Source organism: Podarcis tiliguerta (assembly GCF_965153285.1).
Source record: "Podarcis tiliguerta genome assembly, chromosome: 3".
Classification (NCBI taxonomy): domain Eukaryota; kingdom Metazoa; phylum Chordata; class Lepidosauria; order Squamata; family Lacertidae; genus Podarcis; species Podarcis tiliguerta.
This window is the reverse complement of record NC_139536.1, coordinates 24,126,580-24,198,668: the sequence shown is the minus strand read 5'-3', so window position 1 is coordinate 24,198,668 and position 72,089 is coordinate 24,126,580. Positions and strand designations below refer to the sequence as shown.

General features: G+C 44.2%; 1 protein-coding gene and 1 long non-coding RNA gene across 2 annotated transcripts; one reads left to right on the top strand and one right to left on the bottom strand.

Moving 5' to 3' along the window:
* Window positions 1-33,196: 33,196 nt before the first annotated feature.
* SERTAD4 (SERTA domain containing 4) lies at window positions 33,197-62,400 on the bottom strand. The gene is made up of 4 exons (XM_083433134.1): window positions 62,123-62,400; window positions 47,679-47,928; window positions 43,760-43,875; window positions 33,197-37,409 (listed from the first exon to the last, which is right to left on the bottom strand). The coding sequence occupies exons 2-4, from the start codon at window positions 47,911-47,913 to the stop codon at window positions 36,636-36,638; spliced, it is 1,125 nt and encodes a 374-aa protein (XP_083289260.1). The 5' UTR covers window positions 47,914-47,928; window positions 62,123-62,400; the 3' UTR covers window positions 33,197-36,635.
* On the top strand, window positions 53,548-55,671 carry LOC310674239. The gene is made up of 2 exons (XR_014509466.1): window positions 53,548-54,992; window positions 55,055-55,671. It is a non-coding gene; the product is annotated as an uncharacterized lncRNA (long non-coding RNA).
* Window positions 62,401-72,089: the final 9,689 nt, after the last annotated feature.

The following is a 72,089-nucleotide window of genomic DNA, read 5'->3' as shown; positions in this document are numbered from 1 at the left end:
TCCAGTAGCCCCTGCTGGGAATTCTCTTAAGGCCCTAGTCTTTTATGGAATGGTGAGGCACAGTGGGACAACACCACAATTGCCCCTAAGTGCCTTCTAAGTGGAGATTCCATATAGCTCTGCACAATGAAACAGGTCAAGAGAGAGCTGGAACGCAAGGGGCACAAGTCTTCTTCTTTCTTCTTTGGCGATCACTCATAGCCGAGTAAGATTGTCTTCCACGAAAACACGGCCTTAACAGTGAGTCCGTAAGTGACTGTGGAGGCCAGTTCTGGGTCCACACGTCCTTCCACAGTGCGGACATAGGTTTCTGGGTGAGAGTTGGTCACAGTGAGGGTTTGCCAAACATACCTTCCTCTTTGCACGTTTGTTATGTACTGAGTTGAATAGGATCCAAATTGCAGTAGTCTGATTGGTCCTAGAACAATAGGATTCAGAATGCAGCAGTCTGATTGGTCCTAGAACAATGCAGCAGTATGATTGGTTGGCAGGAACCACCCAATCATGCTCCAGATATAAGGTGAATCCACAACCTGATTAGCTTACAGTAGAATTCCAGAATTAGCCAATCATGTGCAGTCCATTGTGTAAATAATGTATATAAAGCAGATACTTTGAGGGGACTTTCATTCATTCCTCCTCACCACTATGAGCTGAATAAAGAGCATGAAATCACTTTGCGACTCTGAGTTCGAGCATCTTCGAAGTCCATGACACCTTTGGTAAAGGCTGTTCTCCAGTTGGAGCGCTTGCAGGCCAGTGGACAAGCAAACACACCTGAGAGCACATAATCATGATGTGTTGGGAAACAACAGATGACAAGTAGCTGATTATATCACACGTGGAAAACTGGCAAAAGAAAGCTACCCCGGCTAGCAAAGGACTGCATTCAACTAAATTGTTGACTAGTGGAAGCTAGTCGAAGCATTCCATTTATCACAATGGAAATTTTCCTCCCTCACCTCTCCTTGCACAGTCCACAACTCTGGAGACCAAGAGTGTGTGCAGAGGGGAGGAGAAGGCTCTGTTACAGAAGGAAAATCCTTGCACTGACGGAACCTTATCCTTAGCGCTACATTCAAAGCAACTTGTGTACTTTGGCTCACAAAGTTCACTCCACCTTCCTCTGATGGCTGGCAGAGAAGCGTGCGAAAGGCCCGAATGATTAGCGCCTGAAAAGCATTACTGAAAAAGCGAGGGAGCCTGCCGAACGCTCCTCGCTACACACTGTGTTTACAGAATGAGGCTTAAATGTAAAACAGGCAGCTTGCTATTCAAAGCAACACAAATGTAATCTAAGATCAGATAGCGTTGTTAGATAAATGTCTGAAAGGGCCGAGCCCGGTAAAGAATAAGCTCTTGACATCGTTCTTAATGAACTGTGACATCTAAAATAAAAACTGCCTATTTACTATTCCAGCCCTTGCCAGAATAAGCTATCGCAGTGCAACATCGTGTTATGCACGAGGAGGCAGGGAGAGCAGGGTACATATGTGCATCGCAATGTAAAACCAAGAGACGGGAAAGAAAAACAAGCACTGCTAGGCTTGAGGATGTGGTTCTTAATAAGGCAGCACATCGCTCTCCCATCTGCTGTGCTCTTCTGCAGCTCACAGTCATTTCAAGGCGGCTGTGCAGATCAGCCCCTCGACATCGGCTTCTACTGGCACAAGAAAAACATTGCTAGTACTAATGAAATGTTCATTTAGCACTAAAGGAGAATGACTAAATTGGTGGTACATATGATGTCAAGCCCAAATGGATCCTCACACAACCTTTAGAAGGAAGGAATGGCAGGTGTAGTTGTAGGTATGGAGCTCACAATCTGTATTTGTACTGTGTTTCGGTTCTCATCTCGGTTTGGAAAGTGCCAGTATTATAGATCCGTCTCTAAATGTGAATTTCCAACCAACCCTACTTGGAGCTGGCCTAATAAAGGTACTGCCCTAATGTGACAGCGGGTAGCGCTGTGGTCCAAACCACTGAGCCTCTTGGGCTTGCCGATCAGAAGGTCGGCAGTTTGAATCCCAAGACGGGGTGAGCTCACATTGCTCTGTCCCAGCTCCTGCCAACCTAGCAGTTCGAAAGCACACCAGTGCAAGTAGATAAATAGGTACCATCATGGCAGGAAGGTAAACGCTGTTTTTGTGCACTCTGCATTCTGTCACACTGTTCTGTTGCTCCAGAAGTGGTTTAGTCATTCTGGCCACATGACCCAGACACCTGTCTGTAGACAAACACCAGCTCCCTCAGCTTGAAAAGCAAGATGAGCGCTGCACCCCATAGTTGCCTTTGACTGGACTTAACTGCCCAGGGGTCCTTTACTTTTACTGCCCTAATATGGGTTTGGGGCATCTGTCTCAAGGGACAACCTTTGCTGCCACAGATGCATGATGTCTGAAGCCAGTGCAGGGAAGACCAAGGAAATTCACACAGGAGATTGGTATTGGGTTGAACTAGACCACAACTTTATTGATTACAGGTAAGAATAGGTTTGGCTGATGCATTGGGCATGCATGCAGCACCAGGCAGCTTGCACCAGGCAGCACCCATCCTCCATGCCCCTGCCCTGATTGGCCTCGCAGGCAAGGCCCACCCTAGAGAGGGGGTCTGGCACGGCCAAAGGAGGTTGCTGCCAAGTGACCAAGTGACCTATCTGTACAGGCAGATAGCAGCCCTCTGGAACCAGCCATTTTTGGGTAGGAGAACTGCATTGCAAAATCCGGAGAACTGTACCATTTGCTGTATAGCTGTCTTTCAGTTTATTTCTTTCTCAGGAAGTGCAAAAATTCAGAAATTATTTCTGACATTTTTTCCTCCTCGCATGCTGGTTCTGGCTTCTGCTAGTTCCATGGCTATTGCAGAAGCATCTACTTACAGTAGCTTGTCTGGCAATTCACCCAAACTGACAAAGGGGTGTGTGAAGGGCAATGGTGGGAAGAGAGAGGAAGGGAAAGGTTTCTTCAAGCTCCTTTGTGTAGCATCTTGTGTGCTATTTTGATTCCTAACAGCACGGGTGTCAGACTCAAGGCCCGCGGGCCAGATCCGGCCCGGCAGAGCTCCTCATGCGGCCCGCGTAGCTGCTGCCGGCCGCCAGCGCTTTTTTTTTTTTAAGGAGAAAGCTTGTGTGTATTCATTGAGGGAAAGACCGGGGCGGGGAGGCGGGGTGGCAGCACCGCACATTCAGAGAAAAGGAGGACGGCCCCGGGGGCGGGCTGATGCTTTTACGTGACTGACTGGCTCGAGGTTGTGCAAACAAGGCTGGCCTTTCCCTCCGCACGAGCAGCAAAGCGGGAAAGGAGGCACGCGCCGTCCCACCTCTTTCTCCCCCCCCCCAGGAGAGAAAAATGCCAGACAAGCCAAAGTACGTTCCTAAAGGAGGGCTCTCCCCTCCACGCTGCCCAATAGCAAGCCACAACCATTCCTGCTAGCCAATGGCGAGACGACAGAGGACTTTCCCTTTTCGGGCGGTGGAGTTTTGGCGCGCCAGCCGAGCTCGGGGGATCAGAGCGCCGGATTCACGCCTGCTTAGCGGCTCGCTCTGCAGAGCTTTCTCCGAAAAGCAGTTGTTGCGGAGAAAGAGATATCAAGTTATAGGTTCCTCTCTCCGCGCCTCCCTGGTTGGCACCAGCAGCAACCACACGAAAAAGCGTGCTGGTTTCTAAAGAAATCTCGTTCCTCCCAAGGCACGTGTTCACTTTTTGCAGAGAGGCAGTTGCAAGGCGAGGAAAGCTCCTGGTAATCATAAAAATCCCATAAGGATAATTAAATTGGGATGGGGAAAGTAGCTGGGAATTGCATTAGGGCCACGATCCGCAAACCGCTTCCTCCGGAGCAAACACTTAAATAAATCCCAGTGGAACTTCGACCTTGCTTGTCAACATAATAGAGTGGTTACTCCTGTCGCAGGGTCTATTGTTCAAGAAGTGGCAGTTTAAACTATTTGCAGGCTACCGATCCACATCAGCCGCTAACGCAACATAAGGAGTTTGTGGATTGGTTTGAACGTGACCATTTGTGCTCTGCGAGCAACCCCTCGCTGGGGAGAGGCTGTTTAGCGCGGGAAAGACTCTTGCCTTAACCCTTGCAGAGCCGCTGCTAGTCAGCCGTACTCAACCCTCACTGTCGCCAGATATGGCTGGGAAAGACTCTTGCCTTAACCCTTGCAGAGCTGCTGCTAGTCAGTGCCTGGCAGTGCCGGGCTAGATGGACCAATGGTCCGAATCGAATTGTTACAATACTGATGAGACAAATACACCAGTCGATGGCAAACCTTTATTCTGAATGCGGGGGGGGGGTGATTTGGAATCACTACCCTGCTCCAGTTTCACCTTGTCAGTCACTAATGCAGATTAAAATGCCACCCACACAAGCGAAAGCACATATTGGAAATCAGGCTTTGGTAGTTACAGCACGTTAACCAGTCTTGAGTAAGGTACCAGTACTTACTGCCTGGAATAAAATTGGCGTGATGCATGTGGGTACTGGGAAGACAAAAGCAAAATACTGCTAGATACAGGACTCACGGGATAAATAATAATAATAATAATAATAATAATAATAATAATAATAATAATAATTTATTTATACCCCGCCCATCTGGCTGGGCTTCCCCAGCCACTCTGGGCGGCTTCCAAAAGAATATTAAAATACATCAAACATTAAAAGCTTCCCTAAACAGGGCTGCCTTCAGATGTCTTCTAAAAGCCTGGGAGTTGTTGTTCTCTTTGACATCTGGTGGGAGGGTGTTCCACAGGGAAGGCACCACTACCGAGAAGGCCCTCTGCCTGGTTCCCTGTAGCTTTGCTTCTCGCAGTGAGGGAACCGCCAGAAGGCCCTCAGTGCTGGACCTCAGTGTCCAGGTAGAATGATGGGGGTGGAGACGCTCCTTCAGATATACTGGACTAGGGCCGTTTAGGGCTTTAAAGGTCAGCACCAACACTTTGAACTGTGCTCGGAAACGTACTGGGAGCCAATGTAGGTCTTTCAAGACCGGTGTTATGTGGTCTCTGCGGCCGCTCCCAGTCACCAGTCTAGCTGCAGCATTCTGGATTAGTTGTAGTTTCCGGGTCACCTTCAAAGGTAGCCCCACATAGAGCACATTGCAGTAATCCAAGCGGGAGATAACCAGAGCATGCACCACTCTGGCAAGACAGTCCGCAGGCAGATAGGGTCTCAGCCTGCGTACCAGATGGAGCTGGTAAACAGCTGCCCTGGATACAGATTTGACCTGTGCCTCCATGGACAGCTGTGAGTCCAAAATGACTCCCAGGCTACGCACCTGGTCCTTCAGGGGCACAGTTACCCCATTCAGGACCAGGGAATCCTCCACTCCTGCCCACCTCCTGTCCCCCCAAAACAGTACTTCTGTCTTGTCAGGATTCAACCTCAATCTGTTAGCCGCCATCCAACCGTGTATAATTCCCGTGTATAAAGCCGTGTATAATTCCCTGAAGCAACAATACCTAAGGCACGGGTGTCAAACACAAGTCATGTGGCTTATTAGGGAGGGTCTGCTTATTATTCTGCTTAAAAGTCTGAGCGGTAAACTTTGGATATACTGACCACTTCCATGTCCCTTTACAGTGGTATAGGGACCATAAACTACAATCAAATAACCCAAAAATGTCCAAGAAAAGAAAAGTTGATGCAGAGGGAAGGCAATTTCAGGAGAGATGGGAAAGTGAATACATGTTTGTGATTAATGGAGACAAGCCGGTATGTCTTATTTGCTATGAGGCAGTGGCAGTGATGAAGGAATACAATTTACGCCGGCACTTTGAGACCAAACATGGAGCCAAATTTGCTAACCTTAGCCACCAGGAAAAGCAACAAAAGGTCCAAGAATTAAAAGGTAGCCTGTATTCACAACGGAATATTTTTGCAAAAATGACAGCAAAAAATGATGCAGCAGTGAAAGCCAGCTATCTTGTGGCTGAAGAAATTGCGCGAGCTTCAAAGTGCTTTTCAGAAGGTGCATTTGTAAAGCAGTGTATGCTGAAGGTATGTGAACAGGTGTGCCCTGAGCAGAGACAGGCTTTTAACAATGTCAGCTTGTCAAGAAACACCATCACAGACCGAGTCAGGGACCTAGCCTGTAATCTTAAAACAAAGTTGGCTGAAGAGGCATGCAGTTATCTGGCATTTTCATTAGCTGTTGATGAAAGCACTGATAATACTGATACAGCTCATCTAGCTATTTTTGTAAGAGGTGTGAAGGAAGACTTGTCGGTCAGTGAGGAGCTCTTGGATGTGGTCGCCATGTATGGGACAACAACTGGGAGGGACATCTTCAATGCAGTGGAGGAATCCGTAAATAAAATGAAATTACCTTGGGAAAAGTTGGTGGGACTTACTACTGATGGCGCTCCAGCAATGTGTGGGGAGAGAAATGGCTTGGTTGGACTGTTAAAGGAGAAAATGAAAAAAAGTAATTGCCACACGCCGCTGATAACTTATCACTGCATTATCCACCAAGAAGCTCTGTGTGGCAAGGTTCTGCAACTGGATAACATAATGTCCACAGTCACAAAAACAGTGAATTTTCTACGTGCACGGGGTCTGAATCATCGTCAGTTCCAACAATTTTTGAAGGAGGTGGACATGGAACATACAGATGTGCCATACCATACAGAAATAAGGTGGCTGAGTAGGAGCACAGTTCTCAAGAGATTTTTTGAGCTTTTGGAAGAAATTACTCTTTTTATGCAAAGTAAAGGGAAGCCCTTGTCAGAACTGTCAGATCCAAACTGGCTGTGCGATTTTGCCATGTTGTGTGACATAACAGAGCATCTCGCCCAACTGAATCTGAGGCTGCAGGGCCGCAAACAAGTCATAACCTCAATGTATGAGGCAATAACAGCTTTCCAGGAGAAACTGCGCCTATGGAAGTCACAGCTTGAAAAAGACAGTCTTGCCCACTTTCCTATCTGCCAGAGCATCTCAACCTCATTCCCAGGTACTTTTTCATGTGCTCGATTGGGTACCAAAGTGAATCGGCTGATTGATGAATTCAATCGACGCTTTTCTGACTTTAAAGAACAAAACTTAACCTTTACCAGCTTTGCCAATCCCTTCAACATCGATGTTGACAGTGCACCACATCACCTTCAAATGGAATTAATAGAACTTCAGTGCAACAGCAGCCTGAAAGCGAAGTTCCAGGATGCGACAGTCGACGACTTTTACCGTCTCCTCCCCCCTGCTTTGATGCCACAGCTCCGACTTCAAGCTGCACGTGTTCTGTCCATGTTTGGGAGCACCTATCTATGTGAACAGATGTTTTCAGTCATGAATCTGAACAAGACCAAGCTCAGATCACGCATCACTGATGATAACCTCCATGCTGTTTTGCGGATTGCTACAGCACAAGACCTAACGCCAGACATCGATGGACTGACCTCAGGAAAACGATGTCAGCCATCTAGTCAGAAAAGTTAAAAAAAAGTTAATGCCTTGTGTTTGCCATATGTGTAATAAACAGTGTTTGGCAATATACAACCGGCCCTTTGAGGGTGACCAAACTGCTGATGCGGCCCCCGATGAATTTGAGTTTGACACCCCTGCCTAACAGCATAAGAACTGCTTTGCTAGCTCAGACTAAAGTTTCAAACTACCCCAACCTTCTGTTCTTTCAACACTAACCAACCAGACGCCCCCTGGGAGATTGCACTCTTAGAAGCAGAGTGTGGGAGGCTGGCATGAACAGGCCCAGACCATATTTAATAGCATTAAGGTTAATTTATTGGCAATCAGAAGGGGGAAAATTCACTGACTCTGCCTGCCTTGCTGACTGGAAAAGGCTCAGGTTTAACATTCAGGCATGCAAATCTCTGCATACTTCTGCAACTGATTCCTAGGACCAGATTGCCCAATGCCCTTTATAAAAGCTCTCTCTCTCTCTCTCTCTCTCTCTCTCTGTGTGTGTGTGTGTGTGTACGTACCACTTCACGAGTGCAATATGATACACTCGCTATGCCTCAACTTAAACGGAATGCGATACTCATTGTTAATATTATACAGCTCGATGGTTCCTCTACTTTCACGCCACCTCTTCAAGCCATTTGAAACCCAGCTTCTGTTTTACTAGACTTCTTGCAAAGTATTTGCACTTGGGGAAATTTCTGTTTTGCTAAATGGTATGTAATTCCAGCATGTTTGCACCAAGATAAATTAACTCAAAATCCCCAAATCCCTGGTATTTTCACACCAAGTTGCAGGAGGGGAACCACCCCAGCAGGCATTTCTGAAGGTTTTGTTGTGTCTGTTGCTTGCATAACTGGCAGTGGCAGGTGAGGAGGGTCTGTGGAGAACAATAAAAAAGTAATTTGTAAAAACTTGAATTCTACTGCTGCCAGTTATAACAACATATCTGAGCGCATTCCAGCCCTCTAAAGAATTTTCCCCACTTGTGCAAAAACAAAACCCCTGCAAATTTATGAAAGTAAGCATATTAAGCCCTTACAAAATATATTCACATGGTAGGAAAGGGGTAATCATAGAGAAAATTAAAATACTTAGTAGACTACCTCTTACCACTCATCTAGATAACAGTAAGAACACAATTCTTTCTTACTTGGACCACACAAACTACTTTAAAGTCATTGGAAATTCTGGCTCTGGCCAAAGACATTTACCTCGTGCCAGGAAAAATACAATAAAACAGCAGACAGGGAATCACTGAGCAGGAAAAAATAAAGATCTGGCAAATGCTCAGGGAAACAATGTTTTTAACTGCCAGCGAAAGCAAACTACTGAGGATGAATGACAGATGCCTGGGAGGGAGACTGTTCCATTACGTAGGTGCCACCACTGAGAATGCCCTGTTTCTCATAGTTGCCTGGTGGACCAAAACAGACTATGACTTCATCCAAAGCTCTTAGTGAACAGTTTCATATTGAAGAAGATGCTCTCTTTCAGGTAAGCAGGTCCCAAGTTGTTTAGGGCCTTATCAGTCAAAAATAAAATCTTAAAGTGGGCTCCAAAGAAATCAAGAATCAGCACAGCTCCTGTGGGAGAAGTGTCACATTTGTGCAGCAACCTAGCTGTCAGGCATAGTGATAGTTTACCATATAGACTTTAGAGGTATTCCCTAATTTGGCACACTAGTCACCCTATTATTGAAAGCTGGCAATTTGTGGGTGTGCCCTAATGTCACATGGGGCCAAGGAAAACCATGGACTGACTCAGAACAGTAAAATTCTCTTTTGTGCTTATTGTGCTTGTTTTTGTGCTGACCTTTAAAGCCCTAAACAGCCACAGTCCAGTATACCTGAAGGAGTGTCTCCAGCCCCATTGTTCAGCCCAGACACCGAGGTCCAGTGCCAAGGGTCTTCTGCTAGTTCCCACACTGTGAGAAGTGGGGTTACAGAGAACCAGGCAGAGGGCCTTGTCAGTAGTGGTGCCCGCCCTGTGGAACGCCCTCCCATCAGATGTCAAGGAAATAAACAACTATCTGCCATTTAGAAGACATCTGAAGGCAGCCCTGTTTAGGGAAGTTTTTAATGTTTGATGTTTTATTGTGTTTTTAATATTCTGTTGGGAGCCGCCCCGAGTGGCTGGGGAAACCCAGCCAGATGGGCGGGGTATAAATAATAAATTGTTGTTGTTGTTGTTGTTGCTGCTGCTGCTGCTGTTATAAATTTTTGTGGGCCCAAAACCAGACAGCCCACAGTTAACAGATGCGTGCAAATTATGGGCCACCAGGATGCCTCTTCCAGAGGCCAAATTTAATCTACAATAAGCATGATATTGTTACTGAGTTACTGCTATTAATTGTTGTTTTCCCTCAGAATAATTTTATGGGTGAACACATTAATCCTGTGTCTTTCATGGCCCCTAATTTGTTGCTTGTGGATCTCTTTTGTCACTCTCCTTTGCACCCCTTTTTCTGCCGTGCATTATTTGAGAGGAGTGAAACAGTTAACCAGGGCCATGCTAATCTAAAGAGCTGGCATCTGAGTTAGCATGCATTAAAATTAATGGGACAATTCACACCTCAGAGGCAGTGCCTCAGGGTCTCTGCCAATTCAGGCAGCCACTTCCTTCCACATCGAAGAACGGTACACTCCTTCTATCTGGGATGGTCGTCCTCTTCCACCGTGCGCGCAGCTTCGGGAGGGACGCACATGGAGCGGTGAGGGAGGAAGGGGACACCCGCCTAGCCAGCCAGATCAGCCGAATCAACCCTGGCGATCAATGGGGTGACAGATGTCGCAGCCAGATCGCCCTCACATCCAATATTGTGATACTTTCCTTTCCTGCAACCCCAACAGCTAGTACAGTGTAAAACTATGCCTGCAATAGCACCTGCTAGGTGTTACCTCCATCCCAGGCCTCCACTGGCAAGGGCTGATGACCAATCGCAGAAGGAACTGGGCAGCACCATCAAAAATCATGTGACGTCATATTATCTGTGAGCAGTGAGACATGTCCTGATCAAGGGAAGTAATAGCACAGCTCTGCTCTGCCTTGGTCAGACCACACCTGGAATACTGTGTCCAATTCCGGGTACCACAAATTAAGAGGGATGTTGACAAGCTGGAACGTGTGCGGAGGAGGGCAACCAAGGTGATCGAGGGACTGGAAACCAAGCCTTATGAGGAATGGTTGAGGGAGCTAGGTATGTTTAGCTTGGAAAAGAGGAGACTGAGAGGAGATATGATAGCCATCTTCATATATCACAAGGGCTGTCACATGAAGGAGGGAGCAGGCTTGTTTTATCCTGCCCTGGAGGACTCAAACCAATGGCTTCAAGTTGCAGGAAAGGAGATTCCGACTAAACATCAGGAACAACGTTCTGACAGTAAGAGCTGTTTGACAGCAGAACGGTCTCCCTTGGGAGGTTGTGGACTCTCCTTCCTTGGAGGTTTTTAAGCAGAGGTTGGATGGTCATCTGTCATGGATGCTTTAGCTGAGATTCCTGCATTTCAGGGGGTTGGACTAGATGACCCTGGGGTCCCTTCCAACTCTACAATTCTATGATTCTATTATTGTTCTCCTCCCAGAAACCCACTATTACACAAGCAACGCCCCCCCCCCAACACATGTCTGTTCATAAGTTTAAATTATGGCTCCCATCATCACCAGCCCAAAACATCTGGAGGGCACCAGGTCGGGGAAGACTGGCTTAAGCAAAGGCCCATGGTGAATAACTGATTCCTGTCCCTTAAAATACCACTTCAGTTTTAGAAATGGGGCAGGAGAGACAAAAATGTGTGTTACAATATACTTCTTACCTGTATTATTGTATTGGTTTTGTTGTATCTATACCTGTTACCAAGCTTGGGAATAGAAGTGTGATTTCTTCTTCTTCTAAACCTTATTTACTAATGTAAAATTAAATGTTCCTGAACTGTATGGCAACATCACAGACCATGAACATTCCATGAACAGAACAGAGCCTCTTCTGTTTGTTGTTTCTTTTTGCTCACAAGTCAATTTTGGAAATCAAAACATTGACAGCAAAAGTACAGCCCTATGCCCGTTTACCTGAAAGCAAGTCCCGTATAGTTCAATGGGGCCTGCACTTAGGAAAATGTGCCTAGGACTGCAGACTAAGTTTACTAGTCCTTTGTTCCATTTGTACGGTTCGTACCGCCCTTTTAGCATCTTGGATTTCACGTTAATAGATTTAACATGCTGCTTAACAGAGCAGTCAGTGAAGCAAGCAACATAGTTTCTGTTCTTTTCATCTGCCTCAGTAATTAAAATGTGTCTTTTAAAATACAAAGGAGGAGGGAGAAAAGCAATTTCTGCAAACATATTGAGGTGTGTTGTGCTTAGCACATTTATTCTTTTGTAGCATTTGATCTTACAGTGTTACAGTAAAAAAGGAGAAAAAAGAAAAAAAAGGTAACTGAAGTCTAGCCTGGGATTTCCCAAGCTGAAAGAGCCAAAATGGAATCCTGAGCATTCTGTAAATTGCTGAGGATATTAAACGCTAAGTATAAGGTTACCGGAAAACAATAGCAGCCATTTTGAGCTGCGCTTTCCCACAGCTTAAAGTTCTGTGCGAGGTCCAGATAATTTTGGCTTCAGACACTAACTCAGGGGCTGGAAAGTTGGATATCACGGATAAAGAAGCAATTAGGCAAGCAGTAGAGAACACATTAACCTTCTTGCTTACTACAAATGTGAGTGCTAACAGGGGGTTGAACTTGCCTCCATTAAAGGTGTTTTTAATATCACTTCCATTATTCTGGGAAAGTTCCCTGCTGTTGTGTCCCATACCTTCATATATTGTGGCATTTTCCCAAAATGTTTGCCATGGGGAGGGTCGGAGAAGGAGAAGGACCCTACACAGAAGACATGAGGCAGTGATCCTCACTGAGAGAGAGTGTGGCGAGAGAGAGAGAGCGGTCAGAGTTTCTGTTCTGTTATTATAGCATGCCATCTTGCATTGTCTGACAAAAGATTGAAGATGCTTCTAAGACTGGTAGGCCAGTTGCTTCTTGATTTGAACAGAGGATCTCCCAGACCCTGTGTGCATTTAAATATTTAATTGGAGGTAATACTGAGTGCAGAGTTTTTAAACCCTGGATAACTGTCTAAAATGCAACAGATGTTCATCTGTCACAAGTTCAGTACCTGAATACGCATGCATTGTCCAGGCAAACAAGCTTGCAATCCCCCTTCAGACATTGCAAAATTGGAGATGGAGGAGGCAGGGGTTGGTGGGTACGATCTTCTATAACACCTGAAGAGAGACTTGAGGATGGTTCAGATTTTAATGTGCCCATTGTGTATGGGGTAAATCCTTGCACAGAGGGGATGGCTACTGAGCACTATGTTGGATACAGGCCTGAGTGTATTAAGAAGAATGCATGCTAAAATGCTGGTGTGGGAATGTGGCTAACTGAATTTAAGATTGGGAAAATGAGAAACCGAAAGAAATAGAGACTTCCCTCTACATGGGTGCCTTCAGGTGTCTTCTAAAGGTTGCATAGTTACTTATCTCCTTGGCTTAGGGGCTGCATAACTCAATACCCGCCAACATTTTTTCTGAGGAGAATAGGGACATCCTAAGGAAAAGTGGGACATTTAGGGATCAAATGAAACCGGGATAGTTTCTGTAAATCAGGGACTGTCCCTGGAAAATAGGGATGCTTGGAGGGTCTGTGGTACGTGTGCCTATCGTCCCTCTGGCTCTTAGCCCCCTTTCCTTTCAAAAATAATTCTAGCATAGCATAGACAGAATTGTGAAAGTTACAGAAAAATTCAAATGTAAATGAGTTAGGTTTACGAACACCCTTCCTGTCCCACTCCCTATCTCTGAGAGTAGTTCTTTTCCTGTCACGGAACAGTTATTTCAGTTCAGCAAACCCCTTAATAGGCCTTTAATCTACAAGTCAGCACTAAATGTGGGCAAAAGCTTGTGTTGTGGAGGCTACTTTAAATCACTCCATGCTGCAGCTGTCCAAACAGGCTCGCGTGCAGCAGCTCACCACATGGGTCGGGCAATTTCCTCCCTACCACCACAATTGGTGCCCTCCATAATAAAATAAAAAAGTGGCTTGGAGAGAATTTCATCTAGACTTCATCCACATGGTCAATGTCTGGGTGTGTGCGCACACACACACACACACAACCTGCTCACCATGTGGTCACAGTCCCCACATAGAGCAATTTAAAATGGTTTCCATGTGGTGGATTTAAAGTGTGCCCCAGCCCTGAGGTTGCATTTACCCAGACAACAGCAAACAGCATCGGGACCTTTGCTGGAGTTGATACCAGAAGTCTCATTATACTTCCACGCTGCTCACCCCAGCTGGTGCCACAGGATGGCATCTGCTGAGGCCTATTTCTGAGGTCCATCATCAGAGCCTCCTGTCCCTCCTTGCTGCTGCTGCTCTTCCTCGTCATCATCACTCTCTGTTCAAGAAGAAGAAGAAGAGTTTGGATTTGATATCCCGCCTTTCACTCCCTTTAAGGAGTCTCAAAGCGGCTAACATTCTCCTTTCCCTTCCTCCCCCACAACAAACACTCTGTGAGGTGAGTGGGGCTGAGAGACTTCAAAGAAGCGTGATTGGCCCAAGGTCATCCAGCAGCTGCATGTGGAGGAGCCGAGACGCGAACCCGGTTCCCCAGATTACGGATCTACTGCTCTTAACCACTACACCACACTGGCTCTCCCTCACTCTTCCTCCAAGAGCTCGTCAACTGCTGATCTCAAAGCATATTTAACCCTCTTTTAAAAATATTTGCATGGAGTGATGCAACCACCTAGGAAGCAGGGGTGAGAGAATATTGGGCAGCAGAGAATATTGCCTTCAGAGAGCAGACTACAGAACACGTAGTCAGCCTTCATGAGATAGTTTTCCTTACAAACAGCTGGTGGTAACTTTCTAATTAGACCCTGAACAATTTTGAATAAGGTAGCGTTGAGAAATGTTACGAGAGAGTGACTATTCATTGTGGATTTTTAAAAGGAGAGACTATTACCAACAATTTGTTAAATAGCAGAAAACTGGATTTGTCCTTAAGACCTTTAGTTGTAGATTCCTACTACTTTATGCACTTTTAAATTATGGTGATCATGATAATAATATAAACTTTATTGTTGTTATTCATAGTAGTAGTATATAAAAATGGCTGCAGAAAAGATCTTTATTTCTTTCCTAACTATTCGCTTAATGCCGCTCTATTGAAAATCATATGGCTCTGGCTTACTTTGCCATCGCTGTCATTATACACCCCTAATATTTCATGTTTCAAACACAGCTTATCTATTTTCCACAGCTAAAATATTATGGGCAGCCAGTTAGGAGCAGCCTCAACAGTGTTGTTTGCACTAAATCCACTCATAATCGTTTCCCCATATTGTGAGGTGCTTGAAATTTCTGGCACTCCCCACTCAGAAGTTAGTGAATACTGACAGCTATTATCAACACATTTTAAAAGAGAATAATATTCTGTCTCCAGGCCCTCTTTCCTTCCTCCTTTCTTTCTTTCTTTTGCACTGTCAAGCATTCTGCACTAGACAGCCAAAGATGAAGAAAGCCAAGAAGGGGGAAAGAAGGAACACTTCCAAGTATAACATTAAAAGGTCTTGCCTTAAGACCATGGATTTCCTTTTTGGTACTTTCAAAGAATGTCTCTTTAGTTCTCTTTGGCTGTGTGACCAGCAGTTGTGGGGTGTGTCTGTGGTTTTTCTCCTCTTCACAGTGACTCTATTGTTCAGAAACTGGAGCCAATTTATGGAAAGAAATGGAATGTTTATGTAACTTACTGTGCTTTAGACACGAAATGAAAAAAAGACTGATGGAGGAAGGCCAGTAAAAACAGGACTTTTCTTCCTTTCTGGACACAGATGTTGGAAAAACACAGCTCCATCTTCATATTAAATCAAACAGCGTTTCCATTTTTAGAAACTGCTTTTTTAATTAAGTAGGTCAGTGAAACAAAACCATCCACTATTTGATCAGCGTTCCAACTTGTTTGTTGGTTGGTTTTTATAAAAAATAATAATAATGTGCCAGTGGTTGACTGCTACTCTGTTGTCAGACTTACAACTTTGGAGACTGGGGAAATGGGCACATTGTGATTGGGCGACGCTGGGCTTCATCTGGATGTACATTGCCAGGCCCCAAATACACAGTTGGCAGACCTCTGCTAGGCTGCAGATGTCAAGCATCCCATTAACCAAAATGTAGTTTCCTGGAAGATGCTGTTTTCAGATTAACTGGGCCATGCGGAAGACTCTTGAAATTAAAGTCACAAGGAGAAATTCCTCATGTTATCACACCTTTTGGTTCCTGCACAAGGGAACAAAGGAACACAACTGCTGTTGAAGCAAATGGAATGTAAGAAGCTGCTTTATACCAAGTCAGACCAATGTACCATACTGGTTCTTAGAAGAGTTTGGAGAAAAGCTATCAGTGGCTACTCACCATGATGGCTAAACTGTGCCTCCACAGTTGGGGACAGTAACGGCAGCTGCTGGAAACCAGAGGAGGCAAGAGTGCTGTTGCACCCTGGTCCTGCTTGTCAGCTTCCCACTGGCCTCTGGTTGTCCACTGTGAGAACAGGATGCTGGGTTTGGTGGTCCATTCAGACAGGCACTTTCCTAAGAAGGAACGTCTAGGATTGCAGCCTAAATTATAGGCACTATAAGTTATATGCATGGCAAGTAAGAATATGAGAGACTAGCAATGAATGAATCAGACTGTTTCCATTCAGGCACCTCTGGGGTACAATGGGTTAGTGTGTCTGGCTGTTGGTGGTTTGAGTCCACATAGGGCAGGATTTCTGCACTGCAGGAGGTTGGACTAGATGATCCTTGGGTTCGCTTCCAACTCTACAGTTCTATGATTCTAAGAGCCAGTGTGGTGTAGTGGTTAAGAGCGGTAGTCTCGTAATCTGGGGAACCGGGTTCGCGTCTCTGCTCCTCCACATGCAGCTGCTGGGTGACCTTGGGCCAGTCACACTTCTCTGAAGTCTCTCAGCCCCACTCACCTCACAGAGTGTTTGTTGTGGGGGAGGAAGGGAAAGGAGAATGTTAGCTGCTTTGAGACTCCTGAAGGGGAGTGAAAGGCGGGATATCAAATCCAAACTCTTCTTCTTCTTCTTCTTCTTCTTCTTCTTCTTCTTCTTCTTCTTCTTCTTCTTCTTCTTCTTCTTCTCCCTTGTCAGTTTGGCAGGTGTTTGTTCAAAAGTCTCTTCCAACTAATTCCCACACTAATCTTTAAAAATTCAAATTTAAGTAAGTATTCTGGATCTCAAAATACCAACATTGAATACATATTCCCCCCCCCCCAATTTTTCTTTAACATAGAATTCCATCACAAAATCCAGAGAAGTGAAATATCCGACAAATGATTACACTCCGATCGATTTGTGGAATGTTCTCCCCAGGAAGGTTCGGCTGGTACCTTCGTTATACACCTTTAAGTGTCGAGCAAAAACCTTTGTCTTCAACTAGGCCTTGGGCTGATTAACATCCAATGCACTTTTAAATATGTTGTGGGAAGGTGGATTATTGTTTTATTGTTGTTATTATTTTTATTATGTATTTTGTGCTTTTTATATTGTGTTTTTATGTTGTGAACCACCCTGAGACCTGAGGATGGAGGGCAGTATACAAATTTAATAAACCAATAAGTGTTTAGGTGCTGCAACCCACCTTTAACCCAGTTTGCAAGAAAGGGTCCACCTTTTAATTGCAATTCCTATTTAAGAGATATGAAACCAAAGCTGAGAAAAAGCAACTTGTTGGATCCTTTCAGTGGGGCCGTGCTGGATCGGAGTTCTTAACCGAAGCCTGCTAGGTCAAAGTCCAGCCTTGGAAGAGAACCTGGTTCCAGCTTGGTAACAGAATCTGGCTTAATAAAGCATTGATTTGCCACATGGGCCATCAGTCAGACATCTGCTGGGCTTTTGAAAAGCCTCCCTCTTCGTTTTGAGTGTGCGCAGCACTCACTTCTATTCCGCAGAGACGCTCTTTGCAGAGGGAGAGCAGCGCAGCGCTATGTGGGGCTTGGGTTTCTTGGCCTTTGCAAGCAAAACCTGAAAGCAATTAAAGCCCAGTGCCATGCCAAATCAGTTATGCAGTCAGTGCTGGATTTTCCCATGGAATTATTACACAAGGATCAGGCTGCATTCGAGGCAAACGAGAACGCACAAAGCATAACACTGCTCCAGAAGAGGCTGGGGTAGCTTGCGGGCAGATTTCATGAGATTTATTTTAAACTAAAAATGCTTTCATACTAATCAATTATGAGCAGCACATAGCTGGCACTGAGGCAATGGTGTGTTCGGTAAAGAATCTATCACAGGCCGCAATGCACCATTTCTTAAAATGTGAGGTTGTTGGGGCTCAAGCTTGCCTGGAAATGGCTACCCTGAAATCCTTCTCTGTAATTTCAGACATGCAGGGACTGGCCATTATTATTCAGGGCTAAGGGAAAGGCACTCTGCACATATGCACATTGGCACTCTGTCATACCTGCCAACATTTCTCCAAAGAAAATATGAGTGACCTATTGAATTATTATTATTATTAATTATTATTATTATACCCCACCCATCTGACTGGGTTGCCCCAGCCACTCTGGGCACCTTCCAACATATATAAAAATATAATAAAACATTAAACATTAAAAATAAACTTCCTTATACAGTGGTACCTCGGGTTAAGAACTTAATTCGTTCTGGAGGTCCGTTCTTAACCTGAAACTGTTCTTAACCTGAAGCACCACTTTAGCTAATGGGGCCTCCCACTTCTGCCACCGTGCAATTTCTGTTCTCATCCTGAAGCAAAGTTCTTAACCCGAGGTACTATTTCTGGGTTAGTGGAGTCTGTAACCTGAAGCGTCTGTAACCTGAAGTGTATGTAACCCGAGGTACCACTGTACAGAGCTGCCTTCAGATGTCTTCTAAAAGTTGTATAGTTATTTATCTCCTTGGCAGCTGGAGGGTGGGGAGTGCCACACAACAAATATATGCCACCGTGCAATTTCTGTTCTCATCCTGAAGCAAAGTTCTTAACCCGAGGTACTACTTCCGGGTTAGCGGAGTCTGTAACCTGAAGCATCTGTAACCCAAGGTACTAGTGTAATTCTGTTCTCCTATAACCATCCATTCAGAAGTCCCTTTAAGTGTCACAGGAACTTATTCCCAGGTGAGTGGGGATCGGCAAGAAGGTGCCTTGCTCCCCCGTTTTCCAAGAGAGCAGCTGGAGCTTCTAACAGCAGCCCTGCCAACTCTGCAACTCCAGGAGGACTCAGGCTCTTTCATAAATCCTGAAGCTTGTAAATCTGAAAGGGCCCACACCCTACACATTCCTATGCCACAGACTAACAGCCTCTCTAATTACGAGGTGTGGCATTTCTGGACAAGAGACAACTAATCCTCCAGACATGTGTGTTATTTTACATTTACCCTACATTTCTTGCTCTGCTTTGGATCTGAAGTTGCCAAAAAAGAAAAAAGAAAAAACTAAACAAAAGCACACACCAAATACAAAGCCCAACAACAATATTTAGCTTGTGGTGAGGCTTGGTATGTCATTAACAGTAAAGTTGTTACTGAGAAAAGCAACACTCACAGTACAGAGTTCAAATCCTGCTTCGATTGCTGCACCTACATTTGTTAAGTTTCACTTATTTTTTGCAAATGGGTCGCTTGCAGCCTGGATCACATTAACTGGTCGTTTCACATACCCCCTCCCCCCATTAACACACATTACCTCTTTCAATAAAATTTGCCATGTGGAATCAGTCTTGTCAATGCTATTACTAATTTGAAAGACTTGACTCACCAAAGGCTGGTTGAATTGAGCGTCCAAGTTGCAGCCCAGTTTTAATTGCCAAAGACCAGTTTATATGTTTAACAGAATCCAGTAATAAAGTTTTTTTTCCCCTCCTGGTCAAAACCATTTCAGACTGCAGTGTAACAGGATCTCTGAAAAAGTCATTTTCATATAGTTTTAAAACAGTTGTGATGTGAATTTTTCTAATGGTGGAATATAGCCTGGGTCTCTTTCGAAGAAGAATGTAAAAGTTCTGGCATATTTTATTCATTCATCAAACTTCCACGTATAAAAGCATCTCTTAAGATCAAGAAGAGAGAAACTGGGAGGTGCTCCAAGGTGGGTGCAAATCAAGAATAAGACAGCGCAGATTTACTTCAGAGGCGCTCGCAGTGGTTTCGGCATTGTTCAGAAACACCCAGCCTTTTGTTTTTTTGTTGCTGAATGTTCAGCTCCTCTCATGAGACAAAGATTTAACAAATGTTTTGGCCACAGGAGAAATTATCTCATTCCCTCAGAGCAAGGATTTCACAGGTGATGATTAACTGCGAGATCACAGAGATTAACGTTAGAAAAGAGCTATTAGGTCAGGTCGTCCCTCCCTGAGGGCAGGTGCGGAAGTGTTCGTTAGGGTAGATTTCTCCACTTTCTTGTCCAGTCTCGTTTAAATGGCTCAAACAAAACAGCTTTCGCAAATTCCATCAAACTGCCACTCTTCTGCAGTCTTGAGGTGTGTGGGGTTTTGTTTGGAAAATCCATGAGTTGACTCAGGTTATTGTTGCTGAATAGTGGCTAGCCTTGATGCTTGGAATTCTTCATTCAAGCCACCTGTCAGACGCAGCTCCTGCCCGAGTTAGGGGGGATTATGTGGAGAGGCCCAACATGAAGCAAAGCATGGATGGGTGAGAGACAGAACACTTTAAGTATTGACAATGGCTGGGTAGGGTCAAGCACAAGAGAGCAATTGTTTGCAAGGCGATATACAGGTGAAACTCGGAAAATTAGAATATCATGGAAAAGTTCATTTATTTCAGTAATTCAACTTAAAAGGTGAAACTAATATATGAGATAGACTCATGACATGCAAAACGAGATATGTCAAGCCTTTATTTGTTATAACTGTGATGATCATGGCGTACAGGTGATGAAAACCCCAAATTAACAATCTCAGAAAATTAGAATATTAAACGAAACCAGCAAAACAAGGATTGCAAATAGAGCAATATTGGACCTCTGAGAAGTAGAAGCATGCATATGTACTCAGTGCTTGGTTTGGGCCCCTTTTTCATCAATTACTGCCTCAATGCAGTGTGGCGTGGATGCTATCAGCCTGTGGCACTGCTGAGGTGTTATGGAAGACCAGGATGCTTCAATAGCAGCCTTCAGCTCTTCTGCATTGCTCAGTCTCATGTCTCTCATCTGTCTCTTGGCAATGTCCCATAGATTCTCTATGGGGGTTCAGGTCAGGCGAGTTTGTTGGCCAATCAAGCACAGTAATCCCATGGGCATTGAACCAGGTTTTGGTAGTTTTGGCAGTGTGAGCAGGTGCCAAAATCCTGCTGGAAAATGAAATCAGCATCCCCATAAAGCTCATCTGTGGAAGGAAGCAGGAAGTGCTCCAAAATCTCCTGGTAGACGGCTGTGTTGACCCTGGACTTAATGAAGCACAGTGGACCAACACCAGCTGATGACGTGGCTCCCCAAATCTCTTTTCTGATGAGAGCAGCTTTTGCATCTCCTTTGGAAACCAAGGACCCAGAGTCTGGAGGAAGAAAGGGGAGGCACACAATGCCGGATGCTTGAAGTCCAGTGTGAAGTTTCCACAGTTTGTGTTGATTTGGGGAGCCATGTCATCATCATAATCAGCCTTCACAAATGCAAGTTGTGCACATCTTCTATTATTTCTGTGTATGTAGCTGGAAGATTACAGATGAACCAACTTGGCACAGCTGCCCTTGGGTACAAACTCATGTCCTGAGAATATATATAGTTTCCCCCATTTTAATTTTGATTGGATATACCTGGGGGCCTGCAACAAAAGGCTGCAGTGTGGAGTGCTCCTGTTCAGGCTTCGTACCCTTTCCCAGGATACTCCATTCCATTGCTCCCAGAGTTTTCTGTTCCCCCTCCCCGACAACAGTCAGCCAGCATTCTGTGGCAACTAAGCACAGCTCAGCCGTCACTGGGCTGTTTGAGGGTTACACCCTGCCTAGCTTTCTTTTGTTTTTTTTAAAAAATGTTGTTCTGCAAACCTTGGGATTCCGCTAAGCTTGCTATTAGCTACCTCGGGTGGCGCTGTGGGTAAAAGCCTCAGCGCCTAGGGCTTGCCGATCGAAAGGTCGGCGGTTCGAATCCCCGCGGCGGGGTGCGCTCCCGTTGTTCGGTCCCAGCGCCTGCCAACCTAGCAGTTCAAAAGCACCCCTGGGTGCAAGTAGATAAATAGGGACCGCTTACTGGCGGGAAGGTAAACGGCGTTTCCGTGTGCGGCTCTGGCTCGCCAGAGCAGCGATGTCACGCTGGCCACGTGACCCGGAAGTGTCTTTGGACAGCGCTGGCCCCCGGCCTCTTGAGTGAGATGGGCGCACAACCCTAGAGTCTGTCAAGACTGGCCCGTACGGGCAGGGGTACCTTTTATCTTTACCTTTATGTGTTTTGGCTACACAAGGATCATCTATCAGCCACAGAATGTGTGTGTAAGTGTGTCCATAGGATTTTTTCCCCTCTGCTTTTCTAACACATAAACAAAGGGGCACCCAAAAACATCTTGGGGGGGAAATGAAATACATCAAATTACACCAATGAGAAAGTAAAATCAGGTCAATAACCAAAATTGCATTTTACTGCCTTCAGCACAGAAACTGACTAACAGAATCGGAGCTTCAAAGATGGCTGAATATGTGGGTAGCTTTCTCGGGAAAGACTGATGATGAGGATGCAGCTCATTGGTCCGCTTTTATCCAATGAGCTAACAGACATGGTGGGGAAGGGATCCCACCATCAGCACATGGGACTTCTGCTGGAATTAATAAAAGACATTACTTTTCTACTCAGGAAATGGAGCTAAGGTTGTTCTCCACCTACATGTGCATTATGAAAATGATGTGCCACGTATTCCGTTTTTAAAAAATATATAGATATAAATGAATGGTGGGTGTTTATGTGTAGGGACAACCTGATTGCTTGGGCTCCACCTCAGTTGCTGAGATCCCCTGATATGGCACTGATAATGGTGCCATATTTGACATGGTGGCTCTGATATTGTGGCTCCCCATTGGCTTGGCTTTGGTTGTTTGTCCTTCAACAGAGACTTCAGTGCGTCCTTCTGTGTGGCAGGCCCTGCCCTGTGAGACTCCTTAGGAGTAGAGGTTCATCAAGAAGGATCCCTCCCTTATGCCAGGCATCTTTTGAAAACTATATTCTTTAGGCAGGCCTTTGCAGTGTGAATGTTCTCTTTTTAACCCATCAGTATTCACTGATGTTTTTAACAACGTGTTAATGGATCTTTTGTTGATTGTATCCTTATGCGCCACTCTGGCTTGCTATAATTTTATGATAGTGTGGATTATAAATTCAGGAATAAATTAATAAGGTATGTATATATGTGTGTGTGTGTGTGTGTTGGTGCTTTGCAAAGGGGAGGTTGTGCCTCTTGCGCTACGAGCTCAAGCATGCCTGCGTGATGCCCTTCCACGGGGACCATTTTGGCTAGGCATCTTTCAGCTTGACAAGAATAACTAATATGAGGGGGTGACAAGGCTGAGGCAGCCTCCTTCCCCCGCCACCCCCGCTGCCACACGCACATCCTAGGGGGGCTGACAGAACTTGTCGCCTAATCTGGGATTTACTTTTTTCCTGCCCTGTCAGGGACTCTTGATCTGGGGCAGGAGAGAAAAGTCTCCGACGAGGGTTTAACTTTTAAATCCCTCATTCTGAAAGCATGAAGCATCTGTGTGCAGCAAACATATCTGACAGGCGTTGGACCCAGGGGAGGATCAGCTTCGCGAAGCTGTGCCATTGATCGCTCTGCTTCTCTCACTTCATTTCCTGCAGCGTCTCTAAATCCTGGTAGATGTAATTTCCCTTAGCAGCTGTCTTGACAGAGAATAACCTAGATTCCCATTACCTAGCAATTCCCATAGGCAAGTCTGATAGGTAGCCTCACGCACTGCCAGGCCTTCGACGGTACCTGCTTTAGGCCTGGCTCGATGCCCAACTTTGGCTGATAGGGGTGGGTAAACCCGTCAGTTTCTGGGTTTCTCGTTTCTCCACTCTTAGGTTCGGTTCTCCACATTTCCACATGCCAGTTTGTGAGTTTTTACAGGGGGGAAATCCTCGTGAAAATTAGGAGACCGTTTTGGTGCAAATTTCTCCTACTATGCTCACCTTGTACACGGTTCCACCGAATACAGTGGTACCTTGGCTTAAGTACTTAATTTGTTCTGGAGGTCCGTACTTAACCTGAAACTGTTCTTAACCTGAAGCACCACTTTAGCTAATGGGGCCTCCTGCTGCCACCGAAGCATGATTTCTGTTCTTATCCTGAAGCAAAGTTCTTAACCTGAAGCACTATTTCTGGGTTAGCGGAGTCTGTAACCTGAAGCATATGTAACCTGAAGCATATGTAACCTGAGGTACCACTGTATAAACATTTTTGCAAGATATTTGACCCTGTATATAATGCATTTTCATATGCTATTTGTACTAACATATGCATATATCCTGCACACTTTGCTATATGCATTTGGAGAACGCAGTATAGGCAAGATTTGGAGAAGTGCAACATTCAAATGCTGACTATTGTTTTGTACAAATTGGGCGAACTGAATCAAATGTGAACTGAATCAAATTTCTTTCCTATACCTAATAGCCAAGTACCAAAGCAGAGGCCTGCATCACCCTAACCACCAACCGGGCTTTGTTTCATGATGCTCTGTGTTTGCTGTTGCTGAGGTTTTCTTACTGCAGTGCTTTTGTGCAAAACTGCAGTGCTTTTGTGCATCTAAAAGCTTCATGACTGGCAAAAGCATAGCAAGTGCAGCTTTTTCTCTCTTTTCCTATCACTGCCTCTCTGTGTTGAGAAAAGGCACACATGGTGTCAGCTCAAGATTCTGTGGACACACACAGTGACCTGAGGATGTAAAGGTATTCCTCCATCAGAACTTCTGGACCATGTGTTAACACCTACAAGGGAGGCCCTGCTCATAGTGCCAACAGTAGGTGAAGATGGTGGCCTAGTGGCATGAGGCAGGGACTTCTCAGGGGCAACTTACAATCTTATAACCTTACAAAGCCTAAATTTAGGAATTCCCTCCAACAACCATCCAGCAGGTATCTCAACAGGACCACAGGATAATCCGTAAGGAGTTCAGAAATGGCTACACATTTCTGCAATTATTTCAACTTTCCTTGATTGTGGAAAGCATAGCCATAACGCTGGTGAAAATGGTGACTCAGATTTTCACAGTCCTGCTAAAACTTACACATATTATGAAACTTAACGTAGATTTGAGGTCTCCTTTCCAGGAAGTTTTCTGAACATCTGAAAGTAATATTTGCCTGTGGGTAGGGGAGCTTGCTCAAGATGAGCTTACAATCATGCAAATAGATTATCCGGATTCACTCTTTGAGCTTGGCTGAATTTAAACCAGGTTCAACCTTCAAAACTGCACTGAATGTCTGGCCTGAGCCCCAAAATGTGTAAATAGACACACACACCAAATCCGAGTGTGTAACTCTTAGGTTTCAGTGCCAGCACCGATTCTTCCTTTTAGAACGGTAAAGAAGAATTGAAATTTGATGTATGGAGAAAGTATCTGTTCCGATGCATATGTCACTCATGTGTGTGTGTGTAACAATGGTCTGCAGATATGTGCAGAAGAATCTCTCACTGCCAGACTGTGGCAATGTGGCAAAGCTATAATTTTCATTCCACGAATGTCCAAAAGCGCACTTCAACTTTGCCCAGTTCTAAATGGAACTCAACTGTGTGTAAAAACGCACACATCAGATTCAAGATATTTTGAAAGCTTGCGAGTGCATAGAACAATGCTGTTATACAGTTCTTTGTTATGCTAATAATCGCTTGCCAGCTGCTTCAAGCTGCCCTGCAATCATAGCCAAGAGCCAGCCAGCCCATTAAAAGGAGCGAAGCGGGTTGGGAGGAGGGGAAGAGGGCAGCCTTCTTCACCTTCTCTGAAAGATTCTGCTACTTCTAAAATTGCAGGTCCTCCGACTGGATTCAAACAATTAATTCCCCACATGTGCAGCGATTTCTGCAATCCGAAAGTGGCAGGGATCCAGTGGAACCAGATTGATTAAAGGGGACCAAAGCATGATGGACTGTGCAGCTGCTGCTGCTACTAGGAGGGAGAGGGGCCACCCCTGAAAGTGAAAGCAGTAACAAATTTGCATCTGTTTGCATTTGCATCCATTGCTTTGCTCAAAATTCCCTCTGGCCCCACCTACCACTGTCACGTGCCCCAATCCCAACTGTCTGCCCAGAGGGGCTTATGGGGTCCTTGGTCTGAGAAAGACCCGTGTGGCGTAATGGTTAGAGTGTTGGACTCGGACTGGAAGAGCAGGGTTCGAATCCCCGCTCAGCCATGAAGCTCACTGGGTGACCTTGGAGCGGTCACTGTCTCTCAGCCTAACCTACCCCACAGGGGTGGGGGTGAAATGGGGAGGAGGGGGAGGAGGCACTATGTGTGCCACCTTGACATCCTTGGAAGGCAAAGGTGGGGTAATAAATATAATAAATAAATATGTGCATAAAGTTTAGGGCGGACCAAACTGGACCTTCAGGAGATCTGACTGACTGGCAGGAGCTTTGCAGAATTTTGAATGGGAAGCTTTTCATCCCTACCTAAAGATGCCAGGGATTGAATTTAGAACTATTTATGTGCCAAGTATGTCCGCTATAACACAGCTATGGCCCTTCCTTCTTCCCTACAGCAGCTATATAGAATACCGTTCAGAAAAGGAGATTTGTCCATGAAAGCTCAAACTAGCAGCAGGTAACATCCTTTCTTTGCCTTCACACAGATGAAAGTTCCAACAGCATTATTGGCATCAAGACAGCAAGACAGTTCTGAACAAGAACTTATGTTCGGAAACCCCTGTGAAGATTTCACACATGCATACATACACACATACACACACACACAAACTGCATCTATCTATAAACACGCCATAATATGATGATTTGCAGCCGTTCCAGATCAAATGGTGCTTTCATACTATGCCAAACACAAAACTTTTCAATGGAATCAATTTGCACATTCGACGATGAATGAAGTGGTGTGTGTCAGCTGAGATATCGAGTGATACACATAACATGTGTGAATTGGCCCTAAGTGCATCTAATAGCTCCGAGTAGCTGGAAAAAAAACATTTTCTGATGAAGAGGAACAACCAAAAAGAATGAATGCTTGTAATGTTGTTTTTTAAAAACTAAAAATAAAAAAAATAAAAAAGCAAAGGTAGTTAAGGTGGTTCATAAAGAAAATACTCAAATTCCACAGTTGGGCAATCACTTTATTAGGACCAACCAAATCATCTTTATCAGGGCTGCCCATATACTAGCTAGGCACTTAAGCATAAGAATAGAAGAAGAGGCTACTGGATCAGGCCAATGGCTCATCTAGTGTAGCATCCTGTTCCCACCAGATGCCTGTGGGAAACTCACAAGCAGCACCAAAACACAAGAACACTTTCCCCTCCCACAGAGCGTAGAATCCAGCAACATTACAGCTTCCAGCTATGAAGGCAGAGCACAGCCGTTGATAGCCTTATCCTCCATGAATTTGCCCAATCCTCTTTTAACACCACCACTGGGTGCAAATCCCATAGTTTAACTATGCGCTGCGTGAAGAATACCTCTCTTTCATGTCCCCTGCAGGTTCCAACATCCAGCAACATCCAGGAGTTCTAGTGTAATATTGTGCTTTTCTATCCCCTTCCTCCATACTATGCACTTAGAGAATAATTTGCTATTAGCCATGGTGGGGAACCTTTTTCGGTTCTGCACGCCAGAAGCTAGCCTCATGGGCCCACACTTGGCAGCCAAGGTCTACTTCCCCTTGCCAACACACAATCAGGAGCACACTTTAAGTCTCCTTGTTCTGCGTCTGCTGTCATGCCTCTGGCTGCTCCATGCCTGACATCACAAATTACGTTTTGAGGGAAACAGCTTCATAGGCCAAATTTGACCCCCATAGGCTAAAGGTTCTCTACCCCCTATCTCTTGGTCCCTTTGCAGCCTAGCTATATTCCCTGACCTCAGATTTTTGTGCCTCATTTTGTACAATGGCCTTGAAGAACCAACATGCAGTGGCAGATGGGTCCAAAGCCTTGCTTAATCATAGGATTGTAGAATTGAAAGGGACCCCCAACAGTCTTCTCCCCCAACTCCCTGTAATGCAGGGATCTCAACTAGATCATATATGTGGGAAGGAGCTGCTGCACTAGCTTCCTGACAGGTGGGTCACTGTTGCTTTCCAGTAAGGAAAAAGGGCGAGGGGTGAAGCAGTGGGGAGTTTGGTACAGCGCAAAGGCACCAGTGGACTTAATCTGAGGTTCCTGCCAGTGCATTTGAACTGCACCAGCCTCTCCACTTCCTTGCCCCTCCTGGTAAGCCTCAGTGACCCACCTGCTGGAAAGCTAGCTGCTTCTGGTTCTGAGGTTCCTGGTCCACGGAGTCCCTGTTAGATGTAAAAGGAATGTGCCACAGACCTCGAGATCAGTGTTGTGAATGATCAATTAACACAGCATCCTGGAAAGGAGGAATAGTAGTGTATGGCTACTCCTAAACCAAGATGTGACTGCATGATGAGCTGGCCGGGCCTGGAAATCTGATCTGAGACATTGCAAATCTTACCAGAGGCTGCTTATGTGACAATTAGTTCATCCAGGCCTTGCTGTCACAGCATTCTCTATTCTTTGGAAAGCCTTGGAGATCCCGTCTTGAGATCCTAATGAGCTTCCGCATGCCCAGCATTTATAGCTGTTCAGTTCACAGGGGCCAATACCGAGCCTTAGATGGTCTTGGATGCATCTCTCACATTCTCAGAATTAATCTGAGCTGGATTAACTGCTTCAGAAGATCTGGGCAGACTGCCAGGGGTGTGTTTACATTAAAATAAAACTGGACCTCAGAGAGATAGTTTGCAACATCACAAGGGAATCTCTGTGTACTATAGTATAGTCAATTCTTTCCATCTGCCTCAGCAACAGAAGTGATCCTCTATTTTTATAAAAGGATGACTGGAAATGGTGTATGTCTGAAATATTCCTGATCTGACTAATTATAGATGATGGCTTGTAAAACCTTCACATTTTTATAGCTTCGTGGAAGAGTTTGTCTAGATGCCTCTTTGATTCAACCTCTTCACAACATATATCAGCCTTCCCCAGATGTTTGGGACTACAGATGCCATCCACCCTGGCCTGTAGATACTGCAAGCATACTTCTAGAAAATCATTGCAACGAGCTAACAATTGTGTCATTTTTGAATAATTTTGCGGAATGATTTTGCAGTCTTATCTGGCTTTTACATTTATGTGTTAACTGCTGACCCATTTCTCAGTTGCAGAACTATCTGAAGCAAAGTGAATCCATCAGGGGCCCTCAATTTTTATTTAAAGTTTACATTTGCTACAACAAACAAAAGGGAATACTCTGAGTTGGTGTGTCTAATGCCTACTGTTCCAGAGTTTTCAGTTTAATGCCACAACTGTGGACCGAGGACAGAAAAAAGCCCAAGCAGCATCATTGTGAGAGCTAACTTGCAGATGAAATGAAATTAACAAGAGCTGTACAGAGCTTCTAAGCTTCTTTAAAAGAAAAGGAAAACAGCAAGCAGCCAACTCAAATACAAATTCAAAAGGAAGCAAGCCGAGGGCTAGCCAATGCAACTTTAAGGTAAAATCATCAGATTTAATTTCAAGTACGTCAGAAAGAAGTTGTCATGCTGGCCAAAGAGCTGCAGGGAAGGGGTCCACAAGCTTAGGGAGATGACGGAAATGGCTTCAGAGAGTGGTTGTTTGAGGAGACCCGCTACTGTCCCTGGAATTTACTTATTGAAGGAGAATTGAAGGGGTGAAATTGGGTCTGTGAATTGTAACCAATGCACTCATTTGAAAGTTCCAAATTCCATTTGGTAAGCTTGCAAAGCAGTGTGTTGCAATAAATACAGGCACGGGTCTTTCCTTCCCATTCTTGTTTCCCCCCCTGCGCAGTATCGCCTTGTTTCCCTGACATGCTAGAAGGCAAGTCTGAGTACTCTTGTCAGGCCTACTCCATTCTGGGATTGTAAATATGACAATTAATGGGCTTTGTGTTACTTGGAGGAGGTCCAAAGTTGGCCCAGAAAATTTTGGCACCTGAAGCAACCCCAAAATGGTGTCTCCTACCCACCACCACAGAAGAACAGGTGAGGAAACATCTACATCAGGAATAAAGGGGAAAGGAAGATCAGCATCAGGATCTGCTGTCCCTGGAGATCCTGCTGCATGAGGCGGTCACCTCACTTGCCTCATGGGCAGGTGGCCCTGATGCCGAGCTCCTGTGATAGATGGCATTCATTACTTCCCCAACTCGAAAGTGGTATGTGGCCTTGGAAATGTAAAGGTTCTACCTCGTTAGGCTTCAAGAAATGGCAGGACCCATTAACAATATGCTTATCCTTGATTTAACCTGCTGCCTGCAGAAACCGTTTAATGCTGCCTTGTGTCTTTGGGGAAAAGGTGGGATATCCATCCACCCATCCACAATGCTAGCTAGAGCCCACTTTCTGACAAGCAGCTTTGGACAATCTTGTCCTATAATCCTTTCCCCTTAGGCACATATTATTTTATTAAATGTTCTATTTTTAGTTTCCCCCAGTAAAAATATTAGGGGAGGGGAACCAATCAACTTTACATATAGGGATTAATTTCTGCCCAGCAGGACATCCTTCACAGCCTTTCTAGTTGCCTGCACACTCTTCTTTCTTGAAAACCTCCAAGGATATAAGACACCACTGTACCCCTGTGCTACTTACTGTGTTGCTGATATGCTCAGACATTTAAAAAGTATTCCCCACTGTTTAATTTTAACACACATCTCAGAATTAGAACCTAGAGCTTCTTGTCCTCCCCTCAGTGAATACAGCGAACTCCCTTCCCTCCTTTCTTCCCTTTCTTTAAATTTCTAAAAATCAAAAATTAATCTGTTTTTGTTAGCCCACTTTCTTCCACCATTCCCCATAAGATTTTCTGCTTAGGCCCGGCTCTCCTTTGTAATTTTTCCAGCAGGATTTACATCAGAGTAAGCAAGCATAGGATTGCACTGAAAATGTTCAAGTGAGGATTTTGTTGTACATCAATAATTTGCAAGTCAGAATTGAGGAAGACCCCCCCCACACACCTTTGGATGTTCTTCCAGTGATTTGAATGAATGAATGAAATGTCTGTCTGTCTGTGTGTGTTCATCTTTCTATATAAAGATGTGTTGGCTTCACTTACTAAAGAAGATATCAGAATCTTTAAGGTTCTTCTTAACCTTTAAGGTTAAGGAAATCTTTAAGGTTCTTCTGAACACCACAGTCCAACCCTGGTCAAAAGTAATAATTGGTTTTATCATAAAATCATAGAGTTGGAAGGGACCCCAAGGGTCATGAGGGATTAGATATTCCAGGATAGAATTGAGGATACAGTTATCAATGCGTATCCTTGAACACATCTCACTGAAAGTACTGAAGTGAGTGTAGATGGTACCTGCCTGGGGATGCATATCTGGCTTACGCTTGAAGTTCTTGATTTAGCTGGTGATATGTATGTGGGTGCCAGTTGTGGATGAGTGCTCACGGGAAGGGCAGATCCTGAAGCTGAGGCTCAAATACTTTGGCCACCCCATAAGAAGATAAGACTCCCTGGAAAAAACTCTGGTGTTTGGTAAGATTGAGGGCACAAGGAGAAGGGGACTACAGAGGATGAGATGGTTGGACAGTGTTATAGAAGTGACCAACAAGAATTTGACGAAACTCTGGGAGGCAGTAGAAGACAGGAGTGCCTGGCATGCTCTGGTCCATGGTGTCACAAAGAGTTGGAGACGACTAATTGACTAAACAACAACAATGTATGTAGAAGTCTTTTTCCACATGAGAGGAGGAGGCGTACAGTAAAATCACTCAAAAAAATCCGCATCTAACAAATTAAAATACTCTTGTATAACATTCACGAATCCTCGTGGCATGTTGCAGAAACCTGGCTACTATCTCCATCTGCATAAACATTAGGAAGTCTACCTTACATTCATCTGACTGCCATGCCCTGCTACCAACCAACTGCTTGATGAACTTAGATTGAATTGTCTGATACAAGGGGCAGTGCAATAGAACCTGCATGACTGATTCTATAGGATTCTGTTCACAGGGGCATAGTCTCTCTGCAAGTGGTATTTTGTGGAATCTCTTCTGCAGTACTGCCAATGGCAGCAAATTCAGTCTCACTAGCACGTACGCCTTGGCACTTTCCTGGATGTCTTTTTTATGTTTTATTGGTTTTAAAAACAAAACAACACAAAACAATCAACAAAAACAATCCAAAATCGATACTTATTACAAAAAAAAAAATAGATTCATACATAACTAATTCCAACATGATTTCCAATCCCAATTCCAATTGTGGTTCCTAAATTACATTTTTGACTACTCACTTAACTTTCTCCTAAGTTGTTTTGGTTTTATTGGTTTTGTAAAATTCTGTTATTTCATTCGGAAGTCAATCCAGGCCTGTCAAAGAATTTAGATTTTCACATTGTTCTTTTAGGTGTGCTCTGTAAATGTCCCACTCTCTGTTAAATATTTGGTCTGTATAATCTCTGAATCTTGCTGTCAGTCTTGCTAATTCTGCATATTCTAACGTTTTGTTCTGCAAATCCAATTCAGAGGGAATGGAGTCTCCTTTCCTGAATGTCAGAGGACCTTAGTTTATAAAAAGGTTGCCAATCCAGGGGAGGCTGCCACCTGCAGAAATCGATTCGCCTCTCCCCTCTTCCATGAACAGGAGATTCCATGAGTTCAAAACCACTCATGGGCCATCTAGAACCATCCCAATTTGTGTGGATTTCCTCATCCGGGCAGAAGCTCGGTACCCATAATCATGTAGTCCAAGATAATTTAGCCCTGTTCCGGCAAACTACTCACATCTTCTGTTGAAGTGTAAGCTGTGGAATGGGGCTTTGCCAGCTAGTTCTGCCCCTAATGTCACAAAATCTGGTTGGCCCCGACTCTGCTATCTGTGCACAGTTGGGGCCAGGCAGAGTATGTGTGATCAGGGGTAGGCCTCGCTGGTTTAGCCCTATTAATGAAGTGAGTAGTTCATCAGAATGAGGCTTCCAGTTACAGTACTGGAAATGTCTGACATCTTCCCCATGAAATTTAAAGAAACAACAGCATTAATTCTGCTTCGTAAGAGTGGCAGAGGTGGATTTAGGGGAGCACAACCAGTTCAAAGGGGTGCTGAATTTTGGTGTTGCACAGGGTGCCACTGAAATTTGAAACCCCAAGAAGCACCACTGATTTTGGCCTTCATTCCCACATGGGGAAAAGCAAAATGGGGACACATTGTTGAGCTGTGGGAATTGCAAAGCAGCCTCACATTAGAAGAAGGGAATTTGCTGTCCAAATCCAGGGCAATTTTCATGTACACATGTTGCCAACAATTATCAGATTAAGGAAAAGGGAAAGAGGGATTATCCGTTTTAGCAGGAAAGTCTCAGTGCTTGCAAACTGCAAGAGGCATTTATCGATATATAAAGTGGGCATAATAGATTGACATACCAAAGTGATCTGAAATTTAATCCTTGGGTTGATCTAGCCAAAAGGAACAGAATCAGCCATATATTTTGCCCACAGAAACATTTCACTTAAATTCTGTTTCTCGATGGTGAAATAAACAACCACCACATTTAAAGGTTTTAAATCAAAATGATTTTTTTAATCATTTTAATAAATATATATCAAGAAAAAAAACTCACTTTACTACAACACCACTTAGTATACAAGTACCTAAATATCTAAGCTTAAAACATCAGATGTTTGACATATATTGGAAAAGAACAGATTTTTCTATTCTCAACTGAATATAAACACAAGAAAAATCAGCAATTAAAAAAATGGTCCATGTGGACAAATGACTAAATGATCCTACTCATACACTGTATGAATGAGACCTATATTTAATATCGATAGCAATTTTTAAAAATGCTTTTGTCTTGGAGAAATAAGGTAGGATAATTTTTAAAAAATATTAGAATTGATCATCCTTGCAAATTTCTTACTTTTGGCATAGATAAAGGTTATATTTAATTCTCTGCAGAATTTTCTTTGTATTTCCAAGAAATACACCCAAGAAAGGTAGAAATATCTTCAACACAATCATACCTTATGCAAATGACAAGCTGTTAACGATGACAACAGAATGTGTTGGTCTACTGTACAATCTCACCTAGGTGTTTTAAAAAGAATGCAGGAGGGTGGGTGGAGCAGAACAAAGGAAAACACTGAAATCCATAATGAAGTTGTCCCTGGTCAAGGACTTGGTTCTTCATGGCTGGCTCCTAAGATGTTGAGCTTACTGCTTTGCATCCCTTCCCAGCTATTGGAGTGTCCCTCACCTGCCCCATCTGCTTGCTTGTGTAGTTCTATGACTAGTCCCATGTTCTCAGATTTGGAACCCCTGTTAAAATCCACCCATATTATCCTCCTTCCCCTGCTCAGCTCTGGCTTGCAGCAGATGTGGAAGCATAACAGCTTGGCTAACCTGGTGGCCCATGGGTGTCACAAACAGACAAGGGCACTGCAAGGTCACCCACTGCACTGCCCACTCACATTCCTGAATCCTACATATTTCAAATTGGTTTAAAATCCCTATCACATTTTCAGCTTTGTCCCTACAGTGAGCTCCCAGTTCCATTGTTAAAATAAAACAAGGGGAAATTCTCACTGGTTGCTAGTTGCAGGTACCTAGGCCACCACCATACAGATAATCCCTGGGATCTACAATGGACCTTCCATATCTGCAATGAGGTCGGATGGTTCTCAGGTCAAACCTGAGCATAGGAAGTGCCTTATACTGTGCCAGACACTGTATCCACCTTGCCAAATATTGTATGCTCTGGCTGGCAGCAGCCCTCTGGCAGAAGTCCTTCCCATCACATCCTGGCTGAGAACTGCATCAAAAGTGTGCCCATAGGGGAACAGGAGCTGCTGAATAGTTAGTTAGCCTCACTTGGCCCTTTGTCTGCAACCTGTAGACTGTAGGGTGAGGAATGAGAGATTTGAGAGATACTATGGAAGTCACTTTCCAATGACCTATTTATTGTGACTTCATCCCAATTTGTTTACGGGTAGGTTAGACGTTTTCCAGCACATTTCCCCATCACTTTCCATATCACAAAACGTCTGAATTTGCAGGTGGGGGATTTGCAGGTTAAATCAACAGCACAACCTGAATTTGCTGGTACATGATTGAATCCCACTTGAAAATAGCACAATCTGGAAGTGCCCATAGTTATTTGAGTAATCCATGTGGCTATTGCACTGGGAATAAAAAACAGAGGTTTAAGGGAACAGCAAACAGGCCTTGAAGATCAAACACCCCCCTCTTTCTTTTGTGTGGGGTGTGTGGCGGGAGGTTACAATTGAATACACCATGCTGAGAATTTGGAATTCTGTGGTGACTGAAACATAGATTAAGTCTCAGTTAAAGGAAGCTCTTCATTTGCCCCTAAACAAAAACAAGGGCAAGATTCAGTCAAAGTTAAGCGTTGTGCTAAAATTAAGATTGCTCTTAATTCAGGTCTTGCTCTCCTGTGGGGAGGATAAATGTAAAGAGTTGAGTGTCCCCCCCCCCCCATCTGGTTGGTTGGTTCTTTCAGCAATCAAAATATCTTGGCGATTTCAGTGGGGCAACATTCATGGTGTGCCTAACCCTCCCCCTGTTACGTGTGGGATTCAAACAGGCTGAACTTCAGCCAGATCCTGCTCAAAATGTGAGTTTTAAATTGAAGACACCTGAAAATGAACAAAATGTGCTTCTTACAATTGAAGATTATCCCCCCTGTTTCTCCAAGATAATCTTTAAAAAATAAAAATAAAACCCTTACATTCATTTCAGATAAAATCTTATATCACCACATCATTTAGTAACATTGTGCTTTTCTTCCCCAAAATAAAAAAAAAAACCCTAAAGTTATATGAAACCCCAGTACATGCTCTTTACAATTTTAAAGAGAGAAAATGATGTGAAACAGAATAAAGTATAAAGCATGCCACTGGTTCATGAACTTCATTATACCAGGAAAAAAAAGGGAAAAATCACAGCAACAGACAGTTGCCATAGAAATGTTCAAGCAGCTAATGCTTGTTTACAAGAGACATGTCTCTATTGTTTCTTTTTCTTCTTCAGTCCTTCCTAACTATGGCAAATCAAAAAGCAATTGAGCAAAAACGAAGAATAGATGCATTTGAATAGGAAATCAAACACAGTATTTCAAAGGATACAGGTTTCTAATAATATTTGATCCACCCTGTTATTATTATTTTATTTCCTGTTTAGGTTACATCCCTGCTGAAGCTGTTTTTGTTTTCGTTTGTTTGTTTGTTTTTTAAAAAACAACAACAACTTAATTTTCACCCTGGAAAAATTAAGATTAAAAAGTAAGGCACCAAAGAAATTCTGCCCTTTATAGCAACAAACCACCATAAGGCTCGCTCATTCTCGCAGCTTAGCTGAAAACTGTGCATGTGCTGGAACTGTTTGCTTCTGATTAAGATTCCATAAAAGGTCTTATTGCAACCAGTTGGGTCAGCTGAACCAGACACATAAATACATCTGAATGGTATCAATACTAGATAACGATATGGGTGTTTTCCTCTTCAACTCTCCCTAGTCTTTCTCACGGCCATTATTCTTGGGCAAGAAGTAGACCTCCCCCTTTGCTGGTAATAATTTGTTTATCAGATATATAATTAATTGATACGCACAAAGGAGATTCCTCTTAATACATGTCAGACTCCCCAGGGGACTAGGTGAAAAGGGTTGTGTGTTTTCTCCGTCTGGTTTATTGGTTTTCCTCAGCAACAAAAGCTAAAATACACATTGCAATTCAACTGAGCTCTTTATGAAGATTCCATATATGTATCAATAGCTCTGCGATGCAGACCATACATACATACACTCCAACGCACTCTGCTGCCAAGTCCTTTAAACTATCCATGAAGCTTGTGATATGATTGTATTGGCTGTATAAAACTATCAGAAAAATTCATCCGGAATGAAATATTGTTCGACAAATTCAACATGCTTGTGCGTGCTTTAGAACTGCAGTTATTAGGAAGGTGGTTCATATTTTACTTCCTTTACTGCAACATATTTTGCCACCTGGTAAGCATTCCCTTTTTCGTAAGGATTTCTTCCAAGATTCGTTCATGTTGCTCTTGTCAGCACGCCCCGTCTCAAAATAATCATAACATTTGCTTTTACATGCAATGCCATGGTCGCTTTTCATAGGCTCCCAATCTGAGGCACGGTCTCGTTCTATATCGTGGCTTCCTTTCTCATTGGTTAATACGGTCTTGTCCTGGTTCCCATGCAGCCCAGCATTAGTAATGAAAATTTCATTGATGTGTATCTGATCATCGCTCCGGTAAACTGGGGTGCTGCCAACACCATATTCCGCCTGTTGGGAACAACTTGGCATAGATATCGAGGAGGAAGAGGAGGAGGAGGAAGAGGAGGAGGAGGAGGAGGAAGAAGAAGAAGAAGAAGAGGAATTTCCCATTGCAGAATTAGCAGACAATGGCAAACTTAAATAGTGGCTGCTGCATTCTTGGTAAAAACAGCAGGTGTGGATCTTTTCGCAGTCCTCCCTTGCCATCCGAAGGCGTTTTCTATAAGGACAGTCATGAGAAACAAACCACTCCTGGGCAGAGGCCCCCCCAAAGGAGCAAGCAGGGAAACACCAGTTGTTTTGCATGATAATTTCCCCATGAATTCTCTTCATTAAATTGTTTATGAGGACGGATCTCCTTAAGTAGACTTCGGGGTCGTCAATGTACTTCAGTTTTTCCAAAGACATGTAAAGGATATGCGCCCGCTCCTCAAAGACGGATATCGTCTACAGATGAAAGAGAGAGGGGATAACAACAACAAATTATTAATATTCTGTTGGGAGCCGCCCAAAGTGGCTGGGGAAACCCAGCCAGATCAGTGGGGTATAAATAAATAATTATTATTATTATTAAGATGGGTGTAATGCAGGTCAGCTGAAACATGTTGTTGAGATTCTACCTGTCTGACCATCATTTAACACTTAGGGCAGTCATATTTATTTTAAGACAGGGGTGCCCAAACTTTTTTCAAAGAGGGCCAGATTTAATGAAGTGAACATGCATGAGGGCCGGCCATAGTTATTGACCTTTTTTTTAGGATTGAAGTTTTACAATTTTACCCCAAAGTTGTTGAGTCTTTTTTTACAAATTTACCCCAAAGTTGTTGAGCTTCTTTGAGGATTGAAGTTGTTGAGCTTTTGGGGGGATTTCCCCCCAGGAAATAAACTGCCACAGGGGCAGAGATTGCACCAGCAGGCCGGATTAGGTCCCTGAAACGGACTTTGAACATGCCTGTTTTAAGACCCCTCTGCTCTGCCCTCTAGCACATTCAACTCCCCCAAACCAGTAGCTGATTAGTGGGCTTGTCATTACCAAAGTGCAGCCCAGGAAAGCTAGTTAGTCAATAGCCAAGATCTGAAGGAATCGAGACCCTATGGTCCCAGGAGAAGGGCTGTAGCCTAATGGTAGAGCATCTCTTTTGCACGCAGAAGGTCCCAGGTTCAATCCCAGGCATCTCCAGGTAGCACTGGGGAAAGACTTCTGTCTGAAACCCTGGACAGCTGCTGCCGGGCAGTGTAATGAGCTGGATGAACCAACAGTCTGAATTATAATAAGGCAGCAACCTATGTTCCTGTGTTTCCGGTGCTGGGATATTGACATTTTTCAATGTTAGTTCAGCTGTGAGGAATCTTCTTGAGCCAAACTGTGTCCTTGTGGAGAATAGTGTATATGCAGAAAGGGGAAAAACTGAAACAAACCAAAAATTATCTGTACTTTTGAGCAGTACCATACTTCCTCCAACAATCGTTAGCTTCCATGGCAGGGGAAAAATATTTCTAATGAAGAAATGACTCAAATGAGATTTGCAGGAACGTGAATTAACCAGAGGGTTAATTTAACCAGAGATGTTTTTATCTGGGAAAAAGCTTCTTTCCTTATAATACACAGGCTAATTTCTAATACACAGGCTAATTTCATATCCATAACAGACTCTCAAGAGACTTTCCTTCCTTGGAGTTTTTTAAGCAGAGGTTAAGCAGAGGCTGTCTGTTGTGTATGGTTTAGTTCAGATTCCTGCATTGCAGAGGGCTGAACTAGCTGGTCCTTGGGGTGCCATCCAGCACTACAATTCTGATACTATGAACTCAGCAACCCTTAGGTATCTATATGTCCCTATCATAAGGCATAGAGCTGTCCTTCTGTTTGCCAAAGGGACTGCAATCCCGCAGGAATTCATGCTGGAAAAGCGGGAAGATGTTCCCCTTTTCACTGCAGTCCCTTCCCTAATGGTTTTCTAGAGGGATCCAAGAAGCATTCCAGGGAAAGGATGGTGATGGATATGCCTAGAATCTCCACTGGTGCTTCACTGAGCAGCATACCCAACCTCCTTAACCCACAAAAAACAAATTGTATTTTAAAAAGAAAGAAAAAGTAATGTGGCAACTGGTGTCAGCTGTGAGAGGCAGCATGGTGTAGTGGTTAAGAGCGGTGGACTCGTAATCTGGTGAACCGGGTTCGCTTCCCCGCTCCTCCACATGCAACTGCTAGGTGACCTTAGGCTAGTCACACTTCTCTGAAGTCTCTCAGCCCCACTCACCTCACAGAGTGTTTGTTGTGGGGGAGGAAGGGAAAGGAGAATGTTAGCTGCTTTGAGACTCCTTCGGGTAGTGATAAAGCGGGACATCAAATCCAAAATTCTTTGACAAGTTCTGTCACTGTGCCTGTTTCCTGCTGCAACCTTCTGCCCCATCATCTGCTGCTGTTGTCTCTGGTGGTCGTTAGCCCCTGCCCTGTTTTCTTCCTGCCACCTGAAGGTACACTGTCACTTCCTGTTTTGTGAAGCGGCTTCTTGCTATTTGCATAGGAGCAGAAGCAGATACAGAAAACAGGAAGTGATGTCATCTATTTCTTTATGCAGCAGGCTAGAGTAGAATTTCTTCAAGTTCAGAAGCCTTGGTGAAGGAAGCGTGGGCTACCAGCCCATAGATTTGCTCTTGGCACCATTGCCTCCTTTCTTCCTCTCTTGATAGATTAAGATAAGCCAAACATACGCAAATATTGTATGAGAAGAAAAAGATATTCCTCTCTGTGTCTTGTTTTTCTTGTTCCGATTTTCCCTTGTGGCCAAAGAATTTTGGCAGAGAGGAAAAATCTTTCCTATGGAGATAATAAGGCTATTTTCCAACGGTCCATTTTTCTCATAGCCTCTCTCAAAACAATGCAGCATCCTTTCCCTTTGAGCAAAACCTTCTGTGCATCTTGACAACACTTCTGGTGCTTTAGAAACTAGTTCCAGGCTTTGCACTATCCCACTTTGAAACGGAATTCATTATTAATTTCTAACAAACGGCTATTTCTAGGGGAAATATGCAATGCAAAAAAAAAGCACGCTATAAGTGAAAAAAAGGTGAAGTACCGTATTTTTTGCTCTATAAGACTCACTTTTTCCATCCTAAAAAGTAAGGGGAAATGTGTGTGCGTCTTATGGAGCAAATGCAGGCTGCGCAGCTATCCCAGAAGCCAGAACAGCAAGAGGGGTTGCTGCTTTCACTGCACAGCGATCCCTCTTGTTGTTCTGGCTTCTGAGATTCAGAATATTTTTTTTCTTGTTTTCCTCCTCCAAAAACTAGTTGCGTCTTATGGTCTGGTGTGTCTTATAGAGCGAAAAATACGGTAATTGGTTACCCTGCTTCAGAAATATTGTTTCTGAAATAAACACAGTTTTATACAAGAAGTTCATTGTATGCACTCAGTGGTGGGTTTTTTTTGTTTTTTTAAAAAGACTTCTCATAGTCCCTGGCTCAATTGCAGTCACTATTGCCATGACTAGAAACCAACAAATATCTGGCAGGCTGCAAAGCTTTCTGTGAAACTATCTGCTGGTCTCTGTCCAGTTCCCAGTGGAAAACTATCTGCTTTACAAAAATCACCATCACATTTGGCAACCTTACTTAGCAAAAAGGTCATGATGCACATGAAGCATAGAATCCAACATTCCCCTGGGCTTAAAGCTTAATTTTCCAGATGTCTGGGCAATATGGCAAGCTTGCAATGCTCTTATACATTAATTTGCTCTCCGTAGTATATTTTCAGTAGGCTGAAAAGAAAGATCTAAGTTGCAAGGTCTGCAAAATTGCTACCTGATCTCATGAGGAGTGGGAGTGAACAATAAATTAGGTAAGAACTGTATATCTAAACAGGGAGTATTCTGTAAAACACTGCTTTCCTAATACTGGCACCTACTATGATTCAGAAACTAGAAAGTTTGATATCCACTGGGAGTGATCTTCAGGACTATTCCTTTACAGTGGCACTTTTAGCTATACAGTATTCCTTTTTTTTTCATTCACTATGATGAGCTATTCTGTAAATCTGCTTTTGGGGAACAAAGTCACATGTTTTTGTTTCAGTTTTTTAGCCCATTGTCTCTCAAACATTTCATATTTCAGCTAATGCCATCAGGAACTGGATACAGGTATATGTGGTGGTGGTTTGTTGTTTTTTTCTTGCTCTGGAGTTTCATGAGTATGGTGAAGCAAAGCTACATATTACATTAAAACTTCCCTTTGCAGACGTTTTGCCACAAATAGAATTTGTGGGATATAGTAACAAGGACTGCAACAACAGCAGCATTTGCTACGTGTCCCAATGAAAAATAGTATGTAAATGGAAAACAAAGTTGCTTTTTAATGTTATTGTGGCTATCTGAATTGCTGAGCCTTCAGCAGAGTAAAATGTAAAGCAATGGCCTGTCACAATAAATAAACACCTAACCCTTGAACAATAGCAGAAGGGGGCACAACTGGATGCTATGGAAGGAGAATTATTATCATTATCAATATCAATTAAATTTGTATACGCCCTTTGTCCATAGATCTCAGGGCAGTTCGCAGCATAAAAAAGACAAAATATATACTAAAAGTCATAGAAGCTGGCTCTACTCTGATCAGTTAGGGGTGAATTCTGCTCCCTCCTCAGCAGGGTCTGCAAACCCTATTCCTACTCTTCAAGAGGATTCACTGACCCTCGAGAAAAGCTTTCAAGGGGCTCAGAGCAGGACACTGGGGAGAAAGTGATGGGGAAAACCCCTTTTTGTAAACTTCCTTCCGTCTGCAATTGCTTCCTGTCCACCAATGCACAGCCATTCTAAGATGTAAACTGGCTCTCATGATTCTTACAACAACCCCTTAAGGTGGGCTCTAGTTAGGTGCAAGGAGCTGCAGCTGAAGGTTAAGGCTGTCCAATGTGTTTTTGGCTGAGTTGAGATTTAGCTTGGACATCTGGCATCTGGACACCTGGATTCAGGATCTTCCCATGCTTCCATCCCATTCCTTCCCTCACCATCAGTAAAATCTGGACCAGGCATTTCCCAGATTTATCTAAATGGGATCAGTCAGACTTACCCAGGATATTTTGCCCAAGTTTCATCCTACAATTTAGGCCAGGCGAAGCAGCCTACATCAGTCGGTAGATTTGGGGGCACCATTAAATAACAGCAAATTCTCAATTGTTTTGTTGGCTATTTTATACACACACACACACACACATATATATATATATATATTTCATGCCATTGAACAAGGTGACATTTGTATGCTTTGCCCCAGCCTCCGAAATGTCTTTGGCTACCAGCATCTTTATCTGCTAGGTAATGGGGATTCAATATTGTGGGGGAGGAAGATCATGCAATGCAGCAGAATTGGGAGTGGTAGCAGTGGTGGATTGCAAAGGTGGAAGCCAGGGACACAGCTGTTTGTTCTGTTTTACTCCTGTTTTACTCCTGTTTCCCTTGGACACCATGGGCATTTGCCATCCAGCAGATCGGGAGCAGCAAGAAGAATGCCAGGAGTGTCCCAGTGAGGGCCAACCCAGGTTTCATCTGCCTCATCCAGCATGAACCTGAGAGCATGGAAGTTTAGAGCACATGGCTGGAAGACTATTCAGATGCATTGTTCAGAGACATGGGATCATCCCACAGAGAAGTAGCTCCCTTCTGTGTACACACAAAGCTAAGTATGGAGACACTGAATGGTGACATGAAGGAGGAACCTTATTATTGAATTAATTTGTATGGATTTAATAGGTTTGCTGTACTATAGTTTAGAGATGTATGTGACTTTAATTTGTGTTATATTTTTACATGTGCTATGTTTTAATATATTGATTATTCTGATATGTTGTCTTAACAGAGGTGCTTGCTATGGACCACTTTGGGTTCTTCCCAGGAATGGGAAAATGAAATATAGGCAATAAATGAAATGCAATGCATTACAAAAAGGAAATGTGCTCCAAGACTCATTGGGTATACAGTCGTACCTCGAAAGTCGAACAGAATCCATTCCAGAAGTCCGTTCGACTTCCAAAGCATTCGGAAACCAAGGCATGGTTTCCAATTGGCTGCAGGAAGCTCCTGCAGCCAATCAGAAGCTGTGTCGGATGTTCGGGTTCCAAAGAATGTTCGCAAACTGGAACACTCACTTCTGGAATTGCAGCGTTTGGAAGCCAAAACGTTTGACTCGCAAGGCGTTCGTCAACCAAGATACGACTGTATAAGCGTTCAGGGTGTCTATATCTGATTGTTGTAAAAAAAGCAAAAGTGACAGCTATTCCATTCATCATACTAGTTGAGTGCAAGTGGAGGGAAAGCAGATACAGATATACCCGTATTTTTCGCTCTATAAGACGCACCAGACCACAAGACGCACCTAGTTTTTGGAGGAGGGAAACAAGAAAAAAAATATTCTGAATCTCAGAAGCCAGAACAGCAAGAGGGATCGCTGCGCAGCAGAAGCAGCAATCCCTTTTGCTGTTCTGGCTTCTGGGATAGCTGCGCAGCCTGCATTCGCTCCATAAGACGCACAAACATTTCCCCTTACTTTTTAGGATGGAAAAAGTGAGTCTTATAGAGCAAAAAATACGGTATTTAAAACAAAACAAAAAAGAAAGAAAGAAACAGGAACTGAAATATGGACGTAACCCAGGTGGAGTATTTTCAGATACAAGCAGTGGAACACAGTAGAGTCTGAAGGCACACACATGGATTACGTCCATATTGGGTTGATTGCTAGCTGGGATCCGCATGTATGTTGCATTCGGCTTCAAGGCAGATTCCTAAAGATCGCTCTCTGAAACTTACTTTAGGTGTACAGCTGCTGAGTGGGGGGTGGAAGTCCTCCTCTTCCACATATTTCCTTTTAAAGTACGTGATCTTGGATGTTGTTACAGGATTTGAAATTCCTCTGTGGTGAGATCCTGTGAGAAAATAAATAGCATGTAGCAATCTGTCTGAGATCCCCCCCACTCCAAAAAACAAAAAGTAGAAGAAAAGCCTTATCCGTTTCTTCCCCAGTGCATCAGAACTCTACTACATATTTCTTTACATGCTTATATAGCATTAACAAAACAGAAATTCAGTTTAATAATAGTTTTTGTGAGAAAATGCTGTAGGCAATGAAGGGTTGTGCTGCAAGACCGTTTAGGAAACAAGTCTGTTTATTTAAGCACAGTTGTCACAAGCACCCTCTGCATACCTGAGTTCAAGGAAACATTCACTCTCTCTGTTCAAGCCATTTGAAAAACTGCAACGTTCATGACTACACTCTGTAGTAGTTCGAGGAATTAGACAGGGCTGATTAAGTTTAATGCATTGGTAGCATAAGCATTAGTTGCTAAAGATTTATAAGTTTGGCTTAACTTTCTTGGAAAAGGCTGAGACAACTCTCCAAATTATTGGGAAGGGGAATTATTAATGGATGTAGTTAAGTGGGCTGCTACCTGTGAAAATTAATGCTACGTTAATCAAGAATTTGATTTTAATAACTAAAGTGCCAGAGCTTTTTTTAGTCACCCCTTCCCCCCAAAAAATTCAATTCTTAACAACAGTACACTTACATCACCCTCCTCTGGCAAGAAAAAAATGCTGGGCTCATGGGAAGACAAATCCAATTTGTAATTTATTTATCAAATAAGCATAATTTGCTGTAATAACCAACTTGGGATGGTGCCCTTTAAGCCCAATAGAAAGGAAGTTATTTGGAACAGGTAGCCAAAAATGTAATTACTTTGAGCTCTTTTGAGACCAATGGATACTGTAATCTAGCCTGGGTCACAATACTCCAATCAAACCATATGCTACCATTGAGAGTGAAATTTTAATTACTGCCTAGCACTTAATATGGCCACCTGTTTGGGGTTTATTGCATTTTCCTCCTAGTGTTAATTTCAACCTCCAATAAATGATGTGCAAGACAAACCGGGTGGCATCTAGTTTCCTTTGCAGCAGAACACCCCCCAAGTCTACATGTGGCATGTTAGTTAGTGACTTAGTTAGTTAGTTAGTTAGTTAGTTAGTTAGTTTATTAAAAAGGACTGTACTGACAGTTAGCCAACAAGCTCATGCAATGGCTGCAGGCAAAATATAAAAACATTTAAGCAATCACCAGTAGTGAAAACTAGCTAGTCTACAGTTACTGTTATCAATTTAGAATTTTAATCTTAACCTCCCCCCCCCCGGCTTTTTCTCAAATATATTTAGAACCAGGCCTTTTTAGATAGCCAAAGAATGGCATTTCAAAGCAAAGCAGACTAAGGCTGCATACGCACCATATATTAAAAGTGCACACACCCACACCAAGAATCCTGGAAACGATAGTATGTTAAGGGTGCTGGGAATTGTAGCTCTGTGAGGGGTAAATTACAGTTCCCAGGATCCTTTTGAGGGTGTGTGGGCTTTAACTGTATGGTGCATATGCAGGCTCAGTGTCTCTAAACACGCTGAAGGAAACACAATTTGCCCTTCCACATCTATAGTTACTTGTAAGTAAGGCCTAGCAGAGTGTTTCTCAAACTTGAGTCTCTAGCTGTTGTTGGACTACAGCTCCCATCATCCCTGACCTGCTAGCTAGGGATGATGGGAGTTGTAGTCCAACAACAGTTGGAGACTCAAGTTTGAGAAACCCTAGCCTAGCGTATCCAAGTTTAGATGATCATCTAAACCATGGCTAAGTGATCAGGAACAATCTCTTTGGGTAATTTTGGGCTCATGCACTCCACTCTCCTTGCAACCTTCTTTGTATTCAAGAGGTGGTGCTTTAAAAGCTTCCAATTTTATTTCATAACTATCCACAGCTCCACATTTACATCAACATCTGGGGAGTTTTAATTTTAAGCAGAATTATTCAACAAAACTGGATCTGTCCGACCCTGATTTGTTTTAAGTAACTTTGGCTAGAATAAACCACAATTCCACAAGCAGTTCCATACTTCTCTTGTTGTGTGCATACGAATAGAACGAGAGGGGATTATCTAGACCAACTTCTCATCTAGACCAACTTCTGACAACTGGATGGGGCTGGGGGGGTTGTAGTCCAAAACATCTGGAGGGCACCAGGTTAGCAAAGGCTGGTCTAGACCATGGGACCATGATGTATTCGAATCTTCCTATAAATCGTAGCATTGTCCCTGAAATCCACAAAGTTTTGTCCTGAACTCAGATTGCAGATAGGATGTTGTGGAACCCTAGGGCCTACATGTTACATGTTATATTAATTGTGCAGCTTGCAGGCATATGGGGGGTGGCAATTTAATCCTAGGTATGTAGGAGCAGGGACTGGATTTTCATGTGCATCAATGGAAACTTTTTTCTATGTCTTTTTGCAGTGAAGGGATTTTCCCTCCTCCAGGAGTGGACTTGGGGAGAAAAAGGTTAGACCTCCCCTGCCCTGTGCACTGTAGCCTCAGTGGAAATCTCCCACAAGCCATGCCTAGGTCTACATTTTAAAATAATATATATTGACAGCCACCCAATTGACATAATGTGTAAGGCCTTCAGCGATGTGGAAAGGATACTCTGTGTGCACTAAGAGACTGCAAATACAGAAGACTGGTTCTCAGATGCATGATGGGGTAGTAAAATCACCTCTAGACCATATCACTTCAGGCTGCAGGTAGGAGCTCTTGTGATTAAGTTCATGTCCATTCGCCACTCCCTGGGGCCAAAAAATAAAGTCCTACCAAAAAGAGGCATGTCAGGGAGAGCAATGACCTACAGTTGATCTGAATGGCATCCCAGATTATCTACCTGGAGTCTCAGTCTCTCTCTCTCTCTCTCTCTCTCTCTCTCTCTCTGTGTGTGTGTGTGTGTGTGTTACCTCTGAACATCAGTCATGTTAATTCCTACCCCTAGCCTGAAGTAGCATCATCTAGACACATATTTGTCGCTTCATCTTCTCTCTGTGAGGACTATGCCCCAAAGACACTCTTTTGTCTTTATTATTCCCTCTTATGCTCTGGGACTCCTCTGTACCACCAAAAGCAAGCTCTGGGATTTGGTGAGTCTCTTTGATTTTTTTCTTTTCTTTTCAAAGCCAGCCACTGCAAAGCATCTATTTCCTCTGGTTTGAGTCAGGGCACCTTCAGTCTTTGTCCCACACTTATCTCCCACACCGGAGGGGCTCAGAGTGAGATCTTAACACCTGCAAAAGTGCATTGGAGCAGGTGGTGCAAAACTAGCCTCCCCAGATAACTAAAATGCTAATCCTTTAAGGCAGTTCTAAGTGGCCGCAAAAGATTCCTGCACAGATGCCTTTGCCCTGACACTTTTGCTTACAGAGCAGAGCGGCAGGAGCAGCCCTGATAACGGAACAAAGCCTTCAAGTGCAGAGATAGAGTCCTTCTTGTGTACCAGAGGAGGACAACAACAATGGGAGGTTCTTATCTTCAGACCTGGCCACCAGCTTTCCAGGAACATCTTGTTTGCCCCTGTTGGAAAGAGGATACTGGACAAGGTGGGCATTTAGACCCTTATACAGCGCAGGATTCACTGGGTGACCTTGAGCCCTCAGTCCCTCCCTGACCTACCTCGAGGGGTTGTTATGAGGATAACACGGCGCGCGCTCAGGGGGGAGGCCATATATTGCCCACATCTCTTTCGGGTAAGCATCCAAGGATGACTACTGACTTACACACACACCACTGTTGTGATTTTGGAGAAAGAAGCCGGAGATGGTGGTTTGATGCTGATGCAACCGACTGCAAGCCCTGAGCCACCTCCTTACCTGGCGCCGGGGGCTGCCCAGCCGCTGCCCTGCTGTCGTTGCTCGGCGGCGGCGGCAGCGGCTGCGCTTGGCCCGGGTTGCTGCTGCTGCTGCTGCTGGCGGCGGCGGCGGCTGCATCCGAGGCGGGGCTGCTCTTGCTGCAACAGCGCGACTCCCACAGCGGCTGGAACTCGGCGGCTCCTTCGGAGGAGACAATGGGCTCGCAGAAGCTGCTCAGGGGCAGCACCAGAGTCATCGCGGCGCCTCCGATCTGCAAGTGGAGACAAAGGTAGAGCGCGACCCGTCAGGTCAGGCAGGCAAGCAGCCGCCCGCCCCTTGCCCTGCCCTGCCCTGCCTTGCCCGAGCGGCAGCAGCGGCCATTGCGTGCCTGCGCCCCGCAGTCTGCCTGGCATCTGCCGCTGCCACCGAGGGATCCTCTCTCTCTCTCTCCAGCCCAGCCTATTGCTTTGCCTTTTCTCACCCAGGTTTTGCCCTCTCGCACTCACGCGCTCCAGGTTTCACGCGCTCGGGAGCATTCCCCCTTCGCCTTCCTTGTCTTCGCTTGGCACGGATTCTGGCTCACACTCCCAGCTGCCCTGGGACCACACACGCTCCTGCTGAAGGAGCGCGCGCGGGGGGCACCAGACCCAAGAGCTGACCTTCTCCGCGCGCCCCTCTCCAAACGCACTTGCTTGGAAGTAAGTGCCGCGGATTCCGGGGGGCCTTACTTCCAGGTAAGTGAGCTCGGAGCAGCGCCGCAGCCCCTTCCACTCGGAAAGGCAAGTCTTCTCCCCACCCCACCCCTCCCCGCCGCCTCTTGCTTGCTTGCTTGCTGACTGGCTGCCCCCCAAATCCCTTCGCCGCTGCTCTCTGCGCTCCGGCTCAGCGGCGATCCCCTCTTCCTTTCCCGAAAGAAGAAAGTGCCAACAAACCGATCCGAGGGATGCTCGCAGATTGTCAGACGATCACTTTATTCTCTCCGCATACTCTGCCTTCTCACTCGCGCAAACGCGGCGACCTCGCCAACGACATTGCCTGCATGTGTTTCTTATGTGTGGCAGGCAAGCAGGCAGGCTGGCTTTTCTTTTTTTCCCCCTTTCTTTCCCCACTCCTCCTACTCCTCCTCCCTTCTTTTTTCCTTCCCCAAGCGAAACAGAGCGAGACTCTTAGGTAGTTGTTTCCACCAGCCCCGATTGGGCTGAACTGGATCTGCCTCCAGTCAAAACACGGAGATTAAGACAGAAAATTGGCTCCGGTTTCAAGCCGTGAGTTGCAGTCCCACAGGAGCCAAGCACAACATCAGTGGAGCAAGTAGAATATTAAACAGGAGCAGGGACTCCGGGGCCGGAGCCAGGCTGTGTGAGCTCTCCATCCAGTCCCAAAGCAGCGAGAGAGCGAAAGAGGGAAAGAGAGAGAGAGAGAACTTTCTGAAAGAGGCAGGCAAACCGCATCACAATGCACTTTCTACACTAATTCACCTACTCTTTGGCACAAAAGCCAGGCGCCTCCCCCATCTTCCCCTGCGCTCTCCTAGAAACAATAATTTTTGTTTTCTTTCCATATATTTCTCAAGTCAGGACGGCTGCAGGAAGACAACAGGGTCATCCAAATTCGGGGGTGGGGTGGGGTGGGGGAGGCAGAAGTTGGAAAGGGAATGGATAGCCAGCAGCATGTTACAAATTAAAGTCTGTCTGGACAAGATTGATGAAGCAGGAGGTCAAGACTTAGAACAATAAGAAACAAAAAATATTCGAGACTGCTTGGAGAAGCCCCTTGCTGTTTCAACTGAGTGAGAGGAGGAATTGCAGTTGCACATAGCGCCGGGGCCAAAAGCGAAGGACCACCTTTTTGAAATTCCCAGATTCAAATGGTTAACAGATCAAGCCTTGCAATATTTCCACCGGCTTCTGGATGAAAAATGTGGAAAGGCTACTTAAGTGCTCCGGATTTAGCAGCGGGGCTCCTTAACCTATTCTGTTGTCTAGCAGACTGCAAAATTGTCATTTATCCATGGATTCTGTTGCATAACTCTGCATTTGGAAGCTATGCGTCTGAAATATGTTCCTTTCTTTCTTAGCAAAGTCCATCCTCACTCTAACTACCCCCAGCAAATTAGTCACAGTTAAGCCCCTTTGAAATTGATGGGGCTTAAGCTACTCACCACTAACTTGATCCACACTGATTTCAATAGGACTTAAGTATCACTAAATTTCCTGCAAGAGAGATCCACATTTTGGAGGGGTTTACTATTTGTCTTACGTAAATTTTAAATAAAGTCATACAAGGGAGCCAATTCATTAATGGTGAAAACAGAGGCAACTACATTTGAAGCTGCTGTAGCTCCCTCACTGAACCAATTATTGCTATGTGACCCCATTTGTGAAGTGGCTAGATCCACACACACTCTCTAAAACACTGCTGTTGAATGCAAAGGCTTTTTCATGATGGTCAGTCTTCAAAGCTGACACTGACAATATAAAAGCAGTATAGCTTTTCAAACACAAACCACAGAATCACAGAATTGTAGAGTTGGAAGGGACTATGAGGATCATCTAGTCCAACCCCATGGCAATGCAGGAATCTTTCACCCAATGTGAGGCTTGAACTCACAACCCCAAGATTAAGAGTCTCATGCTCTACCGACTGAGCTATAGTGAACATCATAAAGAAGAGTGGAGTCCAGATGGATAAATGCATAGAGACCTATTTTACTTCATACATGCATTGCCCTTGCTGCATCAGGCCTAATAAAGATCTTATGCCTTGCATTACAGCTCTCTAGCACAAAGGGCATGAGTGGCGCTGTGGTCTAAACCACTGAGGCTCATGGGCTTGCTGATCGTAAGGTCAGCAGTTCAAATCCAAGTGACGGGCTGCCAACCTAGCAGTTTGAAAGCATACCAGCACAAGTGGATAAATAGGTACCGCTGCAGCGGGAAGGTAAATGGTGTTTCCATGTGCTCTGACACTCATCACGGTGCTCCGTGCACCAGAAGCGGTTCAGTCATGCTGGCCACATGACCCAGAAAAGCTGTCCCTTGGCCTGAAAGTAGAGGTGAGCGCTACATTCCATAGTTGAATTTGACTGGACTTAACCATCCAGAGGTCCTTTTTTACCTCTCAAGCACACACATTTTGTAGGCAACACACTGAGATTCCATTCCTCTAAATTGTTTGATTGCTTCTGTAACTTGGCACACTCCTACTGAATTCAATGGGACTTCTTCCCAGTAAATGTGCATGGTACTGCAGCCTTAGTGAGGAGGTGAAAGAGAAATATTATGGAAGATTGCAAAAGGTGGTATTCAGAAATACCGGGGGTGGGTGTTACAATAACTTTTTGCATACAGTAGCTTTTTGCACACATAGATTAATCCAAAACAGTGGAGAGTTTCGGAATCTATACATGTTAGAACACCTCTGCTGCTCCAATGCTTCCGGCTTTTTAGTTCTTTGCTAAGTAAACACTGAGAAATCTTCAGTGCCAAACTTTGCTCAATTCGTTACATTTATCTTCGTTGTGATTTTTTTGCAGTCTGCAGATTGTTGTCACATATCAATTTGCTGTTGTGCACACTGTCCCACTTTATCATACTAACTTACACAGAGTGCCATGTTGTTCCTAAGGAAGAGTTTTTAGAAGCCAGCATGAACTACTTAAATTTCTACTAGGTAGAAAATTCACATCGCAATCAATGCATGCTCACTCATAAGCAAGCAAGGCCTTTTCATTTCACTGGGACTTCCTCCCAATTAAGGGTACAGAATGCTGTGCATCCAAGAAACCAATTCTTATTTCCAGGAGTGTCTACAACCACTACTGATTTCACACACAAAAACCACCAGAAAATATTATTTTAATTGCCCACTGCTAAAGGCTGCTGCATAAACAAATGCAGAAGATTGAGCACTAGATTCCCAGGGTAACTCCACACGTTTTCCTAACCTGTCTTCTGAGCAGTGAAACAGCAGCAGCTCTTTGCATGCCTGATTAGCAAAAACCCCAACTTAACATACTTCAGTTGCACTGCACAAATTCTCTTGCTTTGTTTGGCTAGTGCCAGAAAGGGAGAGGTCCCAGAGACTGTCCATAGATCAGCTATTCCAAAAAGCTTTTCAGCAACAAGTGCTGGCGTGCCAAACCAGTGAGCAGAACCTGATCTTAGATCCTTATGTCAAACTCAGCTAAAAATAAGCCTGCAAGGGGTTTTGCCCAGGAAACATGGCAGAGCTTGAAGGCCCAGTCCCATTTGCAAATACATTGCAATTTTGGAAGCGCAAGTCACTGCTTGCGCCATTCAAGTTACCAAGGTGTCGTGGAATCAGAAGGCAACCTGAACCACCATATTGCAACACATTTAATACATTATTGCAAATAAGTCTTCTCAAGACTGTGCCTGGTGGATCAAATTCTATATTTATGAAATAATTGTAGTAAAGTGTCATGATTTGTTAAACCCCACACGGAATCCTTCTGGATCAGATGAAGAGCTTACTTGGTCCAGGACCAGGTTGCCACAATGGTCCACCAGGTATTTCTAGGAAGCAGAATCTAAACTAAGAAATTGACCAGATTATAGAATCATAGAGTTGGAAAGTATCATGGGGGTCATGTAGACCAACCCCTGCAATGCAGGAATATTTCTGCTCAACTTGAGGCTCAAACCCACGACCCTCAAATTAAGAGTCTCACGCTCTACCAACTAAGCTATAGAGATGTTTTTCAGCCATAAGATTCACAGTAATTATTATATACTGCCAAAACATCTATTATTATGATTAAGTGTATTTGAACACAGCACCTGTATACTGAGAAAGTAAAGGGGTGCATTGAAAGATACTGTTGGGCAACTGGGGTGCAGCTTTTTCCTCTTAGCCATGCCTAGGGACAATCACGGTCCACATACTTTGTTCTGTAGAATTCAGCAGACACCTTTGAAGACTAAGCCAATCCCTTCATCTGCCAATCAGTGACCAACATTCTGTCTCTTGTTGGGATGCAGCATGGGATTAAATTTTAGGCTTTTAGGCATGTGACAAAGAAAGAGAATGATGGAAGCTACTTATTGCTCCTAAAGATTTCCATTAGTGTGTCATATAGAAAGTTGTTATAAGACATCAGCTCCATAGTTCTTGACATTTAGTTATTTACTGGTAATGCACCGCTATCCTTATTTGTAATGAAGGGGTGGGAAGTCAGTGCACTACATATTTTCTGCAAAGAAGTGTAACATAAAGCCTTGATTTGTGGGTAGATCCAGGCTTCAAAATCTGTTTGCAAAGCTTTGTGTGGTATGGAAACCAGACCATTTTTATTTTTTTATTTGTTATTAAATCCAGCTCTTAATCCTTAGGCTACCACAGATTTTTCCCTGTTGCCAGCCGAATGCATGCATTAAGAGAACACCCTGAGGCATCCAAAGCAGCCTGAAGGTTAAAATGTCAGACTCCTCTTGCATTTATGCAGCTCTGCTCTGTAAGAGGCTACTATGCAGTGCTATACTGTTCCATTTGCTCACTATTCCTTCAGCAACTACTCCATTTTCACTCACTATTCCTTTGGAGTCATTATGATGCTAATGAGAGAACTGTAATGATGCCATTCACAATGTCAATGAAAAAGGGTCTTTATGCATTTCCAGAATGCCACTAAAACAGAAGTTAAATTTAAAATGCTTGTTACAATAATGCTGCAAATCTGACTAAAATCCCTAAAGGCCAAAAAGTAAAGGTGGAAGCAATGCTTGGTATTGGCAGGGCCTCATTAGTTACCCTATATTCTGTGGAAACAGCATGTGGTATTGCTAATTCTGAAACTCTTTGATTTCTTAGTTGTATGAAGCCATTATGCTTACCTGTGCTTATAAGAAAATGCAATGAGATTTACATAGCTGGATGGAAGAATATTTATTTGTAACAGTTTGACAGTTCTAGCCATTAATTTATTTTATTTTAAATTTATAATCTTCCTCCCAGCCCACTAGGACCCTAAAGCCAGCTGCAGACTCAAATGCATTAAAATATGATCAACAAAACATAATGGTGATGCATCATTTTATTAGGTGACATACAGTTGGGTACCATGTGAGATAGTGTCTTCACAAAATAAGAAGCTGGTGAGAGAAAGGCAGAGATGGACAGCATTCGAAACTCCCATTGTTCTAGGCGCATTTTGCGACAGGGAGTTTCATTAGCGTGAGCAGTTTCTGAGTTCTGGGCACAGTACTGTGCCTAAGATTTCAGAATAAAATTGAAGAGTGGAAGGAAAGGAGGACCTTTTTCTGCCTCTCCACTTCCAGCTACTCTCTGAAGACTGGAGAAGAGACTCTCTTAAGAATATTAGGGGGGTGGGCAGGGGACGGACTGGACCATGTGAAAAATGTACATAATATTTTAGCTGCAGTTCATTCATTTTCAGCTTTGTATTCTTGTTATTTAAAAAAGCACGCCTAGACATTCCATTGTTGCGTCCGTAACCTAGGTTTAATGTGCCATTCAGCTCCTGGCTTGAATATCTCAGTTTCTAACACTGAGGATGGATTATAACCTTACTCATCCAAGTGGTCTGGAAACGATCCACAATGTCTGGATAATTAGAAATGTGGGTTTGTGGGATTAGTCACTGAATAATCAAAGATAATTGTGCTGAATTCTGAAAACTATGTATTACTATGGATATATCAAGAGCACCAGTAGGTGTTGTTGTTTTTTAAGCAGGGAGGGTCTTCTCAATTCATTTAGAGTTGGGGGGGGGTTGGGTATCACATCCACACTATATATTTAAAACACATGGCTTCCCCAAGAGAATGCTGGGAACAGTAGTTTATTCCCCACAGAGCTATAATTCCAAGCATTCTTAACTACAGTTCCCTGTATTCTTTGAGAGATGCCAATTGCATTAAGCATGTGGTGCGGATGTGACCTCTCATTTTTTGCATGTTTACAGTACACACCATGACTAATGAGGAGCACTATAAGGTACAAAACTGTGATGCTGCACAAAACGGTACATTCTGCAGCAATGGGAAAGTGTATCTATCTATGTGCCTTTGTCCATCTACATGGGAGCACTCCAGACTGCCACTTAAATTGACACAGGGCCTGTACTGAATAGATTCAAACTGAAGCTAGTTACTAGTAGGTGCTTCAGCCTTCTATTTTAGGCATAAAGGAAAGGAGACAATTGTCTTGTATCACCCAGTCCACCAGACACATGCTTACACACTCTAGCACCCTGAAGACTAGCAGAATTTATTATGGCATACCGCTGTGGGTTAAACCATAGAGCCTAGGGCTTGCCAGTCAGAAGGTCAGTGATTTGAATCCTCGCGACAGGTTAAACCACAGAGCCTAGGGCTTGCCAGTCAGAAGGTCAGTGATTTGAATCCTCACGACAGGGTGAGCTCCTGTTGCTCGGTCCCTGCTCCTGCCAACCTAGCAGTTTGAAAGCATGAAGTGCAAGTACATAAATAGGTACTGCTCCAGTGGGAAGGTAAATGGCATTTCCATGCGCTGCTCTGGTTCGCCAGCAGCAGCTTAGTCATGCTGGCCACATGACCCAGAAGCTGTACGCTGGCTCCCTCGGCCAGTAAAGCAAGATGAGCGCCACAACCCCAGAGTCGTCCGCGACTGGACCTAACAGTCAAGGGTACCTTACTTTTACCTTGCATGTGGTAAAGTTGGCTTTTATCCAAAAAGTGTATACCGGGCATTTGCCATAATAAATCTGTTAGTCTTTAAAGTGTCACAAGAGTCCAGGGATGCTTATATCTTACATGTTAGTTTGTTCTTGGTACCTTGATTTCCTTTTAGCAGGTACTTGAGCTCACTTTCCTGGGTTGCCATTTCTACTTGTGCACCACTGTACCATCACAATGGAAGAAGCTGTGTCTGATGTAACTATTTACAATCTGTATGAAATCTGAGAACCCTGGTATTATAATATTTCCTCCTGAATTCAGGCACTTCAGGAATGGTGTGGCATCCACTATGAATAATAAAAAGACATGATCAATTTGGCTATTCATTGCAGGAAACTGCTTTCAGGCAAGGGTTTTACTTGATCTCACATCCAATGTATTATGCGATTCAACATGAATGTAGAATTTTGCAGTGATTTCAGAACCACACCTTCTGAGGATCTCAGTTTTTGTTTTGTTTTTTAAATCTGCCATTTATATCTTTGGAGATAGGATGAAGAACGTGGGGTCAGTGCATGGTTCATTGTCAGAAGAAGCCAATGTGAGGAGGGGTAATCAAAACCACTGAAGTTCTGTGCCCCAAATCCTCTTCCCAGACACAGTCCAGAAGCCTATTCAGGAGAATTAGCAAGATCAAACTTTGCCTGTACTCCTGGCATAGATTAGCCACCAGAGAGACCAAGGCTGTTTTGATGAAGAATGTGGGCCCAAAGCCAGACTGAAATGGATCCAGATAATCAGTCTCATCTGAGTGCCTGGATTGTATGGCAACTCAAGCACATTGCCTGAGAAAAGAAGATTTGCTAACAGCCAAAAGTCACTCAAATCCTTGAGGTCCAAAGTAGGGGTATTTAGAAGTGGTCTCATCACTAATCACTTCAAGGTAGCCAGGTAACCCCCTCTTTCAAGGAGACACAAGTCATTAATTACCTCCCAGACTTAGCCAGTGATCTCTCCTGCTACATGTTAGTTAGCTGTGGTCTAAACCACTGAGCCTCTTGGGCTTTCTGATCAGAAGGTCAACGGTTTGAATCCCCAGAACACAGTGAGCTCCTGTTGCTCTGTCGCAGCTCCTGCCAACCTAGCAGTTCAAAAGCACGCCAGTGCAAGTAGATAAATAGGTACCACTGCGGTGGGAAGGTAAACGGCATTTCTGTGTGCTCTGGCTTCTGTCACAGTGTTCCATTGACCCAAAAGCAGTTTAGTCATTCTGGCCACATGACCCGGCCTGAAAGCGAGATGAGTGCCGCAACTCCATAGTCTCCTTTGACTGGACTTAATCGTCCAGGGGTCCTTTACCTTTTTTTACCAAGTCAGTAAGGGAAAGGTTGAGAACACAAGTGATTGGCCAAGTACCCCCCCCCGCCATCTTCAGGCCTAAACAATAAGGACTATACACTGTACTGGAGATGTCCATAGGATGGATTACAGGAAAGTAGCATCCAAGTCAAGATGAACATGAGCAGCTTTTACCTTTGAAGTCACAGAGGGACCACTTACATCACTTTGCAATACAAAGTGGAAAATGCCCTGAACCACTTGGAAAACTCAACTGGATGGCACTGCAATGGAGGCTGAAAGGTGTTGCTTCTTGGCTTTTATCATCACAATAGAACAAGCTCCAAAATGAGCTCTTACCTGTGTTTGGTCAGACTCCAGTTCAAATTTTCTGTCACTGGCATTCGAGCCACCCCCCACCCCAAACTGCTTTGTAATAAATAATAAATTGGGATGAATAAATCAGGAAGATGAACAGGCTCTGTTTAATGAGAAAGATTGCTTAGGAAAGATTGTGTCAATTGCCGGGGTCACCTCCATATCCCACAGAGAGAGTTAGGCTTTGACAGTACCAGCCATGCTAACTGGGAACTCCCTGGTGGTTTTAAGCAATTGATCTGAATCCATCAATCTCTGGGGGCAGACCCTCCTGACAGGTCTATCCATGTATAAGAGAATGGTCAACAGGAAGTGAACTGACAATTACTGGTACATCTTCCATTTTCAGATCACCAGTCTTCCTGACCAGTTGAGAACACCATGTCTAGAGTGTCACCCACAAGAAACATTAAGCCAATGACACATTAGAACAGCCTCATGGTTGTTGAGTGGCAGTAACAAAAGCATGGTAAGGGAGGGAAAATAGTGGATATGAAATGTTTGTCAAATCCTTGTGTTTACAGTAGTTATAAAACAATAATTAAAAAATGCAGGTTGCCCCTCCAAGTGCATTTTGCAACAGAAATGTGTTTAATACGAGAAAGGTGGAAAATTAAAAGCTCTAGGTACAGTATTATTATGCACTAGCCCAAGTTTTAAAAAGTGAGAGGTGACTTCATTGTCTAGGCCAGCCTAAAGAAGAGCAAGCTCACCCTTTAGTTAGTTTAAAGGCAGATGGCCCAATAGGAGGTGATAAAAGAACAAAGAGATGGAGGAAATGGTAAAGTGAAAGACGAAAGAAAGCAAGGCAAATGTAGACACATGTGAAAGATAAGTTACACAGGTTCTTTAGTTCTCCCATGTCAGTGCTGATCTGACTGGCAACATAATTATTACTCAATTCATTCCTGGTAAGTACAACTCTGGAAATGTAGATAACGACTGGATTACACTTGTATTATGTTCCAAAACCAGCATGAGGGTTAAAATCTAGTTCGAACATTGAATCACCAATCTAGTTGCCAACAGCTTCATGCTTCACTATCCTGGAGAAGAGGAAGAAAATAAACTACTGATCTTCTAAAGAAGTCCAGTGTGTCATTGTCTTCGTTCCCCGCCCCCCCCCGGCTGTTCATTTCCCCCACCCCCAAAAAAGAAATACAAACGATTCACTGGTTCCGTTGATGGTTTTAGTGCAAGAAAAAATATGAAGCCAGTGAGTGAGCTGTATGAGCATATAAACCTCTCTGGAAGAGAAGTGTTTAACACCATCTTTTGCTATTTATGAAATTATGTTACTTAATATTTTAAATTTACAAGTACTGTGCTAGCATTCATTCAGATAAAGCAGCTATGCTTCCCCCAAAAAACAACAACAACAACCAAAAACACATTTCTGGCTAAATATTGTTCTATTTTGAATATATGCATATCTCAGATCTCCTACCCCCCACCTCACCCCATATATGGAACTGCATTATATGAGGAGTCCAGCCAATGTTGCTTTTACCTTCAGTGTTCTCCAGGTTCAAATACAAGCCCTTACATATTTTTTTCTGGACATCAAAGGAACTGGATCTGAGGGGTCACACATGTGAAACATACACTACTACTTTTTTCATCTTATACCATAGATGCCTTGAAACTATTTTCTTGAGGCTATCATTTTGTTTCACTGAGAAAACAAATCATTCTGGGGTGTTTTTTGGTTTTCTTTTTTTTCTTTTTTAAAAGAACCTGCATTTTGTGTTTCTAGTATTCCAAAGTATGGCCTCAGGATCTCATTACTACTCTTCTGGGATCCCTAGAAACAGCTGTTTTAAATAGCTTGATTTCCTGCACTTTCTTTTTAAAATGTTGGGGGGTTAATTAAGTGATAATTAAGCAATGGGCTGAACTAATTGGCATCACTACCATTCAGTTTTCTTAGAAACTACCATTAGGAAAGGATATAACATCAATAATCATAAGAAATAGATGGGGGGGGGTGTTTTACATCAGGAAAGAGAGACAGGGCAAGCATTAAGAAGATTGCTCTTTATAAATCATTCTAGTTTTTCAATACAACATTGGTATCTAGTATTTACTTCCTTGCTGAAGGTGGAATAGAAAAGTCACCTCTTTATGATAGTTTGGAACATGAATTAATTTACATTATGAAGATTTTTGCAAATGCATTGTATCTAGGAAGCTGTGCTCCATTTGGTTTATGGTATGGTGAGATATTAGCCAAGAGCCTGTCAGTACTTTGAGAACAGTAAGTTGCTTATAGATCTCTAAGACTGTTAACAAAGCCTCAAGTGCTGACTGCCTCACTTTAACAGCCATACTAATGGCAATGCTGATATTTTTTAGATTCAATATGCTCTTTTGAGTTCAGATTTTTAAAAGCATTCTGTTTACCACTTACATGTTCTTGGATTAATTTGTGACCAGATAATCCTAGATTCCCCCTGCTTCTACACTTCATGGACCCAAAGTTGCATGGATGACTAATCTTCATGTAACATTTTCACGTGGAGGTATTTCTAGCAATGTGCTTGAAGTCTATAAAAACACAGAACATTTATGTGGGAAACAGTCCTAAGATAACCTAACCTGCAAAACAACTGCATATCAAGTGGGAGAAAAGTTCTAGCCGTTATATAGTGCATCTTAAGTTTTCACATCGCTGTAATTAATACGTATTGTTATTGTGCTGGAATGGTATAAAACTTAAAGAAATTGGGTCAAGGAACTCTGAGTGGGTTGACAAAGCAAACCACTCCTCTTAACAAAGACCTCTAAAATCACAAGATGGTTCTCTTGATTCTTTAATTATTCTTTTAAAAAGAACTACCAATTAAGGTTGCCTTTTCAACTGACTCTGAACCCTAATGCAGCAGTACACAAATGTCACTGGTACAATAAATTAGATGTTTTATGGGTTAATTACATTGCCGCCTTCTCTTCTGTCCACTGAATAATGCAAACAAAACCAAAATAAGTGTTTTGAAGCAAAAAGCAAGTTGTCTTCACTGTAGCCTGTGCTACTTTCCATGAAGTTTAAGAGCTATTATTATACTTTTACAAGAATCCTTCTAAGGGAAATAAACACCAAAGGTAGGATTCCAAGGAAATGACTCACAAATATTGGCAACAGGCTTCCAAAATTGAATCCAGTCTTTGCAAAAGTCTGCAGCAGCTCACTAACCCTTCCTAGTTCAAAGTAGGCACTGCAAATGAAAATAGGAGCTGCTGAAGTGACTTTTTAATGTTCCCACTTCTGTATTCCCCACCCTCCAACTCCCCACCTCAGGGGCTTTGCTTAAGTTGCCGTTTTCAGCTCCAAGTTGGGATTTTTTTTTAATGATTGAGTCATTGTGGCAACCGGGGAAAATGGGGATCGTTTATCTTCCTGCGCTGAAGCACTGCAGCAAAATATTGCCGATAAACACCTCCTCAAATTGGCGAGGACGAAAGGTGGACAGGGGAGGGGGGCTCAAGTAAAAAACCAGGTAAACACCCATAACCCTTGCATAGCTGCGCATGGGATGAATTAAGAAAAGTGATGCTTCCGAGTTTTCTTCCGCTCCGAATTTATTTACACGGCACAGTATTGGAGCTCCTTGCATTAGAGGAGGGGGAAACGGGGAAGGGATCGGGCAGCTGATACAGTCCACATTTTTGCAAGTGGACCAAATGAGCTCAGCGCCTTTCGCCTCCGGTACGCTGCCTTGCTTGTTTTTCCGTCGTCTGCTTCAGAAATCCGCCTCTGAATGCAAACATCCAGCCCCTTGGCGCGTTTGCATTGGCCAGCTATTCTTCCCCCTATGGGTTTCCTGCACAAACGGCGCATTCCAGCTGCAGATTTGTACCAGACCACCATTCCCCACACCTGGCCACGACTGTTACCCACCCCCCAAACCCCATTGAAGGCTGTGGACACCCCCCCCCCCAAGAGTTTTACCCAGCACATAAAATGGGTTCGCCTCCATACATCCCTGCTGGAGGAATTCAGTTTGTGGTCTTGGTGTGTGTTCACACGTGCATCGGGGAGGCGAGATACACGTGTATCTTAATCACTGCACACAGACACACACACAGACCCCTACCCCTCTAGCCATGAGAGGTTCTGCCAGCCAGTCACAGAGAGCCTGAGGGGAGCAACTCCTCGGCAGCTCTCTCTCCACCCCCCCACCCCCACCCCCAAGGGATCCTGCTCATTGTATCCGCCCTGGAGCAGAAAGAGCCATCAGGAGGAGGATGCTTCAAGGGAGGGCTGGCGAAGGGGCGCCTTGTCATTACAACTCAAGTGGCCCGGTTATTTATAACCCCGCGGAAAGAGTCGGGAGCTTCTCCCTAATGGAGAGCTTGGCACGGCGCGCGCGCGCGCTCTGGCGAAGGAGGGAGAGAGGGCGGGAGGCGGGAGGGAGCGGCGAGGGCAGAGGAGGAGGAGGAGGAGGAGAGCGGCTGGTTTCCCGCTACTTTCACCCTTCCTCAAAAGACGAGAGGTTGCCAGCTCCAGCCGCCTCCACCACCACCATCATCACCCCTTTCTCCCCGCCCTCACCCCCCGGGCAGAAGCTGGGGAAGAGGTCGCCACGGCGCTGGCTGCAGGGAAGAGGCAGCTCGCCTCCCAAGGTGGAGACCCCACACTAAGACACGCCGGTCACCTCAGTATCTGCCTCCCCCCCCCCCCGGCCGCCCCACCTTCCTCTCAGGAAAAGGGCGCCAGAGCCACAGCCGCTGCGTCATGTCCCTCCTTCAGGCGGTCACTTTTGAGCCTCAGCTTATTCCTCTTCCTCGAGCGGCTTGGAGGGTCTCTCTCTCCCTCCCTCTCCCCCTTTCTCTCACACACAGCCTTCCCCGCCTCAGCTGCCTCCTCCTCCTCCTCCATCTCCTTCCCCCCTGTCCAAGGCAGCGCCTTAAGAGAGAGAGAGCACCAGCGCCGCCGGGGCGAAAGCGGAGTCCATCTCGGGGGCGCCCTTTTTTAACCCTGGGCGGCAGTAGCAGCGTCCCCCGCCGCCCCAGCCCTTTCCCCCCGCCGCGTCCTCCTCGCCAGACGCGCTTCGGGGGCCACGCCGGCCGCTTCACCCCTCGACCCAGACCGCAACACCTTCTCCTTACCCCGCGGCTCTTTGCGTGGCTTGGGAGCAGCGGCTGCGGCTGCGCTTGCCTCGCTCCAGGTCCCGCCGGCGGCCTCTCTCAGGCTTTGCCCTCAGTGCCCGCTGCTGCTCCTGAGGGTGCGAGGGCTGCCTCCTCCCTCCCGCCCTCGCTATAGTGTGTGCAGGCGGCTGTTGTGGTGGATGATAATGAAGAGAGAGAGAGAGAGGCTCGCTCCCAAAGCGAAGGAGCGCGTGAAACCAGTCAGTCCTGTTTCTGCACATTCGTGCCCCCCTGAATGAATAGTAAAAGATTATGTGTGTGTACACGCTTATACTGTATGTTGTGTGTGCGCGCGCGCGTATATATATCTATATTATGTGCTCTCCTCAGGATGCCCCCAGGGTTAGAAGAGGAATAGGAGAGACGCGAGAGAGGCGCTGGAACTGGCTGGCTAAGCAAAGCCGGGAGAGAGAGAGTGTGTGTGAGGAAACCTTTCCCCGCCTCAAGAAAACCTTTAATAAAAATTATATAATATAAAACCCTCTTTCTCTCTCTCTCGCCTTCCTCCGCTCCGTGTCCAGCTAAGGCGAAAGGGCAGCCACCTTTCCCTCCCCCCCCCCTCACGCCATCCCCCCTCAGGTTAAGACCCCCTCAGTCAGCCTCTGTCGCCCCCTTTCCCCGCTGAATGGCTCCTCCTGCCACACATGGGCTGAGGGCTTAATTTGCTCTCTCCTCAAGGAGGCCATTGTTGTTTAGGGGGAGAGCCTGGCGTTTCCCGCCCTGCCGCCCTTTCATCCTCCCCGAGCCAGCGCGCCATTGATAGGAAACAGATGAGGCGCTGCTGCGAGGCCAGGCAGGAGGAGGCCAGGTGCCGCGATCTGGAGAGGAGGAGGAGGAGGAGAGCTCGAGGCTGCCGTTGCGTCTGCCTGTGAGGCAGCAGGAGACCTTTCAACGCCAGATGCTGAGGGAGACCCTTCATGCCCTGCTTTGTACCTTCCTGCACCATTGCCACGGCTCCCTGCTGGAGACTGGGCACTGGGTTAGGCGGTAGAAGACGTCTGGTCCAACCCAACGTGGGTCCTTTTGGTTTTCTGGCGGGAAGGCGACTAGGTAGGGCTGCATTATTATCAGAAAGTGGTCCGCCCATTGTAGCAAACTAGGGTGAAGGGCAACTGGTGAAGTTCACTCTGGTTATTTATAGGGTGAACTTCACAGATTGCCTGCTGTTTAATTGCCGTCGTTGATACATGCTGCATCTCTAATGAACGCACGATGAGGCAAAATGTGCTCCGAGTCTGGGGAATCTACAGGCATTTTCCCGCAGTGTAGGTTGTGCTAATTTAAAATTCTTATCCTGGGGGCTTTGGGCAGGTTAAAACATATTTCAAGCCAAAACCGTTCCAAAAAAATATGGAAGATCAACAAATCTCCAAAATATTCGGCCCGCAAAGGAAGGTTTCACCGGGGTTTGTCACTGAACTGTTTGATTTCTGAGCTACCTTTGTTTTCTCAAGTCTAAATCATCCAGGAGTCCACAAAACAAGAAGCATGAAGCGCTGCAGCTAATACAATAGTGATTATGACTCGCAGACCATTTGTTTCATTACTTTAAACCAGTGTTTCCCAAACTTGGGTCTCCAGCTGTTTGTAGACTACAGTCCCCATCATCCCTGACCACTGGTCTTGCTAGCTATGGATGATGGGAGTTGAAGTCCAAAAACAGTTGGAGACCCAAGTCTGGGAAACACTGATTTGAATCAACGGGTAAATTATATGAAAATTGTGAACTGCCCTGAGATCTTTTGATGAAAGGTAGTGTATAAATTTAATTTGATGATGATGATGATATCGTAACCCCATTACAAAAATATGTAGATTAGCACATTAAGGATTCCTGCATATTAAGGATTAGGAGTCATTTTTTTAGATGCATTGAACTATGGTAGCATCAGATATATCATAACATCATGCAACAGAGTAGGTGAGTGTTCAGTCTGTTTTACCAACAGTATAGGGCTAGGCTGAATTATAAGGAGAAAGGAGACACAATGATCTAGTATCTTTAAATGTGGTCTTTAAATGTGGTTGTACTATGCTTTTCAAGCATGAAAACAAACCAATAACAAAAGAATAAGAAAATGAATATCGAAACGGCAAATATTGACTAGCTTGCCAAAGTCCACTATAGCATTCTGGCATAGATGGGTTCCTAGAGTTGTTAAACGTAAGGGATTTTTCTGAGGTCACAATTAAAGTTTTGAAATATTTAGCAACAATGCATTTTTATGTAGTGCCTCAAGTGTACTGCTCAGTCAGGCACTGGAGGGGTCTGAAACACAGAACGGAAAAATCAGACAGCAGAGCAAATATCAAGTTTGGGGAATTAGCATCTGCAAATATGCCCATCTCATTTGTACACTGATTTTATAGAATTATAAAAGTTTGCATCAGGCATTAGTTTCACCGCTTGGTCTTACTCTCCATGAATTTGTCTAAATTTGTCTTACCTTTCCCACCCCGACCTGGCCACGGTGATCCATTCGACGGTCACCTCCAGGCTTGACTACTGTAATTCGCTCTATGTGGGGCTGCCCTTGAAGCTGTCCCAGAAACTCCAGCGGGTGCAGAATGCAGCAACGAGGCTCCTCACGGGGTCTCTGCCCTGGGAGCATATTCACCCAGTGCTTTTCCAGCTGCACTGGCTCCCGGTGGAGTACAGCGTCAGATTTAAGGTGCTGGTTTTGACCTTTAAAGCCCTTCACGGCCTAGGACCCTCGTACCTACGGGACCGCCTCTCCCGGTATGCCCCACAGAGAGCCTCAAAGTCCATAAATAGCAACACCCTAGTGGTCCCGGGCCCTAAGGAAGTTAGATTAGCTTCAACCAGAGCCAGGGCCTTTTTAACACTGGCTCCAGCCTGGTGGAACAGTCTGCCTCATGAGACCAGGGCCCTGCAGGATCTGATTTCTTTCTGCAGGGCCTGTAAGACAGAATTGTTCCGCCTGGCCTTTAGTTTGGAGCCAATTTGAGTCCCTCCCCCTCTTTCTTTTTCCTTTCTCCTCCTGTGATGAGGCTGCATTTTAATATTTTAATGTTTCAATATTTTAATATTGTATTTTAATCTTGTTTTTAAGTTGTATTCATTCAACTTGTTTTTATTATTGCTTGTTAGCCGCCCTGAGACTGGCCTTGGATGGGGAGGGCGGGGTATAAATAAAAATTATTATTATTATTATTACTATTAAACCTAAATGGGGCCCACCCATGGGACGAGGTGAGGTGACCACCTCAGGCGGCAGCATCCCTAGTCAGCAAAGGAATGTATTGTCCACTGCTGCAGCCAAGGTGGCAACCATGGCTGCAGCTCACTCCTTAGAGCGCTTCCCAGGCAGCCCCCCCCCCCCATGCTACTGCAGCCTCAGTGAGTAGGAGACACTGCTGGTCTCCTCCCACACTTAAGAGAGGAAATAGTGGGGGCTGCTCTGTGGGGTCTCCTGCGCTCTGCACCCGCCCAGTGTTCTTCAGAGCAGGTCCTTTTCCCTCCGCGTGACAGCCTTTGATCCCCACTTCAGCTGTCTGGTAAGGATGATTTTATCCCCCCTCCCTTGCTCCTGATAAAGATCTTTATCCTCCCCCACAGAGCTTGTTCCTGATGTAGAGCTTCACCCACTTCTTCTACCATAGCAGGAGGGGGTGCCATTTTGTGGTTCTCCTCAGGTGCCAAAATGTCTTGGGCCAGCCATGTTTTAAAGCCATCCAAGATGGCGGCCATCACTGGCTCCCGTGGGAGTGAGTTCCATTGTTTAACTATGTGCTGCGTAGTACTTTGTTTTGTCTGCCCCGAATCTCTCAACATATGTTATTTCAAAAGAAGCTCCCCTTAGTGTTAGACAGTTGTCTTCGTAAAATGGAAGATGTATTGCCATTCAGTGCATATTTATGCTCAGAGTTATAATTGCACAACTGAAATGGACATGTTGTGTATGTCCTCATACAGATACAAGTCCAAAATTGCACTACTGTAACAAGTTACAATCTTTAATAATGCAATTTTCCTCTAAGTGAGAAGCATGACTAAGTGTTTCTTCTCAGAACTGTACACTTGGGATAGACTAAACACCATTTAGTCTATCCCCCCTGCCCCAGAGCAGAGCCATCGAGCCACCAGCTTCTAGAGAACAACCTACGTAATCCAGTGTAATTCACACAGAGAGCAACCGCATTAAAGTAAGTTGCCTGCAGAGCAAATAGCTCCAGATGTCTCAAGTAAAAGATCTTTTGCAACACAATCCCTTTAAAGAACAGAAATTTAGTCTTACTGCTCACCTATAAAAGCAAAACAAAACACTGAATGCGAGGAAACAGGCTGATGATTATTCAAAACAGCTGCACTACATTGGGATGATGAGTATTCTGGACATGGTCAGGATGACTGAAACAGTCAGGATAATACACAAATCAGCTTATATACTTTCCATGCAGATTAAGGATTTGCAGCAGGCATTGCTCTTCTACCTGGACAAAGGGGGAAACAAATGAGGCTGACCACCTGAGTCAAGAAAGATGAGAGTAGAGCAACAAAAGAACCCCGATGGGTGAGGCCAATAGGCCATTAGTCTAGCATCCTTTCCCCCCAAAGTGGCCAGGCAGATGCTTCCAGGAATTCAAGGCAAGAGCATTCTCTGCTCTTTGCCTCTCCTGGCAACTGCTGTGCTGCATCTGAACTTGGAGGTTCTATTTAGCTGTTCTGGCTAATAGGCATTAAATTTGCCCAATCACATTTTAAAGCCTTCTATAAGCCAGTGCCCATTGCTAACTCCAACAGCAGTGAATTCCATACACTGTATTGGACAGCTCAGTTGGCAGAGCAGGAGACTCTTAACTGCAGGGTTGTGTGTTTGAGCCCCATGCTGGACAGAAAGATTCCTGCTTTGCAGGGGGTTGGACTTAGATGGCCCTTGCAGTCCTTTCCAACACTACAGTTCTATAATTCTATGTTTTATTTTGTCTATCTTCAATATATTCCATTGCCTGTCCTAAATCTAATTTTTACTGAGATGCAGTAAGATTCCATTGATATAGCAGAGAGACGAAGAAATAAATTAACCTTCTCCATATGATGTGTAATAAATCTGTGTTAGATACTCCCTCAGATACTCCCCCCCACCCCCGCCAAGCCGAACAGGCCCAGACACTTAACCTTGCATCACAGGAAAGAGGCTGCAACCCTTTGATCATTGGGGATTTCCTTTTCTGCACATCTCACAACCCTGTGATGTGCATTTTGAATGATCAGAGTTGCACAGAGTATTTCAGTGTGGTCACACTATGGTTATAAGCATGCATAGGGGTACTGTTGTGCTTGCTGTTTTGCCGTACAGTTTATCAATGTCTACTCAGAAGTAAGTCCTGTTAGATTCCCTAGGACCCACTCCCAATGCGTACAGTTTAGTGGCCGTATTTTCAGTCCCTTGCCTTTTTTCAAGACCAGTAAGGAGTCTGTCTTATGGGACACTGCTACCCATTGGGTCACGGGGTTTCATCTACCACAGTCCCACTTGGAAAGGGCCCTTCCAGAGCTCTACACAGCTCACTGGTTTCCGTCATCCTCAATCATTTGATGTCATTCACAGACTTGGCCACCGCAATGCTTATCCCTGATCCCTATAAATTAAATAACACGGGTCCCACCACAGATCCTCGGGGTTGCTGCTGCATGCCCCCATTTACATGTGCTGGGGAAATGTGTATGTATGAGAGAAACATACGCTGGGTCTTCAGCTCAAAGTCATGGGGTAAATTACACATACCAGTAACTGGACAACAGGCCAAACCTTAAAAGACAAAGATTGAATAACATGCAGGTTTTTACTGAAATAAAAGATGAACCATATAGGCACTATAAGATGGACTGGCAATTCTTTGGTTAAAACTAATAAGAAATAGAGAGGCAGGAAGACCCTAGTGGCAAATATGGAGAAGAAAAAGTGGCAGGTGCCAGAAGGATACGTGGGGAACTGAACTGGGATGAAGAGGCAAGTTAGAACACAAATACATCTTGCTGCAAAGCAGCATGGGCACTTTCAAGAGAGATGGAGAGAGGGAGGCAGGGAAAGAGAGAGAAACTGGAGTGCAAATATTATTACTGGTAATTCCAAGGCGGGAGGCATAGGGAGAAGCTCTTCAGGATGTTGCAGTAAATCAGGAGGCTGTCCTCAGCACCAGGACACTGAGAATTATTTGAAGAGTTCTTAATGCATTCCAATTCCTGGGCAGGGGGGTGTAAGGCACCCTGGTTATTAGATAATAACACACCTCTTACTATTTATTAACATTCAGAGACGTCAAGGCAGTGACTGGAGATGAAGGGTGAATTAAGCACTTGCCAGTTTCCTTTAGCAGTTTCCTGTGTTGCACAGCACTGTTCTTGCAATGATGGGAGATGCAACACATGCCTTTCTCCAGAACCGTATCCGTGTGCATTACAAAACTAATAAAGACAGAAAGAAGGTAGGGAACCAAAAAGCGTGGTTTTTGATCTTTTTAATGTTTTAATCGTTTTAACTAAAAATCTTAACAATACTTAATAAGCTCCCCCCTACTTTATGGGGTGTGATGTATTCATTACACCACATAAACTGATTTTAATGACAAATTTTATTTTCAAAAATTCACTATTTCACATTTGACCTCTTTTGAAACTCTCGTGTACTATCTAGACCTGGCAACTTCTTAATTTTTAAAATAATTTTTGCAACTTTCAATTGGCTTAAGACTTCCTGCACTTTTCGAGAAAAAAGCAGTTCATACAAGATACGCAGCAAAAGGGGAATTAAGATTTTTCTTGCAGCAATTGTGTTTCATAATTTGGAACAGTGGGAGTAATATAACACCACTTGAACAAAGCTGGATAGCCAACTTAAAACTGATTGCTGTGTTGCTGTTAGATACCAAAGTATATCACACACTACTTCCAAGATTTTCAGTACCTGGGAACCTGCAAATTTCTGAGTAACAACTGGTTCACAGCAACATATAATGAGAATACTACATCTGCAGTGCAACAGCCAAGCTGATAGTTAGCCCTACTTTGTCATAGGAGCTCCTGTAATAAATAGTGATGGGGAGAACTGAGCTGGAGTTGTTGCTCAATGGAAGTCAGCGTAGACAGCTATGGTGTGAGTTGTTTAGCAGGGGGAAAATAATGTCCATAAGAACTAATGCATTTGGAATGTGACCCTGGGAAATAAAACGTTTCTTGGCCATGTTGCACTGTTGGCAATAATCAAATCATTCAATTATATGCATTTGCCAGGGGCAAAGATGATCTACTCTGATATGATGACTGTTGTCCAACAGGAAATGTTGGAAAGAGAGGACTGGGCTAGATATCCACATATTTCATGCATTATCTTTTCAAATGGCATCCTTTCTGCACTTGAAAATAATGATTGCAACAATGACGAATGATATCTAGAGAAATGAGTTATCTGGCAAAAGTAACATGTTTCCTAGAAATAAGTGGAACAGCTGGGTTAAGAGTACATACCCTTTCTTTTCTAACTATCCTCGGCTAAGTCCCATGCGCTGCTGAAATAATTTATTGAATCTTATGAAGACATACTGCTAATGTAAGTGATATCTTCTGTAAGTTACATGAAGGTAGCTTGCATAGGGTTTATATTTGGTGCTGTAAACGCTGACGACACTAACTCCGTGGTTGCCTGTTTGCAGTTTTAGTGTCCCTAGTATGGGAGGAGTGGTAAGGAAAAGTTGACTTTCTGGAGATGCCATCTGCTGGATAAGATGTAAAGGAGAGATGATAATTACTTCAGTTAATTAAAGACCCCAGGCCATATTTTCTCCATGTAGGTAGTTAATCCAAATGTTCTGGCAGAGTTCCAGCTCCAGTTATTACATACTGATGGCCTACATTCGCTTTCAAGAGCAATATGGAATGTGCCCTTCCTTGCCATAAAGCAGATTCTGCACTAGAGAAGCTAGAAGAAACAGCACAGTTAATATTAGAGCTTAAACACAATCTGCTGCTCAATGGACAGCAAGAACAGTAGACGGAGGGTTCGTATCATCATTGAAGGATACAATTCTGGAGTTGGAAGGGATACAATGCCCTGCAATGCAGGAATCTCAACTAAAGCATCCACGACAGAGCATGGTGGTGAAACTACAGGTGTACCTACTCAGGAGGAGGAAGAGGATATAACTGGCCAGACAGCAGTACTTCTGAAAATATAAACTTTGTATTATAAAGGTTACTGTACTTAACTTACTACTGGCAAACTGACCAGGAGGTGGGAAATAGGTATGTCCTGCCCATTTGATTGCTTCATTTGCACCCCCAGAACAGCATGGGAACACCTGTTATTACTCATGGGGTTGCTGGATGGGCAAGTGTGGCCCACACTATTGCCAGTGTACATGAAAATCTCAAATGAGAATCATTTATGTGAGGGGAAAGCACAACATCTAAAGAAGCCAGGGCTATTGTTATCCATAAGAGTTTATTCTAAATGTTTTATTCCCGATACGGGAGTCACTCAAAAGCCTATCCTGTGACACCACAGCATATAAGTGAACATTTCAAAGTTCTTTACCACATGTGCCATCCCAATCAGATGCAGCTATCTGCATGCTAGCACTACCTTCAGAACTGGGGTGCCAACCTGAATGAAATATTGTGGGGGCCCAGGTAAGCCCTGCCCCACATAATCACATGACACAATGCGCACATATCAACTTTGCGGGGGCCCAGCTAGCCTCAAATATTTTATTGTGGGGGCTGAAGACCCCACAGCCCCTAGAAATTGGCTCCTTTGCTTCAGAGGAATATGCAGTTCTGGTAGCCAAATACTAAACACGAGAGTGCCATAATTTCTACATTTGGCCTAAGAGAAATTTAGTATCCGAGACAATCTGGGCAAGTCCAAGGTTGTGTACAGATAACGTTTCAGATATGCCTGTAGCACACATACCTGTATTTCTCCCAAGTCATGGTGTTTGTCATGTCACATCAGTACTACAGTTGTCTAAAAATGTTCAAAAGGTGCCTGGAGAAAATGTAAGATGGCTCACAGCAGCCCAAGCCAGTGCGGTGTTACAAATATGTATGAATGCTGCCGGCATTTGTTCAATAGTGTCTAGAGCAATCCCTACCCCAGGCTTATTTAGTACAATAAAGGATGCGTGTGTATCTACTATTTAGCATGTAGTCCTAGAAAGAAAGAAAAAACAATGAACCAGGTTACATTCTTCCAACTTAGCAGTGTTCCGCCATGTCAAGAATGCTTCCTTGCTTTAATTTTTTTTTAAAAAAACACACACATATATTTTTAAAGGGCCCACTTGAAAGAAGATTCTGTCTAAACACCAGGAAGAACTTTCTGACAGTAAGCGCTGCTTGTTGTAGACTCTCCTTTCTTGTATATTTTCAAGCAGAGGTTGGATGGCCATCAGTCATTGATGCTTTAGCTGAGATTCCTGCATTTCGGGGGTTTGAACTACAAGACCCTCAATGCCCCTTCCAACTCTACAATTCTATGATTTTCATATTCAACAACATTTTCTTCAAAGGCTTCTGTGGAAGTGAACTTGACTAGGCCAGATGCCTTTTGAGGGAGAAATTTTTCTCCTGGAGATGAAAACTGTTTGAAGGAGGGATCACTCACTGCCTGTAGAGTTTTTGTCTTGGAGAAACAACCTTTGCAGGGTTTTATTTAGTTCCCCAAACCCTGAAAGTCCTGTGTGGTATACATGCAAACCATGAGAAGCAAAACCTCTCTCAAACCACTTTCAACTCTGTTAGAAATGCCACCTTCCTTAATTTCACACCACTGCAGTTAGAAATTAAGAACAAGTGTCTCCCTCTGCAGCAAGATTCTTGCTGCCCTTGATAGTGATCAAGCTGTCAGTTCAGGGTTAGCTTCACCACCACAGCTGGGAGAGATGCTTCAATTAAAAAATAAATATT

Bases quoted from the DNA above. Each gene is read 5' to 3' on its own strand.
- SERTAD4 (XM_083433134.1), bottom strand. From the start codon at position 47,913: ATGACTCTGGTGCTGCCCCTGAGCAGCTTCTGCGAGCCCATTGTCTCC. The intron at 43,876-47,678 runs GTAAGGAGGTGG...ATTTTCTCACAG, and splicing joins TGGGCAGCCCCCGGCGCCAG to GATCTCACCACAGAGGAATT. The intron at 37,410-43,759 runs GTAAGTTTCAGA...TTTCATCTGTAG, and splicing joins TCAGCAGCTGTACACCTAAA to ACGATATCCGTCTTTGAGGA.